Source organism: Nannobrachium achirus, assembly GCF_963921795.1.
Source record: "Nannobrachium achirus genome assembly, chromosome: 10".
Classification (NCBI taxonomy): domain Eukaryota; kingdom Metazoa; phylum Chordata; class Actinopteri; order Myctophiformes; family Myctophidae; genus Nannobrachium; species Nannobrachium achirus.
In genome coordinates this window covers 4,585,952-4,658,040 of record NC_137819.1, presented here as the reverse complement: position 1 = coordinate 4,658,040, position 72,089 = coordinate 4,585,952, and the positions used below count along the sequence as shown (strand labels likewise).

Here is a 72,089-nt window from a genome sequence, read left to right as displayed (position 1 = left end):
ATGGTCATTGATTGTACAGATATTGAAATTGCATCTCCAGCCTCTATGGCCCTCAAGAAGCACACCTACTCCTCCTACAGAGCGAAGCATTCATTTAAAGCCCTGATAGGTGTGGCGCCGAATGCCGTGATAACATACTGCAGCAAATTGTATCCTGGGTCAGTCTCTGACAAGGGGTCCTCCCTATGTTCCCAAGGTTCTATGTTTCCAGGTTAGGTTTAGGGTTAGGGTTAGGGTTAGGGGTAGGGTTAGGGTTAGGGTAAGGGTTAGGGTTAGGGTTAGGTTTAGGTGGTAAATGGGGAATATAGAACCCTGGGAACATAGAACCTTGGGAACATAGGTACGGTCCCTCTGACAAGGCCATCATGTCTAAGTGTGGGATCCTGGATGTCTTCAAACCAGGTGATCTTATTCTAGCAGATAAAGGGTTTATAATCCGAGATATTCTTCCAGAAGGAGTAAGTGTGAACATCCCACCATTTTTGAGTCATGGTAAAATGACAAAAAGTGAGATCAAACTAACTAAAGACATCGCAGGGTGCAGGATACATGTTGAAAGAGCAAATGCTCGCTTGAAAGAATTTAGAATATTGCATAAAATTCCGCACACCTTGCGAAGCCACGCTGATGTGGTAGTGCAGCTCTGCTGTGCTTTGGTGAATCTCCAAAATCCCTTGCTCAAAGAAGTTCAAGATGATGTGGGAGAGTAAATGTGAATTTGTATAGCTCCACAGTGAAACAGGAACACTTGAGTTGATTTGATCTATTGTTATATTTTGGTGGCCCTTGTTTAGCATGCTTTTTTTTCTCACTTAATTTCAACTTTTTCATTATGCTCTCAATGTGACTCTGTCCACCATGTAATATCTCTCCCTGTGCTGCTCAGTTCCCCCTCCCCAATGTGAGCACACTTTTTCATTGTGTTTAAAGGCCATTAATTCTAGTTTTCACTGTCATGATGACAACTGACTGAAATTGTAATTCATGATTGTTGCAGTTCCAGTACCATAGTTTGTTGGCACCACCAAAATCACTACCCACTACATTATTCCTGAGAACACAATAAAATAAATTAAACTAACTTGTTTGCCCTCCTGTTATGGTTCAGGTCAAGTTGAAGTGATTGTTAGGCAATTATTTTTGTATTCAATGGTTCTGTGACTGGGAGGGGTACTTAACCTAGTAAATGTATTTTGTTTTACACCATAAATAAAATAATTGAATGTTAAATGGAGGTTTGATGTTTTTTTTACCCCAATACAAAGCAAGAGTGAAGATTATTATTAAGTCATGTGCAAACAAATAGAAGAATGTTCAGATAACTCATTTCAGATAAGGAAGATGTATACACTGTAAAGTATGGATCAAGTTTCAACTGATCTTTATTCATAAAATGGTTCTCAACCAGTAGAGAAATTGTAACATCTGCATTACTTGATTTACAATAAGTCTACACAATTCAAGAATGTGAGAAGAGAATTGATCAATGTTTGCCTGTTATCTCTCCTATGATGCCAACATCAATACAACATGGAATTGTGGACAGACAAAATAACATTTTATAGGTTTTGGGTCTGGTTTTTAGCAACAACAATGAAAGTGCAACAGAACAACCTGTCAAAATTAATTAACTATATACAATACATGGACAGATCTATTGAAGATAAAAGTCTCACAGTCTCACAATTAAAACTTTTTAGCAGCAACACAACAGGTAAAGTGGACCAACATTCCAAAATGTCAACAAAATAAATTAACTATATACAGTAGAATTAATAGAAGCTATTGAAGCTGTGGAAGCATGTGCTCCTTATAGAAGGCCTCCAACAGCCCCAATTTAGCGTGCCAGGCATCATCACGCCTGATGGCTATAATAATACACTCCTTCAGGGTCCAGACAGTGAAGAAGCATGTGGTCTTGTTTGCAATGTGGAGCTGACCCTGCACTTGGTGCCAATACTTGTGTGACGCCTTCAGCTGAATGGTGCCATCTTCCACCTGATTTGATTAATTTAGCACAAAATGTAAAATCAATACAAAAAAACAAAATATAAAAGGAAAGGTGCCCAAAGGGCTTATACAAGGCCTCTACTGCAACATTAAAAACATGAATAGAAGAATGATTTGTAAATAAAATGTTATTGTATATTATTTACAAATAACATGATAAAAAATGATCTAATTGAAATACCTGATTTTATATGACAAGATGTTAATATAACATAATTTATTTTGTCTGATTGTGCAATGGAATGTGTGATAATAAATCTGACTGTTCATTATGAATGTTATTTACCTGTTTAAGGTAGAAGGACTTGTCCTTTACTGCCTCAGCAATAGTGCTGTCCCTCCAGCGATATGGGCACTTGACCTCAATGAGGTCTGTGTCCCCAACAAGACCGTCAGGGGAGGCACCCAGGACGCCGGATTCTGTCAGCCACAAACTGGACCCTCTCACCTAATGAAATTGAAATCACACACAATGGAAACAAGCACTCAAACTAGTTTTGTGTTCAATGCTTTTGTCAGTGTATTCATGTATATGAAGTTTTATAAATAACACATAAATCATCAATCAATCACCTCCAGGCCTGTGGTAAGTGTACATTGAATTGCTACGACTTTGTGGCTGATAATGAAAAACCCTATGGTGAAAATGAATGGGTTGTTTACTTCCGACACCGCACTGCGATGCTCTATGGTCAGTTAGGGCATGGGCGTGTCAGAGTGAAAACTGGCTCCAGTGATTGGCTACTTTCAGTACAGTCACTACAATACATTCATTTGATTGGGTCATTTAACATGGGGGTACATGACATCATTAAAAAAATTGGCTAATTTGATAGCCATAATTAGCTGTTTTGGCCGTAGCCAGATCACAGCTGGTTCAGAGGGCTACACCGGAAGCTTCCTGAGGACTGTGTCAGGCAACTGTAAACACGTGCTGTACATTATGCCTATCCAAGATGAACTGGATGTGAGGCCACTTCCCCATGACGACCCAGAGTTTGCGGGAATGCCGAGGGCCCGCTGTAAGAAGTGTGGTGATCCTTTTCCAGTGCAATTCCTAGTCCTCCACGTAAAGTGCTGTGATGTTGAACAGTCCCCTGTCCCCCAGTGATGTTGAAGAGGTAAGTAACACTCCAATTAATTAAGTGTGCAGGTTAGTTGATGACAGTAGTTGACTCGGGCCGGATTTACACTGGCAGCCTGATTCTGATCTCAGGGGTCAAAGTGCTCAGTCCTGGGGACTGATTTCAGTCTAGAGCAGGGTTCCCCAATAGGCGGCCTGCGGGGAGCTACTGCATGGCCCCCACCAACCCCAGTAATAATGGTGGTATAAGAGCATCAACAACACTAGTATATCATCATTGTCGGGGGAAACCTTGCATCTCCAAATGTGTACGTTCCAGGGGTTGACACTAAGGTCTAAGAGGCACTTGCCTGTCGGGCAAGTACAGGTCTTGTTCTACTTGCCCAAAGGTCATGTACAGTACACTTGCCCAAAAAGTAAATCATCCATTATAAAATGATAGGTAAGATTTTAATTACCACTCAATTTAACTCAAAAACTATTTGTAATCATACCTCAATACCTCCAAATCCAATTACCTAGGTAGTTATGATTGCTATGGTTTCACACTTTGTCATTTTATATATTTCTTTGGCCACGTTCAGGTGTTTAGACAGATATCTTGTGTTTTTTGGGTTAGACGGTCGTGTCCCCTCTCAAATGAGCAATTGCCCAGTCAGGCAACCTGAAAGCAAACTTCACCTGCCCCAAAGTTTTATTTACCTGCAGGGGGCAGGTGGGCAAGCCTTAGTGTCAATGCCTGCGTTCTTTCGCAAAGTAAAGCCCTGCTTCTTGATACAAGGCCGTCACACAAAGGTAGTGAAAACGGCAGATCTACAAGCACACAACGCCTCGGCGTTGTGTGCTTGTAGCTCGGCTGTTTTCACTATTTTAGCTTGTAGCTCGGCTGTTTTCACTATTTTAAATTTTTAATATGATACCGTAAATGCTAAACGAACGGTTTTGGACATACAAGATTTTCACCCAATAACAACGATATCTGAACTGTCGCTGGAGTAGCGGGAACGCCACCGTCGCCCCCTGCAATGTTGTGGCCCTCGGTACCCTAGATATAATACGGCCCTTGGGGAAAACAAATTGGGGAACCCTGGTCTAGAGTATTCCACAGGGGCTATTTCTGATGTTGGTGCAGAAAAAAAAATCAGTCTTGGGATTTATTTTGGCTTTGAGCCCTGTGATCTGCACCAGATCAGATCTGCAATCTCCAATGTGTCACATAATGGCACATGTAAGCTTGTAGATCTGATCTGGCACAGATTTGATTCAGGCTGCCAGTGTAAACTCGGCTTCAGAGTCTGTGCACAGGGATAATCGGCAGTAGCTGGGTACCAAAACCAAAAAGGCATAGTATGCAGATTGTACTGGATGTCAGTGGAGGTCTGATTAGACGGGCCAATTGAAGTCTATAATCCACATGGAAGCACCCTGTTGTAACACCCTGTCTTGTTTTGTTAATTCCATACCTAACAATACAAAAACTAAATTTGCTATATTGACAGATCAGCGATGTGCCACAAGTCATTGGTGACGAGGATGTTGAAGATCACCTTCCTGTGGAAGACAGTGCTGCAGTTGCGGTATTATACATTACCTTTTAACTTGCTACCTTGCGATGTGTAAATGCTATGAAATAATACATTAATACAAATTAATGTCCTTTCAGGAAATGTTTCCATGTCCATTCTGTGGTTTGTCATTTCCAAGAGATGACATAGACTGGCATGGCAACATCTGTGCAGATGGGTAAGAATACATTTGACTTAATCAGGCCTTTACATTTCTCTAATTTGATGTTTGTTTTTACAGTTACTGCAGAGGTTCTGATAGTATAAATATGTCAATATTTAGAATTTCAGAAGGCAGCAGTAGCTCTGGATCAAGTGCGAGTGTAACCCGGCTCCCCAAGTTCTATCCCAGTGCTACACTTACATCAGCTGAGGGTCCCAGTCACGTGTCATCTGCTGGTCCCAGTCAAGTGTCATCTGCTGGTCCCAGTCAAGTGTCATCTGCCGGTCCCAGTCAAGTGTCATCTGCCGGTCCCAGTGACACATCAGTTGGTCCTTCTCTCCAAGGTACTATTACAACCTTTGAAGTTAATTGCTTGTAACTTGAAACCCCTAGTACGCAGCCTGTTTTAAAAATACAATCCATTAGTTAGTTTATTCCCTCTTCCAATGGTGAGAGTTAACTCAGTTACTGCCAATTAAATATGCCTTCTTTGGGTTCTCCCTGCCAGCCCTCTCCATAGACTTCCATGTAATTTATAGTGCACAGATCATGCACGCCCATGCACAGATCATGCACCATGTTTGTGCAGGCTGTTCACAGCTTTCAAACAAAAAAAACAGATTGGAAATCCGTTCAGGCATTCTTGAGATAATAGCCATTATGTTTTACATGTTATGTAAGCAAAGATGGCTATCCTGTATGAAAGATGGGGTTGTATGGGGGTGGAACATGCAAAATCGCGATTAAAATCATGTTTACTAGATTTAATGGGGTCCAAACATTTTTTTTTGAAAAAAAAATGTTTTGAAAAAAAATTTTTTTTTTTGTTTTTTTTCTAAGTAAAAGTCGATTTAAGTCGTCTGGCAGGGAAGTCCATAGTGAGAAAGTTGATCTAAAAGTCGTTTGGCACTTCAACAATGTTCGAATGTACAATAAAGATGTGTGCACATCTAGTGTGCATCGAATATGGTGCCCTTTGGAGTCTGTAAACTATTTGTTACTATTAATTGTTTCAACAAACCCTTTTACAGATTGATTTTAACTTTAATGTTTAATATCACACTGAGAAATTATTTTTGCTACATTCTTAGATTGGCGTCAAATTGAAGTTGCTTCGTGGGCCACAGCACTGTTTAGGACATGTATGATCAGAGAGCAAAGGCGGGAGCCAGCTCTTCACATCACAATGGACATACATTCTGACGTAAAGGACAGAGAAGCGGCTGTCATCGGATTCTACAAGAGAAAGAGAAATAAATGGGCTGCAGAACTTTCCTGTGTCCTAGAAGGTATCAATATTTCTTTTTAAATACCAGTAAGACTCCCTAACTGAGAGAGAATTCATATTTATTTGTAAATACCAGTAAGACTCCCTAACTGAGAGATAAGTGACTGTCTGCAAAAAGCAACCTCATAGTGGCGCAACAAGAGAGGCATGTGAGAAATCCTGAGTGGAGGTTGTGGTTTGCCAGCCAAGGAGTGTGTGCATGGAGTTTGGCATGGATGGGGGCAATGGTGGCAAAGAAGAGTTGGGCCAAAAGTGTGACATGACCGACAGACTTGTATATTAAAATGTTTTTATAGGATTTTCACTCACAAATTACACATGGAGATCCCATGAAAAAGGGGAAATAATTTAAAGTCAGAGATTGAGATGATGAAAAATGAGGAAGAATTTATATGGTTACTGCTTCTGCAGTCATTGTGTTTGTAATATCACTAGTATGTAGCCATTATAAAAAAAACACGCTACAAAAAAATATTGATGCTTTGTTGACACATTTGGGGTTCTAAGCCACTAAAAGCTTAAATGTGGTGCAACCAATGTTTCTGAATGAGAAAGCATAAATTATCTTCAATTATCTTAAAAAAAAATCTTTTTGTGTGATAGGTGATCGGGCTGTCGGTGATGGTGTGACCCGGTTCTTCTTCAGCTTTGCCATGCAAATATTGCAGACTGGATTACACATGAATTTTGGTATGTTGGTCGGTGTGCTTTTCCCTCCAAGTCAGCCTAATGTTTCCATGCTGTGCTATACTGTATACAGCTCTGTCTTAGAAAGTCAAGCAAAATTTGGGAAGGTGCTTCTTTAGGTTCTATCAGTCTGTATGCAGCAATGTCACTGGTCAAGAGAAGTGTTTCAATTATCTTTTTATTATGAAGCAATTTCATGGAAACCATTCTGGTGGTAAATCTTATGCTTTCTCACCACGCAGGCACTTCAGACATAACAAGGCTGTTTGAGGGAGAGAAGGGACACCTCATTCCATCTACATCGCAGCCACTCCTTGACTCGGACCTGTTCTTGATGGCTGGCAGAATGGTTGGCCATTCTTTTATTCACGGGGGGCCGTGCCTGGCAGGGCTAAGTCCAGCAATCGTCCACGTTCTGCTAGGGGGCCCTATTGAGACGGCAACCGTGGAGCTTGAAGATTGCCCTGATTTTGATCAGAGGGAGACAATAATATCTTAACCATCACTCCAAAGGGACATCCCTATGGAACGAGAGCAGATACTAGACTTTTGAGGCTTCAGGCTGGGGCCGCGACTCTCTCCGCCACACTAAAATAAATTAATAATAATTAGGATGTTTGAATACTTATGTCTGTGGAAAAAGAGGACTAATATGGATCTCTCTCTATAGCTGGAAGGCAGCGAGGAGCTTTCTGAGGACCAGAAGTTGGATGTCCGACACCTTACTGACTTCTTTGATCTGCCACCACTGACTGTTGAAAACAGAAAGTATATTCACCAGACTCTTCTGCAACAAGTGGTAAGAATAGAAAGAAACAAGAATAACTTGACACCCTATAGTTATTCTATAGTTATATATGTACACAGCATGAAGAATGAACAAACGCAGAAGAGTTGTATGCATAGAGTAGAGATGCAATTTATGGCTCTTTGAAGTGAGCCAGAGCCATGGCTCTGGCTCACTTAAAAGAGCCGTTCAAAAGACTGGCTCTTTTGGCTCAATGCATATTTAAAATATTTTCGTTGAAACATGAATCCACAAGGTGGCACGGTCTGGCACCACATTCCTCTGCTGACAGTTGAGATCACAATTTTGTATTTACCCTTTTTATAAAACATGTGTGTGTAAATTAAGCTACCTTGACTAATGTTATTCATGCAACACCTTAAAAAAAACCAAGCAGGCAACAATGAACTCGCTCCTCCCTAGCGGTGTATAGCCAGGATTTACCAACTGGCTAGGCCTGGCACAATGTGAGCTTGTACATCCGTCGGCTATTTTAAAATAGCAAAAAGCAAACATTTAAATATTTACAGGGACATAGTCATTTGTCATGGAAGTGGACTTCCCAAGCAATATGGAGACGTTTTAATTATAGAAATCGCTTAATAATTGTCTAAGCCATGATCAAATCAAACGTTAGTGTCTTAATTTGCTTCCTAGATAGCTGCACATTGCCGCGCCGCACCGCGCAACGCGGCGCCGGCGTCGCCGCACCGCGTCGCGAGCCAATTCAGCCAAATGAACGGCTCCCTACTCCACGAACCGGATCCCATCGTTCACTTCAAAGAGCCGTTCAAAAGATTCGATTCGTTCGCGAACGTTGCATCTCTAGCATAGAGCAGGGGTGGGCAACTTTGATGATGGTGAGGGCCACTATATTTCCACCTTCACTCCAGAGGGCCAATTGCATATTGCTACATCCTACTTTGTCATTCTAGTAGTATCTCATACAAAATAAGCAAAAATAGCCGATCTACAAGCTCAAAACGCATCGCAGCGCGATGCGTTTTGAGCTTGTAGATCGGCTATTTTTGCTTATTTTGAATTGGAATCCTGAATATTTTTTTGTTATTTTGAATTGGAATCCTGACTATACTAGTCATTAAGCTACTATTATAGACTGATGGAATTAAAGCAGGTCATGTTTGGAATTGTAACAGCTGAAATAATATATCAGTATTCAGGTATTAACCTGTGGGCCGCATTAAGTGAAGGTGGGGGCCGCATGTGGCTCCCGGGCCGCCAGTTGCCCATGTATGGCATAGAGCCTATTAATAAGAAGTGTCTTTGTCATTTCTTAAACTCCTCTTCTTGTGCCACCAGGCCTTTACACACGTATGAGATGTGTTAGGTCATGTTTGAGGTTACAGAGAGAGGTGGCAACAGATCAAAAGATGAGAATCCACAGGAAACACCTCTCCCCCTGACAGAAAGGCTGAATCTACTAACTAGATACACAGATCTACTGATGATCAGGGTTCATTAGAACTGAGATTTGTAAGCACAAGGTTCTTAGTTTGATGCCAACATAATGTTTATCCTGCATCCAAATGTAGCAGTGACTCATAGCCTCAGCCAGATGACCTAAAAAATAAAGGATACCACTTTGGTCTAGTGCAGGGGTCTTCAACGTTTTCAGGCCAAGGACCCCTTAGTTGAGGGAGAGATGAAGCAGGGACCCCCATAACCTTTTCATAGATTCCATATCGTTTCATTGTTTGACAGCACAATCATCAGTGTATTGTTTGTGTATTTTGGATTCTTGACAATTTGTGTTTTCAGATATTTAACCACTTGAGCCATCATTACCTAATAAACTTGACCTTTTACTCTGTACTTAGTCTGCCGTTTCCCCTTCTACACCAAACCTGCCGATCTACAAGCTCACAACGCCTCGCAGCGTGAGGTGTTTTGAGCTTGTAGATCTGCTATTTTTGTCTAAAGTTCTTTGAATATGGAAACTAGGGTTCAAGTGGTTCATAAAAAAGGAGAAAAAAAGTTTCTTTCACACAAATAATTTGGAGGAACCCCTGTAGTAACTGAGGACCCCCTAGGGGTCCCGGACCCACTGTAGTGGTTAAAATGGGGAGACCCAAGTTTGAATCCCAGGCATCACACAAATCCAAGCACAGGGCATGTCTGTGGTTTGTATTCACCAGGTTTGCTTTTCTTAGTTTGATACCAGAGGGTTGAAAACATTTACTCAAATCTCTAAATCTTTTAAGCTTACACATTTTGTCATCACTTATGTCTATTGAGAGACAAGTTTCAGTGGTTATTGCAACAGGATTGGTGTTCAAGACAGATGGCAGTAGGGCATTCACCAAATATTTGAATATCAAAGTCACTATTTGACGTTGTTCACCGAAGTCGAATATTCGCTTATATTATTTTATTGTTTTCTCTTTAAAAAATATATAGTTTATAAATAATGAGTTGTCAATGCCCCTGGTGGATGAATTTGTTAATGCTCTATACCAGGAGTTCTCAACCTTTTTAGGCTGTGACCCCCAAAATAAACATATTTGAACTGGGGACCCCCACCCTGACAAGCACTTGGAATTGTAGGTATTCCATTTAATGTGACTCGTTTCCATATACAAATAGTGAAAATTGTGAAAATAGCAGATCTACGCCTGGTGTGAGCATGTAGATCTGCAATGTTCACCTCTTGCTTACTTAATATTTGACAGTTTGGCCAGTCCTGTTGAATATTCAACCATTCGAATACTTTGAGGTCGAATAATTCGAATACTAAAAATCACTATTCGCAGATATTCATTCTCCATTTAAATTCTACAAGGTTAAGTATTCCGTTCTCCATCAAGTCCTCATGCTTCTGTGGCATGAGAGCTTTAGGTTTGAGGTCACCATTGGCAGACTTAACTCATCTAAATTCTACTTTCTAAATTCAAGCTCACAGCACGCTGAGAGCTTGCTATTTTGGAAAAATCGTGTTTTGTTTTTTCGCAAATCTCTTTTTTTTACTTTTGCAATCAAATATTTGCTTCTGGGGGGGTCCCTGATATATAATATTTCGAGATGGGGGTCTTTTAATATTTTTGACCAGAGTCTATAAATGTCTTCTAAATTCTTTTTTGGTTTTAGGTTTTTTGAAAAACGCATGTATTCAAAGATTTAAAAAAAAATAGCAGATCTACAAGCTCGCTGTGAGCTTGTATCCACAACTTTCCAACATCCCATCGTGCATTGCGCAGAAGTTGGACGGAGCTTCCGGCGCCGCAGCCGAGCGTGATCTACAAGCTCACAATGGCTGCATCTGCGATGCGATGTGAGCTTGTATGTCTGCTGTTAACCGGAAGTGTGGTGCAAAATATTCTACAGTAAATTCCTGCGGAAAGAGGTGGATATCTGCTATTTTTTTAATAGCTAAAGCATAACATAATGGTTAAAGTAATATTATAATAATGCGTTCCAGTTCTAAATGGGTTAATTCTCATTCGATTCTTCCATGCCAGCGTCTATGCACCACTCAATGTTTTGCTCGCACAACAGAAACAGACACCGTTCTGGTGTACATGGTACTGTGTGTACCATTTTTATGAACAACAAAAAGGTACAGTATGAAAATACAAACAATTAAATGTAGCTTAAAAACAATGTAAGCATGTAAAGTTCTTTTAGAAAACAGTGAAGCATCCCAACAGGTGCCAACAGGTGAAGAGAGGAGGAAGGGGACTCTGCACACTGATGAAGACCCGCTATAGCAGTGGTTCTCAACCTTTCCAGGCAGCGACCCCCCCCAAAAAAAATCATATTTCAACTGGGGACCCCCCCACCCTGACAGGCACTTGGAATTGTAGGAGTTGGCATTACATTTAGTTTGACAATCTATTCCATTGTGAAAATAGCAGATTTACATGCTCTCAACGCCTCACAGCGCTATTTTCACAAGTTCTCTCTCCAATATTTGACAATTTGGCCAATGTTTAACCAGAGATAATAAAGAAAATAAAAGTCTTAAAAGTCCTTAAATTGTCACTTTAGAAGTGTGTTGATACACTTGTATACACTTATACTGTATGTTGTTCTGTACTGATGAGTGAGAAGCCAATCAAAATCATTGTCCCCAAAATCATTTGGGGACCACTCTGGGGGTCCCCGCCCACAGGTTGAGAATCACAGCGCTATAGGGTTGAAACTTTGTGCCTGAGCTCCCAGTAGAATGGATTGAAGTTGACAGTGTGCAGACTTCTCTTCCTCTTCTCAGTAACATAAATTACACCTCACAACAACAACAAAAATAGAGGCAAATCTTTGCTGTATACAATGGAACTCAACCACTCCAATGTAAACAATATCCATGTAAAACAGAAGGAAAAAAAAAGAAAAAAGCTTTTAAGCTTCTTCAAAGTCAAATTTGAGGGATACAAAAATATATATATAACAAAGTAAAATATATTGTTTCACACAATAACAAGACATGACCCCCAAACATGTCATAAGGTGCAACTGGGTCGTTGCTTTAAGGCCAAGAGCACTTTAGAGGCTTGGGTTGTGTAGTTAATAATGGGCGTCAATTGGGTATGGCAGGGGTATGCAGCTGCCATACCCTGGGTCCAGGGGGGGGGGGGGGGAATAAAAGTTACTTTTAACTATAAATCCATGAACGTCTCCTTGTCCATCTGTTCTGTGCTGGTTATTATGTTGTTAAATTCCAGTAAAATAACTACAAATGCAAAATTTTACAAAATGGTCACTTTAACAAGGTATTATATTCTCCACGCTTTTATTCTCCCCATCTCTTGACAATATGGTATATTCCCAGGTTCCGCGGGTCAGCTGCCATATCAAGAAACCGTAGAAACGGGGGGACAAAAAATAAAATGTACTTCTTAAAATAAACAAGCCGGAAGAGGATATTAAAAGCTGAGCTGAATATTGGAAGAGAGAAAGAAAGAGGGAGAGAGAGAGAGAGAAAAAAAATCACTTTTCTATTTGAAGTGCAAATTGCTCAGCATTGATGAACAAATGAGGTCTATAATGATGGCGAGCATCATAATGATGCCCACCGCATATTTTTTAGGAAACCTTGGGAGTCCTTTTGAAGTGTATTTGTAGATAGTGAAGCTTTGTTTATAGAGACTAGCCTTCCCCCCGTGGTGTGAAGCTGGGAGTGCGCTGTAGAGGTCTTCGGACCTGCCCGAGATCCGAAATTACCCGCGATCCGAACCGCCCCGAGCCGGGTAACGGGGCCGTTTTCGAGCTTTTACCGCGGGGCGGGCCGGGGCCGTCTGCCCCGGTTCCCCGGGTATCTCCTGTTACCCGAGTGGAGCCGAGACAGGCCGAGATTGAAGTGAAAGCGAACGCAACAACTGCACCAAATAGATAACGCCACACGATGGCACTAAAGATGCAGCATGTAATCTGTTGCATTGGTTGTGAGAACTGACTCACTCAGTCACAACAACACTGACTGTATCAGTTGGATTGTTATTATTATCAAAGATATTAACGTAACGTTTTGGTTAACGGTTTACAATGGAGTTGTCATTGCGTGTTGTCATGCTCTGCAGAGCAAAATGGACACTCAAAGCAGAAAGATATAATGAACAACACATGCGACAGAAAACGATAGCATTAGCATTGGCTAGACAAAGAAGAAGGAATAAAAACATGGATTTATTTGTATTTACAAACTGTCCGCATTGACTTACTGGTCTGGGAAAAGATCATCTTTTGGCGAGAGGCACAGCGCCGCTGACAGCAACAGCAGCACCGTGGCGACGTTAGGTAAGAAATATGTCTGATACAACTCTTAATATAATAACGTTGGCATTCTTTCATTTCGGGGCGACAGGTTCGGGTCTCGGATCTCCCGTTCTGCTCGGGTTTCGGATCCAATTTTTCTAATAACAGGCGGGGCCGTTCGGATCGGATCCATCACGTCTCGGGGCTGATCGGGTAACGGTTCTCAAATTCCAAATGATAGACGGGGCCATATGGGTCCGGGTCCATTTCCCCCGGGTCCTTTTGGGTTCGGGTAGTTCAAATTGGACCCGTGAAGACCTCTAGTGCGCTGCTTGTTGACGCCCATTTGTGATGTAAATCGCATCACAGGACAAAGCCGCCTACAGGACAAAATTTGGGGAAATATTTTAAACATTTGGGGATTATGAGAAGTAGAGACACATCTGAAGGTGATAAAGTTGATGTTGGGCAAGGTACATGCGTTATTGATTTTTGTATTATGTTTTTTAGACAATTGAACAACTGCTGAACGTGGAGTTACAGATGGAAACACACACACACTTTTTGGGGCGATTCTGATTAAGGTTGTGGGATGTATCGTGCCTAAGGTATGGCAACATGACTGGTGTCAAGACACCAGTCATGTTGCCATACCTTAGCTTTTTCTGAACTGACGCCACTGTAGTTAATTTGCCACTAAAGCCAGAAACCTCAAATAATTTCTCCATTGATTAGAAACGGCATCACTCATTCAAAAATATGCTCCTCATTGACTTACATTGTACAGTAAAGAGGCTCAGTATGAGCCCTTTTAGCCTGAAAACAAAGCTCATCCAGACAGCATCGAACACCAATCTTTTTAGCCTGTGACCCAGAAGACAAACTAGACGTTAACCCGGAAACCCACACTAGTGAAAACGGCAGATCTACAAGCCCACAACACGTCTCTTTGTGGGCTTGTAGATCGGCTATATTCACTACTTTTTAAACATTTTGTTTTCTAATTTATGGGGATTTCTTAAGATTTTTCTTTGATGAAATTCAGCGACTCAGCAAATTTGGTTTTTAATTAATGAAAAAAAAAAAAAAGCTTTTTTGGGAATGTTCTCTTTTTAAATCAGCTTGTTCAGTCTGACAGCCGGTTAGCAAAGAAAACGTTATCCTTTTCACGATCTGACCATGCGGGCCCACTCAAACGGCCTCTGGGTGTAGCCTCACCCGGGTGAGGGTGTGAGCCGCCCTCTTCATCCTCTCCTCCTTGCTGTCCAGGTAGCGGGAGGCCTCAGCCTGCACCAGGTCAAGCCTCTCTTGGCGCCACTCGTCCAGTTCAATCCCCTCACTCATGGAAGGGATGGAAGGGTTGAAGCGGAAATAGGTGTCGGGAGGGAGGAGGTGCTTCAGTATGGCGTGGACCACCTCAGTGTCCGTCGCACTGCTGATGATGGTGTCCAGTTTGGTCCTGAGGCTGGTGGAAGTGGCGCTCTGCTTGCCGGGGGTTGTAAAGTGGCCCGCTCCCACCGACACCACGCATTCCACAGGCGTCTCGGGCCACAGACTTTTGCACTCGATGATAGCCAGTGCTGTGGGGTTGTTCATCAGCAAACCTCCGTCCTGGTGGATATCGTCCCCCAAGGTTAACTCCTGGAAGTATCCGGGGGCAGCTGTGGAGGCACGGACGGCCTGCCACAGCTGGTGCTGACAGCCTCCTAGGTCGTTGGAGTGTACCCCGGGCAGGAAGTTGTAGTTCCTGAACACATAGGCCTTCAGCGGCGTGCCCTGGTTCACTATGGTGCTCACCGCTGCCACCTTGGGGCATTTGGGGTTCCTGGACGTCTCCACCATGCGACCAGTGCCCATCAGCTCTTTGAGGGTGCTCTCCCAGGTCTCTGTGCTGTAGTAGGAGTGGCTCCAGCCCATCTTCATCGCACCAATGATGACGTTCTGCTTGAAGACATCGGGGCCCAGCTTCCTGTACAGCTCGTCACATTTGCTCACTGGGAGTTGGTACATGCCCAACATGAAGCCTAGAAGTGCTCCTGACGCCACAGATATAGTCAAAGAGCCGGTAAATTGTTAAGTTATTAAGTGTGGTATGGTATTAACCATACCATACCAAAAATCAAAAACTTGTCACCGAGTGCCCAAAGTTGATGTTTTTTGACGGATTCCCTCCCAGCTATTAGATGTATGCAGAGTATACGGAACCTACCGGGGCCTTGTTGCCCCCCCGGGGGGGGGGTGATGATGTCAGTTTCTGAGCTTGCACGTGCCACAGATCAATGGCTCTGCTCACTTTCAACACCCAGGTTATTGGAGCCAGTCTGTAACTCATTGTTTTACGGGTCTTTGAGGTCAGCAGTTCAATGGGTTTATTATTCCAGCCAGACTGGCTTGCGTGCTGTCCTCTGCCGGGACCAGAGGGAGACCAATAGCGTGGGGGTGGTTGTCAGTGATCTGGTAGAACACAGTAAAAATCATACATACTGCTGATGATGTTGTCCACCGTCGCACTGCTGATGATGTTGTAAAGTTTGGTCCTGAGGCTGGTGGAAGTGGCGCTCTGCTTGCCGGGGGTTCTGCTTGCCGCTCCCACCGACACCACACATTCCACAGGCGTCTCGGGCCACAGCCTTTTGCACTCGTGGATAGCCAGTGCTGTGGGGTTGATCATCACCAAACCTCCGTCCTGGTGGATATCGTCCCCCAAGGTTAACTCCTGGAAGTATCCGGGGGCAGCTGTGGAGGCACGGACGGCCTGCCACAACTGGTGCTGACAGCCTCCTAGGTCGTTGGAGTGTACCCCGGGCGGGAAGTTGTAGTTCCTGAACACATAGGCCTTCAGCGGCGTGCCCTGGTTCACTATGGTGCTCACCGCTGCCACCTTGGGGCATTTGGGGTTCCTGGACGTCTCCACCATGCGACCAGTGCCCATCAGCTCTTTGAGGGTGCTCTCCCAGGTCTCTGTGCTGTAGTAGGAGTGGCTCCAGCCCATCTTCATCGCACCAATGATGACGTTCTGCTTGAAGACGTCGGGGCCCAGCTTCCTGTACAGCTCGTCACATTTGCTCACTGGGAGTTGGTACATGCCCAACATGAAGCCTAGAAGTGCTCCTGTGCTGACGCCACAGATATAGTCAAAGAGCCGGTAAATTGTTAAGTTATTAAGTGTGGTATGGTATTAACCATACCATACCAAAAATCAAAAACTTGTCACCGAGTGCCCAAAGTTGATGTTTTTTGACGGATTCCCTCCCAGCTATTAGATGTATGCAGAGTATACGGAACCTACCGGGGCCTTGTTGCCCCCCCAGGGGGGGGGGGGGACGGACGGCCTGCCACACCTGGTGCTGACAGCCTCCTAGGTCGTTGGAGTGTACCCCGGGCGGGAAGTTGTAGTTCCTGAACACATAGGGCTTCAGCGGCGTGCCCTGGTTCACTATGGTGCTCACCGCTGCCACCTTGGGGCATTTGGGGTTTCTGGACGTCTCCACCATGCGACCAGTGCCCATCAGCTCTTTGAGGGTGCTCTCCCAGGTCTCTGTGCTGTAGTAGGAGTGGCTCCAGCCCATCTTCATCGCACCAATGATGACGTTCTGCTTGAAGACGTCGGGGCCCAGCTTCCTGTACAGCTCGTCACATTTGCTCACTGGGAGTTGGTACATGCCCAACATGAAGCCTAGAAGTGCTCCTGTGCTGACGCCACAGATATAGTCAAAGAGCCGGTAAATTGTTAAGTTATTAAGTGTGGTATGGTATTAACCATACCATACCAAAAACTTGTCACCGAGTGCCCAAAGTTGATGTTTTTTGACGGATTCCCTCCCAGCTATTAGGGGGGGGGGGGGGGGGGGGGGGGTGATGATGTCAGTTTCTGAGCTTGCACGTGCCACAGATCAATGGCTCTGCTCACTTTCAACACCCAGGTTATTGGAGCCAGTCTGTAACTCATTGTTTTACGGGTCTTTGAGGTCAGCAGTTCAATGGGTTTATTATTCCAGCCAGACTGGCTTGCGTGCTGTCCTCTGCCGGGACCAGAGGGAGACCAATAGCGTGGGGGTGGTTGTCAGTGATCTGGTAGAACACAGTAAAAATCATACATACTTCGTTAAACCTCATGACTGGCCATTCTGGGCTAAACTAGGCAGGCTTCAAATGAAAAGGTTTGAGCACCAATAACATAGTAGTCTCTCAAGAACAGACTAACTGAGCTCCAGATTGCGGACATAGAAACATAGGTTTTTCAAAAAAACCTTAGAAGGATTCAAAAAACACTTATAGAATCGGGTCAAAATTCTAATTTTTACAAATTTTCAAAAATAGCAGATCTACAAGCTCGCTCAAATGGAACCAAATGAACCCTACAAGGTACCTTTGGTTATGTGCAACTTCAAAGCCTAAAAGCCAAACAGATGTAATTCCGTGACAGCCCTACATTAAAGTCAAACGGTTGTGTTAAGTGTGTGCTAGACTTCTGTTCTACCTGTCGCTGGTGACAGCGGAGAGCGACTGGCTTGCGTGCTGTCCTCTGCCGGGACCAGAGGGAGACCGAAGAGCGACTGGCTTGCGTGCTGTCCTCTGCCGGGACCAGAGGGAGACCGATAGCGTGGGGGTGGTTGTCAGTGATCTGGTAGAACACAGTAAAAATCATACATACTTCGTTAAACCTCATGACTGGCCATTCTGGGCTAAACTAGGCAGGCTTCAAATGAAAAGGTTTGAGCACCAATAACATAGTAGTCTCTCAAGAACAGACTAACTGAGCTCCAGATTGCTGACATAGGACCAGGGGTCCTTGGGGGAGTTCCAGGGGGTCCCCAGCCTAAAGATAGTTAGGAACCAAATGGACCCCAAATGGTCTGTAACTCAGTGTGCAAATGGACCCCGCCGGGTTCATTTTAGTATTTATATGAGATACTTTAATGGTTTCCTGTGGAAATAAGCCTAGTCTTTTCATGGATCTCCTTTGTTTTAGTAGACCTTGTACCAGTGAACTGTACCGTCATGAAACTGTACCTTTTCCTATGCAAACTTCTAATAAAGTCTTCAATCAATCAATCAGTCTATTCTGCATCTAGCTTAAGGCCACAGACCCGTTGGGAAACGAGTTTGGGTGGACTTTTGTTTTAGATCGACCTTTCCTGCTGCCATAACAGCCCCTTTTCGACTGCAGTTTTAGCACCACACCACACTACACCACATAAAAATATATACGTTTTCCATTACAAAAAAGTACCCCTATCGGTAAGAAACAAATTGACCCTTTTAACTGTGATTATAATACAATATAAATTTGTATTACAACTATCCTAATTATAATGCACTGTAATGGATTATAACTGTGATTATAATACATTATAAAGTATTAATGTATAACTACTGTATGAAAATACACTATAATAGATTATAATAGTGGTTATAACACAATAGAATCTATTATCATGTATTACAACTATATCCTGGTGGTCTAAATGAAAAGTCAGTGAGTGATCAGTCATTATGAAGTGTTTGGCCCTGTTTGGCCTAGCTCAGACCTACTCTAGAGTGGATACTTTTTAGTACCCTGTTTAGTACCACTTTCACACCGTAGTGGAAATCCTGGCACAAGTGGGCGGTGCGGTGTGGTGTGGAGTGGAGTGGGGCCAGTGGAAAATGGGCTAAAATGTACTTTTCATTGTGCCTGTTGCTAAGGTATGGCAACATAACTGGTGTCTTGCACGACACCAGTCATGTTGCCATACCTTAGCCTTTACTGAACTAACGCCACAGGTTAGCCGCAAATTGCAACACTAGATTTTTTTATACTCGGATGAATCTAGGGTTGCAATACCTCCCATAGGGATCCAATGCATGAAAACAGTTTTTTGCTATCTGATTGTATTAAACGACTTCAAACTCACCAATATTGTGGCTCTATGGAAAGCTTGGAATTTACTCTTGCTATCTGCAAAGTGTTTGTTTCTGAAAATTCCACCGTGGAATTGTTATGATTTATTTTCTGTCAATAAAATCCGAGCAGCCATGTTTTTTTTCTAAGTCTTGAACTTAGGAAGCGCTCGTCTTCTATAACACCACGTCCCGCTGCCTCCTGCATTAGGCTATGTGACAGAACCAGCTGGTACACAGGACTGCTGAGTGACTTCCCACGAGCGCTTCCAAACTCCAGCACTTAGAAAAAATAATCACCCGAACTTAATTTCTTGACAGAAAATAAAATCATAACAATTCCACGGTGGATTTTTCAGAAACAAACACTTTGCAGATAGCAAGAGTAAATTCCAAGCTTTCCATAGAGCCACAATATTGGTGAGTTTGAAGTCGTTTAATACAATCAGATAGCAAAAAACTGTTTTCATGCATTGGATCCCTATGGGAGGTATTGCAACCCTAGATTCATCCGAGTATAACAAAATCTAGTGTTGCAATTTGCGGCTAGCCACAGGTTATGAATGAAATTAAAACGTTGTTGTTGTTGTTTTAATTTAGAACCAGGCGACGTTCGTGGCGATGCTAGCACAAGTTAGCATGCTACCGTTGTCGCAGTCTAGGACGAAACAACGAAAAACGTACCTTTCTTAAGTCCGCAGAACCTGGAAAACAACTCTCACACGTTTGTTCCACCAGCAGGAGAACGATACGTCTCCGAGAGACGCCTGTGTGAAACAAACGATGGCGTTTGTTGATATTTATCGACGACAGACAAACAAAACGCCGTTCTTCTCCCGTCCGATTCAAAAATGTGCGTAACGCCGTCTCATTGGTGGGGGTTAAGTACGCTCACGCTGACGCAATCACGTTACGTGACCCGCTACGTAAAACCCTCGCTCCTCCTAGAGATGGGACGTTCGCGAACGAATCGAGTCTTTTGAAGTGAACGATGGGAGCCGTTTCCTTTTGTAAATGAACAGTTGTTGTGGGAAAAGTACAAACATTCTTTACTTATGTAAAAATTTAAGTATCAATACTGCAACGTGGAAATACTCTGCCACAAGTAGAAGTTTGGAATTAAAATGTAATTGAGTAAAAGTACAAAAGTATAGGTATAAAAAATGCACTACCAATACCAATAGTAGATAATAGTCATTATGCAGAATGTCCCATTTCACAGTTTTTCCAATGTAGAAAATGTAGAAAAATAATTTGAAAATAGCCGATCTACAAGCTCACAATGCGTCGCAACAAATGGCGGAAAAGTGGCATGTATTTTATGGCTGAAATGTATAGGGTTGAAGTGAATTTGTAAAATCAAAATCTAAGTAACTATGACTAGAATGAGCCAGTCTTTTGAACAGCTCTTTGAAAGGAACGGATCCCAGAGATCCGGCTCACTTCAAAGAGCCATAAATCCCATCTCTACTCGCTCCAACGGCGCCGCTTGCTCGCCTTCACCGCACGGTGGCGACATTTCCTCGCTGTTGATCGACTGAAGACTATTAGAAGTTTGCTGGCAGAGACTAAAGGTGGATTAAAAGCCATTGTATGAAAGTGAGATTTAATGATTCAACTGTGTGTGTGTGTGTGTGTGTGTGTGTGTGTGTGTGTGTGTGTGTGTGTGTGTGTGTGTGTGTGTGTGTGTGTGTGTGTGTGTGTGTGTGTGTGTGCCTGCGTGCGTGCGTGCGTGTGCAATTCAATCACATGAATCACCACTCACTTGTTTACCGTAAGTTTTATTATAAGCCTAGCTATCCTCACTGAGTATTTCCAATACTTTTACTTGTAGCCTACTCCACAACATCTCGGATCCAAATATTGTACTTTTACTCCACTCCCACCTCAATTACTTGAATACAGTTTATTTACAGTTGACTGTAGATTTTGATTATGGTTGCGGAATTTACGGCCGATTTCCCCCATTTAATGACTTTTGGTTTTGCGCAGCTACAGCGATCATTACGGGACACCAACACGGGGAAATCTCGCTCTTTCGAATGAGCGTCATTTCAAAGGAGCGTCGGGAAGGTTAGCGACTCACCCCACGGAGGTTATAGATAGATAGATACCTTTATTATCCCAAGGGGGACAATCAGTTTCACAGAGGCAGCACAGAAGTACAAGGTTATTTACAAAGTTACAGAGAAGTAAGAAAAAAACAAGAAAAAAAAAACAAGAACAGAGTACAGTAAGGTTTAGGGTAAGAAACTAAGATCATCCTAGAGAACGCAGCCATGGAGGGAGTTCTTGAGAAGGAGCACAAACACATCGCTGCCCTGGTGCTGGCCAGAGGAGGAAGCAAGGGAATCCCCCTGAAGAACATCAAGATGCTGGCTGGTGTCCCCCTCATAGGATGGGTGCTGAGGGCTGCTGTCGACTCCAAGATGTTCGACAGGTTAGTGCAGTGTTTCTCAAACTTTTTTTCTGCATGGGCACACTTTTCATGTCCCAAGAATCCATGGGCACAACAACATAATACGGGGGTGTAAATATGGTCACTGTCGAAAAAGAAGAAAACCTTGTATCTCCAAGTTTCAAATGTGTCCGTCTCTTAGCAAAGTAGGCCTAAAGCCCTGCTTCATCATACAAGGCTGTCGCACAACAGTAGTGAAAACAGCAGATCTACAAGCACACAACGCCTCTAGATCGGCTGTTTTCACTAGTTTAAATCATTTTTAAAATGATAAATACAATACTGGCTTTCAAGCAGTTTCAAGGGGCACCACTTGACCCTTCTCAGGGGCACACCAAAGGTCCCCAGGCACAGTGTGTGTGTGTGTGTGTGTGTGTGTGTGTGTGTGTGTGTGTGTGTGTGTGTGTGTGTGTGTGTGTGTGTGTGTGTGTGTGTGTGTGTGTGTCACACCTTGTCCTACAGATCCTTCTCATAAAATTTGAATATTAAATTTTCTTCTGTAATATATAATACATTTCAGATATTTTAGATGCGTTGTGTATGCAGGGAAATATTCAAAAGCTTTTTTTTTTTTTGTTTAAATTTAGATTTTTATGTCATGCAGCTCATGAAAATCAAAAATCCATATCTCAAAACATTAGAATATTCCACACGACCACTCAAAAGAAGGATTTATAATATAGAAATGTGAAACTTCTGAAAGGTTATGTTAAATGATGCACTCAGTACTTGGTACTTTTGAACAAATGTCTTCATCAATGGGGCGTGGCATGAAGGTGGTCAGCCTGTGGTACTTCTGAGGTGTTATGGAAGCCCAGGTTTGCTTTGATAGAGGCTTTATCTGTGTGATTGAGTCTGGTGTCTCTCATCTTCCTCTTGACAACACAACACAGATTCTCTGTGGGGTTCAGGTCAGGCCAGTTTGCTGGTCAGTTAAGCCCAGTTATACCATGGTCAATACACCAGTTACTAGTTCTGGCTCTGTGGGCAGGTGCCAAGTGCTTCTGGCTAAAGGAAATCATCATCTCCATAAAGCTTGTCAACCTACGGAAGCACAAAGTGCTCCAAAACTTTCGGATAGATGGCTGTGTTGATATTCTGAACTTAATAAAATGCAGTGTGGGCAAAACCACCTTTTTTCTGAACATGATAAAACGCAGTGTGGGCAAAACCAGCTTTGCATTATATTGGTGGTTTTGATCCACTGTGTTTTATCAAGTTCAGAATCAACACAGCCATCTACCCGGGGATTTTAGAGCACTTTGTGCTTCCATAAATTGACAAGCTTGATGGAGATGATGATTTCCTTAATCCAGAAGCACTTGGCACCTGCCCACAGACTCATGGACAGAACATTTAAAGGGATATTCCACTTTCAACAGGGAAACAGCAATATGGGCTTCTCTGCACACACACACCCATTGTAACTTCAAACTCCATTTTAACCATGATAGATTCATTAAAAACACCCATTATTTTTTCTAGTGACTCATACTACCCTCCTAATATGTGAGCAGGCCGTGTTTGTTCCATAACTTTTTCATTTATTTTTAATAATTATTTGTGAAAATGGAAAAAATGAAATACAAATAATAATTATTAAAAATAAATAAAAAAAGTTATTGAAAAAACACGGCCTGCTCACGTATTAGGAGGGTAACATGAGTCACCAGAATAAAATAATGGGTGTTTTTAATGAATCTATCATGGTTAAAATGAAGTTTGAAGTTACAATGGGTGTGTGTGGGGAGAGGACCTGGGCCTGGAGGGCCTGGTAACATTTACATCAAATATCAAAATATTGAATCAAGCAAATTAAAAACTGTCCAGGGTGTTCATAAAAGCCTGATTAGACAATAAATGACCAACATTTCTTTTGAAAGTGGAATATCCCTTTAAGGTCGTGAAAGAACCGTTCATGTAGCTTTTCAGCCTTCATGGGTTTCTGGCGGATGAAGACGGCGAGAGCGTCAAGCAAGTGCCTCTGGTATTTGTGCTAATGTCACGTAGGAGGAAGCGTGACTATGTTGCTGTTTTCAAGGCTATCAAGGCCATGGCAACCAACCTAGGTTTAACCCATTTAGGCCTAGAATTATTGAATGCTTTAACCAGTGAAAAATAGCAGATATACAAGCTCACAGCGCAGCTGCGAGCTTGTAGACCTGCTATTTTTGAAAAAGTCGTGAAAATATGTGCAAATCTTTGACTATATGTATTTTCAAAGCGAACATTTGTAACTCAAATCTTGCTTCTGGGGGGTCCCTGGAACTAAATATTTTGAGATGGGGGGTCCGTGGCCAAATACATATCATTTTGGGGGTCCTTCACATGAAAAGGTTTGAGAACCACTGACATAGTAGTCTCTCAAGAACAGACTAACTGAGCTCCATTTAAATGAAAAGGACCTTTTCTTTGACGATGGCCAGCCAGATTGCTGACATAGAAACATAGGTTTTTCAAAAAAACCTTAGACGGATTCAAAAGACACTTATAGAATCGGGTCAAAATTCTAATTTTCACGATTTTTCAAAAATAGCAGATCTACAAGCTCGCAGTGCGGCACTCGGTGCCACGCTGTGAGCTTGTATTTTTCAATAGTTAAAGCATAAAATAATAATACACTATAATGTGTACCCGTTCTAAATAGATTTTTTTTCCCTTTTTCCTTTTTTGTATAATATGCTGGTGATTCAACAACAATAAGGATGTTTGTTTTGAGTTATCTTCCATGCATTCCCTCTGTATCTGAATATGAAATGACGACGAGCGTGCAGTGTGACCGCACCCACTTGTATAGCGAGGAGGAGAGGAGATATTGTTATAGAAATTAATCAATGTTTCACAAGGATGAAGGATTTGAAGAATTGACAAAGATTTTTTCAAAAAAGGCAAAAAGTTTGAACAGAGTATACAGCATTCACAGCATCAGAGGAGCAGGCCTTCTGTAGCCTGATTTCAGACTCTGCGCTGGAGCTTGAGTCTGACATTGTCCCATTGCGTTGAGATTTCAAAGGGGAGGGGATTCAAAATTTGAAATTCCCAATCACAAGAGATCTGGTGGGAGGGGTTGTGTTTGACTTGTGTACACAAAACATCCTCCCCCTCCCCTCTATGACAGGCACCAAACAGGTCATTGTCTTTGATGTTTCATTGATTAGAGAGAAAATCCCTAACGAGCTATTGACACTTGTATGGCTCAATCAATGCCTGCAGTTCAGAACCCTTTTGAAGTTCAAAGGGAGCAATTAAGAACTCTGGTGAGCCACCCCTCCCTCCACTGTTTCTGTTGATTTTCAAAAGTTAGACCCACCCCTCCTCCGTCTTGCATTGATTTCATTGGTTGGTGCGCCAAGACACCGACAGAAAGAGGCGTGTCATGTGCCAACTCCAGACCAAGAGAAGCAGTCCACTCAGAGAGTGGGCGGGTCTATTGGCTGGAGCCAGGCAAGGCGTCCTGGCCTGTCCTGTCAGCCCCTCCGGGCACAAGCCTCCCCTGTCCCATTCTCATACTGCTCTTATAGTCCATTTTGACAGAGACGCTATTCTAACATGGTAACATGGTCTTATAAGGTTATGTTCTAAAGATAAAGCAACATAGAAATAGTTACACAGAGTACAGATTATGCTGACACAGAGAGGTAGAAGTCACAGGAGGATGTCAGCTGTTGGTTTGACAGCTGCAGGCAAATCTACATTAGTGTGAGATTTGCTTTAGACTAAATTCTACTAAGTTGAATACACATTTGACATATATATATATATTTCTACTACAATATCACGCAAAGAAAGATGAGAGGATGAGAGGACGAAATATGAACTGCCAGCAATCATGGTAATCATGTAATAATTGGTAATGGACGTTTCATGATGAGACAGAATCACAGTGGCTGTTATAATGACTGGAGGGTGAGATCTACAATTTCGAGGTCGAGATCTCCTAGACTGGAGTCAAATTTCGAGGGTGAGATTTCCACGACTGGGGGTGAGATTTCCACATTTCGAGGTCGGGATTTCCTAGACTGGAGGTCAAGATTTCCCGGGTGGGTTTTCCGCGATTGAGGTCGACTTTGTTTTAGGTCAGCTTTTACTTAATTTACTGGATTACATATTACATTATTGCATTCTAAGTGTAACTTTAAGTATAGACGGTGACTGTGAGGGGATTGCTTTTAACCCATTTAGGCCTAGAATTATTGAACGCTTTAACCAGTGAAGAATAGCAGATATACAAGCTCACAGCGTGGCACCGAGCGCCGTGCTGCGAACTTGTAGATCTGCTATTTTTGAAAAAGTCGTGAAAATGTGTGCAAATCTTTGAATATATGTATTTTTAAAGCGAACATTTGTAACTCAAATTTTGCTTCTGGGTGGTCCCTGGAACTAAATATTTTCAGATGGGGGTCCGTGGCCAAATCAGAAGAGAGAGAGTGGAGCACTCGTCAAACACAGTTCCATCAAATACTTGTCTTGGGTGCACGGCTCAGGGAACGAATGAACTTTTAGAAAGGAGATGGCAGCACTCACTTTAGAATGAAATCTTTGATTCTTTATTTCAAGATGCCCCAGCAGCACAGCAGCCAAAAACGGACGTTTTCACATTACAAGAAAAGAATGTAAAAAAGAAAAAGTTGTGATTTAAACAGATGTTGCATGTCGCTCGGACCGTGTTGTGTGTTACAACCAGGTCCCCTTTATAAGTGACACTTAATCTGGTAAACCTCATATACACGCTGAGGAAGACCCGGACGGGTCGAAACGTCCGTTGTTGGCTGCTGTGCTGCTGGGGCATCATGAAATAAAGAATCAAAGATTTCATTCTAAAGTGAGTGCTGGCATCTCCTTTCTAAAGGTCCGTGGCCAAATACATATGATTTTGGGGGTCCTTCACATGAAAAGGTTTGAGAACCACTGACATAGTGGTCTCTCAAGAACAGACTAACTGAGCTCCAGCTAAGTGAAAAGGAGCTTTTCTTTGACGATGGCTTGCCAGGTTGCTGACATAGAAACATTTTTCAAAAAATCTTAGAAGGATTCAAAAGACACTTATAGAATCGGGTCAAAATTAAAACTTTCACGATTAAAAAAAAATAGCATATCTACAAGCTTGCGCTTGTATATCTGCTATTTGCCAGACCCAGGGGGTCGGCCTACATAAGGCTTTGTCGGTCTGTCGGTCTGTCGGTCTGTCGGTCGGTCGGTCGGTCCCTCTTTTCCTCAGTGTCCCTCTTTTCCTCAGTGTGCCTGTGTTTGCCTCAGACTGCTCATCTGCCCCTCCCTTCCCTTGCTCGGCTGATTGCCTTGAGTGCCGTCACCTGTACGGGACCAGCTGAGTTGAGTTGGCTGACGAGCTGCTGAGACTATAAATTCCTGTGTGTTCATGTGTTAGTTCAGTGCTGCAAAACATTTGCCCCACAGCCATACTAGTGAAAACAGCCCATCTACAAGCTCACAAACATTTCCAGCTGCTCAGCCTATAAAATCCTGTGTGTTCATGTGTTAGTTCAGTGCCATACTAGTCAAAACAGCCGATCTACAAGCTCACTACGCTTTGTTGCTGAGACTATAAAATCCTGTGTGTTCATGTGTTAGTTCAGTGCCATACTAGTGAAAACAGCCGATCTACAAGCTCACTACGCTTTGTTGCTGAGACTATAAAATCCTGTGTGTTCATGTGTTAGTTCAGTGCCATACTAGTTTTCATTGCGGGTCTGGCACAACCAGGTGACCTGGTCTAGTTTTCAATAGTTAAAGCATAAAATAATGATGAATAATGTGTACCCATTCTGAATGGGTTAAAGCCCAACAATGCACACACGGAATCCTATTTAAAAACACGTATAGGCCTAAATTATTATAGGCTGAGTCAGAAAGCCCACATTTTGGATTCCAGGAAGTGTTCCATTACATCTTTGGTTATCTACCTGTTTCCGCGAGAATTAGGGTATGGTCACACAGCATTCGCGTCGGCTCGAAACTCCCATTCACTCCCATGTTACGGGTACACATTATTGTGTATCATTATTTTGTGCTTTAACTATTGAAAAATAGCAGATATACAAGCTCACAGCGCGGCATGAGTGCCGCGCTGCAAGCTTGTAGATCTGCTATTTTTAAAAAATTGTGAAAATTAGAATTTTGACCCGATTCTATAAATGCCTTTTGAATCCTTCTAAGATTTTTTGAAAAAACCCATGTTTCTATGTCAGCAATCTGGCTAGGCATTGTCAACTTAACTGGAGCTCAGTTAGTCTGTTCTTGAGAGACTACTATGTCAGTGGTTCTCAAACCTTTTCACGTGAAGGACCCCCAAAATGATATTTATTTGGCCATGGACCCCCATCTCAAAATATTTAGTTCCAGGGACCACCCAGAAGCAAAATTTGAGTTACAAACGTTTGCTTTGAAAATATATTCAAAGACTTGCACACATTTTCACAACTTTTACAGAAATAGCAGATCTACAAGTGTGAGCTTGTATATCTGCTATTTTTCAACAGTTAAAGCGTTCAATAATTCTAGGCCAAAATGGGTTAAAGAGGTGGTGCCATAGTTTTGTACTTTTTCTGTTTTTCATGTCTCTAGGAGGTTGAAAGTACTTCATTAGACCCCATGGTGTGGTTTTTATGAGCAATAATGTATTCTCTTGGTATTTGTTTGTTTTCTCTTGGAGGCTGCCACCTTGTGGTCAACAGTGTCAGTTAAAAAACACACATACTTATTACATCACAGTATCAACTCCTCCCCTAATTACCATTCACCAAACACTGTGGGGTGTGGCTAACTTCAGCTGGGTCACCACCCACCATGACATCCATGCATACTTAATGAACTGGGGGTGTGGCCACATAAAAACCCAATTTTAACTCTTTCTGTATACTTTTTTGGAAAAAATCTTCCTCCGCTCCTAGTATAAACATTATTTAGAGGGGGGGGGGGGGGGGGGGGGGGGGATCATGGCACCACCTCTTTAAGGGAAAAAACGGACATGACGTACTCGACACAGACCGAGGCGCGTTCGAGCCGTTTCCAGGTCGGGGGGACGAGCCGCGCGCTGTGGGTTCATGGTTCAGCACAGCAGTGCTGTACTCTCACCCGGCAGTGATGCACGCTATCCAATGGTACAGAACGTCCTGTGTAGCTGTTTTTTAACTTGTAGTTTTCTTTCAGTCACCTCCAAATACAGAGGGAATGTATGGAAAATAACATGCACAAGTGTTTCAATAAATGTAAAACATCCTTATTGTTGTTGAATCGCCGGACTAATTTCCACTGTTTCTCCCATTTGAATAGCTTATGTGAGCATATTATAATAAAGAATTGCAGAATGATAAATTAGCCTTCTATCCAAAATATGTTTTTATTAACTCTCCAGTTACACATAATCACACACACAAACGTGGGCTACAAAAAAAAAACGAAACTAAAACGAAACATCTGTGCTTTATTGTCTTAAAAAACATATGAATCTGCCATTAATAATTATTGATGTAATTCACATGTAGCCTATTAAACCCTCTATTCTCAGTAAAAACGGACCCATATGACACCAAATCTCTTTACCAAAAATAGCCGATCTACAAGCTTACAACGCGATGCAGAGCGACACGTTGTGAGCTTGTAGATCGGCTAGTTTTGGCTTATTCCCCCCATGGGGCAGTCCCCTAGCTGGGGTTCATGTGGTTATTTGTAATGATGTTTTCATATTTGGTTTGATTGATTTGAGTTGCATATAGGAAAAGTACAGTTAGGGTTAGGGTCTCTTATAATCACTGCATCGTTACTGGACCCACAAATGAACACTCCACCAAGTTTAATGTGCTCATAATTAATTGTATTGCTAAAAAGTCATTCATCAAAATACATATATTCCATAGTGTTTGGGTGTCAACGGACCACGATGGGATAGAGGAGGTCGCCAAAGCCTGGGGAGCCAAGGTTCACCGTCGGAGCCCTGAAGTGTCCAGAGATTCCTCCAGTTCACTGGAGACCATTCAGGAGTTTGTCAGTTGCAACCCAGGTACAGTATGTGCGCACACTAACGCACGCTTCAACTTTCCCATTTCAAGGATCCCAAAATTATTATGGTTCTCAACCCCCCAGGGGGGTCCCCAAATTATTTTGGGGGGGTAACCGTAAATACAAAATGTAATGCCTCAACTCTTAGTGCTCATCAGGGTGGGGGTCCCCAGTTAAAATATGATTATTTTGGGGGTTGCGGCCTGAAAAGGTTGAGAACCACTGATGTATTTGGCCGAAGACCCCCATCTCAAAATAATTTGTGCAAGACAGTGCAGTGGCGTACGCAGGAATGAGAGTCAAGGTAGGCGAAATGCCAGCTGAAGTGCCAGCCCCGAAAATTCAAGTTTTCAAATGTATAGAAATCATTCGAAAATAGCAGATCTACAAGCTCACAATGTGTCGCATCATGCATTGCGAGCTTGTAGATCGGCTATTTTCAAATGGACAAAATGTATTGGGCTAAAGACATTAATGTATGTTTTATAATAATATTCTAAATCTACAAAGTAACTAGTAACTAAAGTTGTCCAATGTTGTAGTGGAGTAAAAGTACAATATTTGCCTCTGAGATGTAGTGGAATAGAAGTAAAAGTATTGGAAATTGGAAATACTCAAGTAAAGTACAAATACCTCAAAATTGTACTTAAGTACAGTACTTAAAGTAGGACTGTCATCTAAAGGGGTACTGTCACTTTAAAAAATAATCTTAAAATATTAGTTAATATGTTTATGATATCATTGTGAGAATGCGCAATTATAAGCCAATCAAATTAATTGTCTGTACTTAGACTACTTACTGTACTGGTCAGCTGTTGTTGGGGGGCGAGGGGCAGATTACACTGTGACATGAGTTTCAGATTTCAGAGAGACCACGTGACCTACTGTATCATACTATTATAATTTCAGGGAGTGTCAGCGGTCCTTTAACCCATTTAGGCCTAGAATTATTGAATGCTTTAACCAGTGAAAAATAGCAGATATACAGTCAAGCTCACAGCTGTCAGCTTGTAGATCTGCTATTTTTGAAAAAGTTGTGAAAATGTGTGCAATTCTTTGACTATATGTATTTTCAAAGCGAACATTTTTAACTCAAATTTTGCTTCTGGGTGGTCCCTGGAACTAAATATTTTGAGATGCGGGTCCGTGGCCAAATACATGTCATTTTGGGGGTCCTTCACATGAAAAGGTTTGAGAACCACTGACATAGTAGTCTCTCAAGAACAGACTAACTGAGCTCCATTTAAGTGAAAAGGACCTTTTCTTTGACGATGGCTAGCCAGATTGCTGACACAGAAACATAGGTTTTTCAAAGAATCTTAGAAGGAAAAATAAACCTTTAATCATGAATGCTTTTTTTGGTCCAATATGGCTCGAGAAGGATACACAAGAATAAGAAAGACAAAAAAAGAGAAGAATAAAAAAGAAAAAAAGGAGGAGGAGGATAAAGATACCAAACGGAGAGAGAAGAAAGGGTGGATGAGGTACAATGTGCAGTCGGCAGTCTCAGAAAAGATAATGTAAATAGGAGGTGGCAACGGGCGTCAGATAAAGTTATTAGGCCTGCATCCGACTTTAAGTCGATGCACAGGATTCCAGAAGTGTAGTGCTTATTCGCTCTTGTATCAAACCGGTACTCGAAACGTTCTTAGAATTTAACATATTTTCTAAAGTAAATATGGGGGCGGCTGTGTTAAGAACGTTTCGTTGTCAAGCTCAACGTTGGGCTTTTGGACCTAGAAATGGAGAAATGGAGAAAACCTGTTTGGCCTAAACATGGAGATGTGGAGAACACTATATATGGAGATAGTCCAGTCCATCATGTCATATGGGACTACCGTCATAGACAGTAGCAATTGTTAGGCCGGAGTCAATGGCTGTCTGTCTGACTGTCTGTAAAAGAAGTGATGTCACATGACATACTTTTTATGCCCATATATGAGTCATTCTGTACCACATCTCCATGTTTAGGCAAACTCCACACAGAAAGGCCCTAGGCATGTTCTCCCTGTGTCTCCTAGGGTTGATACCCTCACAAAAACATGAACAAACTCCCCCCAGAATGACAACAACTAGAATCGTCAGAGAAACGCTGTGGTTGGTCAGATGGTCAAGAATTGGCGCGACCTCGCCCTTTAGGGCGAGATCGCATGTCACCCTGAGGTCGCATATCAGCCTCAGGTGTCTTACTAGTTTACTCTAATCTTGTAAAATGCCCTAGATCAGGGGTCTTCAACAGGGGTCGGGACCCCTAGGGGGTCCTCAGAGGTACTACAGGGGGTCCTCCAAAACTGAGTGATAGAACCTTTTCCCCCCTTTTTGCCAGACCCATGAAATGGGTAGGCCTACATAAGCAAATGTCGGTCTGTCCCTTTTCTATATAAAGGGTATATATGATGATGACATGATGATGACATGCCTACAAAAGGCATGATGTCATAAATGATGATGACAGACAGGGGGTTGGCAATTTAAATTTATAGGCCCAGAGGGTTGGCAGAACCGGGGTCTGGCACAACCAGGTTGACCTGGTCTAGTTTATATTAACCGCTTGAACTGTGTCCATATTCGGAGAACTTTGGCCAAAAATAGCAGATCTACAAGCTCACAACGACTCACACTGCGAGGCTTTGTGAGCTTGTAGATGAGATATGTTTTGGCAAAGAGGTTTGGTCTAGAGGGGAAAAAGAGCAGACTAAGTACAGAATGAAAGGTCATTAAGTGTTGATGGTTCAAGTGGTTAAATATCTGAAAACACAAATTTACATGAATCCAAAATACAATGACGATTGTGCTGTCAAACAATGAAACTATAATATGGAATCTATGAAGAGATTGTGGGGGTACCTGCTTCATCTCTTTCTCAACCAAGGGGTCCTTGGCCTGAAAACATTGAAGACCCCTGCCCTAGATAAGAGTCTTCTGATTTCCTAAATTGTAGATATTCCCCCCAAAAGTCTGTAGTAGAGATCACAGCAAACATGTTTTCCTAATAAATCTATCATTTTTGTGTTGCCCTCCTCACATTAATAGCGCTGAGACCTTTCTGAAATATGGGTCATGTGTTTAAAATAAAATATCCTATTTGATATATTTTTTCCCTAACCTCCCACCAGGAGACTAGCACATGCAGTAGATAAACGCTGGGGCGTCACAAGGGGTAGGAAAGTGGGACTGAGTTACCAGGGCCCAAGGTGGAGGGGCCCTAGTAACTTTAGCTATTGAAAAATAGCAGATATACAAGCTCACAGCGCGGCACCGAGTGCCGCGCTGCGAGCTTGTAGATCTGCTATTTTTGAAAAGTCGTGAAAATGTGCGCAAATCTTTGAATATATTTATTTTTTAAGTGAACATTTGTAACTCAAATTTTGCTTCATGGGGGGTCCCTGGAACTAAATATTTTGAGATGGGGGGTCCTTCACGTGAAAAAAGTTTGAGCATCACTGACATGGAAACATAGGTTTCTTGGCACACATTTTCACGATTTTTCAAAAATGGCAGATCTACAAGCTCGCAGCGCGGCACTCGGTGCTGCGCTGTGAGCTTGTATATCTGCTATTTTTCAGTAGTTAACATTCATGGGGGGCCCGCAGTGAATCCTTGTACCCAGGGCCCAGAATTTGGTGTGACGCCCCTGGATTAACGCTCCTCTGTGATGTAGAGAGCTTGTTCTCTGTAGTGACGTCATGTGTTTACAGTAAACAGTTTACAGTTTAGGCATTTAGCAGACGCTTTTAATCCAAAGCGACTTACAATAAGCAGGTAATACACATCACTATAATAAGCAAGATAATATGTCAGTACATTAACAACAATATAGCAATATGACAAATGCATAGGAATATCAATCTAGAAAAAAACTATAACAAAAAGTAGACCACGCAACTAGTTAGTAAAAAAACTTCTAAAAACCCTATAAAATAAAATAAAATAAAATAAAATGCTATCTAGCTTCATGTATGGTCATTGGTGGTCACTGAGTGAAGGGGTAGTGTTACAGTAAGTCAGGGTTCCCCAATTAGTTTTCCCCACGGGCCGAATTATGTCTAGGGTACCAAGCTGAGGGCCACAACATTGCAGGGGGCGACGGCGGCGTTCCCGCTACTTAACTCCAGAGACAGTTCAGATATCGTCGTTGTCGGGTGAAAATCTTGTATGTCCAAAACCGTTAGTTTTGCATTTATCATTTTAAAAATGATTTAAACCAGTGAAAACAGACGATCTACAAGCACACAACGCCTCGCGGTGCGAGGCGTTGTGTGCTTGTAGATCTGCTGTTTTCACTACCTTTGTGCGACAGCCTTGTATGATTTGCGAAAGAACGTACAAATTTGGAGATACGAGGTTTCCACCCGACAACGACGATATACTAGTTGTTGCTGCTCTTATACCACTATTATTACTGGGGCCGCCTATTGGGGAACCCAGCAGTAAGTGCTATGGGTTTAGGTGGAGTCTGAAGACGTGAGTCTTCAGTCCACGGCGGAAGCCAGGTAGTGAGTCTGTTGTTAAGTGCGACAGGGAGTTTTTTTAGCGAGGGTTTTGTCAGCATCCCTGTGTGTTGTCTTGATGTGTTGACTTGTAGGTTGGTGGCCAGGTTTGTGCACCAGTTTGCTGTGCCTACACCTACAAGCTCTCAAGTGACACCGTTGTGCAATGGCGTATAATTTGATCTTAAGTTATCACTTCAAACCAAGGGTCTTCAACAGGGGGTCCGGGACCTCTAGGGGGTCCTCAGAGTTACTACAGGGGGTCCTCCAAATCTTTGTGTGATATAAGCTTTTTTTTTCTCCTTTTTTATATTAACCACTTGAACCCTAGTGTCCAAATTCTGAGAACTTTAGCCAAAAATAGCTACATATATCTACAATATCTACAAGCTGTGAGCTTGTAGATCGGCTATTTTTGGCAAAGAGGTGTCGTATAGAGGGTAAAAAGAGCAGACTAGTACAGTGAAGGGTCAAGTTTATTAAATATTGACGGTTCAAGTGGTTAAATATCTGAAAACACAAATTGACATGAATCCAAAATACACTGATGATTGTGCTGGCAAACAATGAAACTATATGGTATCTATGGGTTGTAGGGGGTCCCTGCTTCATCGATCTCTCAACTAAGGGGTCCATGGCCTGGAAATGTTGAAGAACCCTGACTTAAACCATAGACTTTGTTGACCGGGGTCCCCCAGGGGTCCAAACTAGGTCCCCTCCTTTTTCCCTCTACATCAGATGTCTTTGGCGAAAATAGCTAAAGTACAAGCGGCAACGTGTTTTGAACTTGTAGATTGGCTATTTTCGCCAAATATTTCCCTTGGAATAGGGACACTAGGGTCTAGGGTTTGTATGGTTTAGGCAGTTGACTACCACTCCATGTTGGAATATGTTTGATTAAATGGCTAAGAGTGATAAAGCACATATTGAGAACGAGGTACAGTGATCAGCCACCTTGATCATTTCAATAGATTTTCTTAGATTTTCCCAGTACTGTAATGATGATGCAATGTTTTTATCTAAACAATCTGAGGAGAATCATTTCTCAACCCATTTAGGCCTAGAATTACTGAATGCTTTAGTTTAACCAGTGAAAAATAGCAGATCTACAAGCTCACAGCGCGGTACCGAGTGCCGCGCTGCGAGCTTGTAGATCTGCTATTTTTTTTAAAGTCCTGAAAATGTGTGCAAATCTTTGACTATATGTATTTTCAAAGCGAACGTTTGTAACTCAAATTTTGTGATATTTTGAGATGGGGGTCCGTGGCCAAAGAAATATAATTTTGGGGGTCCCTCACATGAAAAGGTTTGAGAACCACTGACATAGTAGTCTCTCAAGAACAGACTAACTGAGCTCCAGTTAAGCGAAAAGGACCTTTTCTTTGACAATGGCTGGCCAGATCGCTGACATAGAAACATAGGTTTTTCAAAAAAACCTTAGAAGACGTGCCGTTCCAAAAACACCCATACTTGTTACATCATAGAATCAACCCCTTCCCTAATTACCATTCACCCAACACATGTTGGTGTGGCTAACTTTAGCTGGGTCACCACCCATGACAACCACGCATACCAATGAACTGGTGGGTGTGGCCACATAAAAACATCATTTTAACTCTTTCTGTACACTTTTTTGGAAAAATTCTTCCTCCTAGAATAATTATAATAGTAGATAATCATGTTTTATAGAGGGGAAAATCATGGCACCCCATCTTTAAAGCATAAAATAATGATACACAATAAGGTGTACCCGTTCTAAATGGGTTAAATGGCTAAGAGTGATAAAGCACATATTGAGAACGAGGTACAGTGATCAGTCACCTTGATCATTTCAATAGATTTTCCCAGTACTGTAATGATGATGCAATGTTTTTTTTTTTATCTCAAAAGTCTGATTAGAATCATTTCTTAAAATGTTTGTCTCTCCAGAGGTGGATGTGATCTGTAACATCCAGGCGACGTCTCCGGTCCTCCACCCGTTCCACATGAAGGAGGCTGTGGAGATGATCACGCTGCAAGGATGTGACTCCGTCTTCTCTGTGGTCAGACGACACCTGTTCCACTGGCAGAGGGTCAAGGACGGATGTACGTATGCACTATTGATTCGTTGACGTGTTAATTGACAAGAACACAAACATATATTTGTACATATCTGTCAAAAGGATGAAAACATACCAAAAGCTGGAGATAATTGAGCTTATTGTTATTTCCATAATTAGTGTGGAACTCCTTTGAGTGTAAGTTAGCAGTCAGCAGCCAGTTTAGTGTAAAGTTATGTAACAAACAATGCATAATGCGTTGGGGAGAGAGACGCTCATAAGATAATTCATCACATAAGAGGGTGTGAGGGTAATTAGAGGGCCGGTACAGCTGAAACACACTCATTGTAATGAAAGCTGTTGTGCTGTTACACCCAATGTGTCGTATACTGGACAATCACAGCCAGCTAAACTCTCCCTTGTAATTCCCCTCCAAGGAACAGGCAGGTGTTGTATATGGACTGGGTTTATTACAAGAAAGTGTGAAACTGTAACACAAATAAAGAAAAGGCACATATTAACATACTGTACATACAGCTTCTTACAGGCAGGGTTAACAAGCATTGACAGTTAGGTGTTCATCTAAGTATAGTATACAGAAAGTAATTGATTTAACTATAAAGTAAACATCAGGTACAGGTAAGAAATAATGAAGAATACTGGCTTCCCCATAACACAAGTAGGCCCAAGCCTGAACTTCCATCACTGTCAAGCATGGCAATTAAGTTTACACACACATGTAGAAATATCTCACAATATGTCCCAAAGTACAATGTCACAATGATAGATAATAGAGATGTTACCGATCAATCGGCAATGGATCGGATCGGGCCAATCAAAGCATGATCGGCGATAATCGGTGGTTTAGATCAAAAGGTAAATTCACCGATCCGATCCGATCGGTGCATCTGATCAACCAGCCGTTCAGTATGCCCACTTGAGGCCCATATTGGGGTATTGATTTCCACAGTGCTGAAGGAATAATTAGTTACTGCTATGATAATAAATACATAGTAATGCTGGTAAATAACTATAAGGCAAATATATAAATGAATTCATGAGTGAATGAATGAAATAAAGTTAAAACATTAACATTTAGAAAATATAAATAATAACTTGATCGGATCGGTGATTGATCGGGGTCGGGTGATCAAACTTTTGTGATCGGTGCTCGGTTCCAAAAAACCTGATCGGACCATCCCTAATAGATAACAACTCCACTTACTCATTAGAAACCAACAGATGGCTGTGGATGCAACTTCAGAAAACACTCAGGCTGTTTCTCGATCGCAGGCTTGGTAACTGGGTCCTTGGGTCCTTGGTAGTTCAGACTTGCAAGTTCGCCTTGGGAGTAAGAGCTTCCGAGGACGGGAGGACGCACGTCGCTGATTCTGGGATTGGAACAGTACTTACTGCAGCGTACTTGGTGACGTCACCACCTCAGCTTGTCCTCTGTGTGGATATGCCCAGAGCAGATCTACAAACTAACAACTCGTCTTAATGCAAAGCATTGTTAGTTTGTAGATCAGGGTTCTTTGTAGTATAAAATAGGCATAGGCACATGCACTTTACAATATAAAAATATTATACAAACACCACTGTTTACAATGTACAATATAGGCATTTAGCAGGTGCTCTTAATCCAGAGCTATTCAAATAAGTGAGGACATAAAACCACAACGTAGCCTATTCTCTTTTATATAAATGTTAAAACGTTTTTGTTAATATGCTTATAATGTAGGGTTACTGTAGGCCTATCAGCCAGGAAAATAAATACACGACTTGGCATGTATTATGATGATAGGCGTCTGGCTACTGCCCGATTGTGTAATTTATGAGAGCCTTAGTAGGCTACAGACCCTAATGCATTGCCACCAGAACAATATAGCAATGCGTCGTTTTCTTTTTTCATGATTTGCACACCAAACTTTGGAAAGTAGCCTATATGGCATGCCTTTATGTTACATAGGCCTACTGTAAACACATCGACACTGTAGCCTGCAGTGCAGGTTATTATCACTGGCCACTCACAGCCACAATTCTAAGGGGATTCTTTTATGAACTCATCTTTGTTTTACATTGGATAGCCTTTCCTGTGGCATTATTTATAATGTGTCATTATTTATGACACATTATCAATAATGCCATATGAAAGTCTATCCAGTGTAAAACGAAATGAGACAGTAGCCTATACTGTCAGGCTTAGTTACTTTACATTACTTCAGACCATTTATAAAATATTCCATTTAACATTTTGACAAAACAGCAATTTTTACATCGCGGTGCAACTGCCATTTCGGGCCCACCTATGCTGTATGCTATTATTATTCCATTATCGCATCCTGCATCCGTTGTCATACCTCTGTTGGAGCCAGGAGGAGGTGAGAAGAGAAGCTTGCTGCCTGCATCTTTGAAGGTCTGGGAGCTCGTTTGGAATAATGTTGATCATTGTAGGTTTAGGGTGGCTATTAATAATAATGTATTTCCCCCACTGTGTACAAAGTAGGCCTATATAATAGAATATAAAACTAAACAAAATAAACATTCAATATTTAGCAGAGACTAATGGTATTATTTGAAAATATCACTGTGTCTACAATTTAATTCTGCACATCAAAACAAGTTAAAACTTACGTTCACACATAAAGTGGCCTATAAGACAAAATCGCACACAAACCAGGCATAGGAGATGATCTCAAATTTTATTCTCAAAATATAAACAGAATTAAATTGATGGATAGAAAGAAAGAGGAGAGGAATGAAATGCATGAATGATGTACTGTACTGTATATGACATGAAGTAAACAATTGCTGATAACCTCTTTAATGTGTAGGCCTATTTATTAACACAATACTGCATAATGTTATTCTATTTACCTGATTATGGATGGAGCCAACTGTCACACACCTTGCAGACGTATTAAGCTAAATAATGAGTTCATGAATCCATTATCAAAACATCTTTGGACTGCTTCAGTCTACTGTACTTGTATGTCACACATGTCACAATGGACCATTCGTATACTGTAGCCTACTTAGCATGCATGACACACAATGGACCATTCATATGCATATTCCATTCCTACATATAGCGCATTGACACACATTGTTGACAGCTTTTGTTAAGAGGTGTGAAAACTATTAATGCAACTTTAGTCCTATAAATAGTGGCCCTACACACTCACACACCCCTAATACTAAATTTGAATAAACACATGCATATTTCTCTGGACTAATTCCTCTTGCTTGGAATTGCTTGGAACAGTGTAGTCCTGATGGCCGGTCATCTGCAGTCAGGTTAGCGGCGGCTGGCGGCGACTCAAGCGTCCACACGTTCGGTGCACCGGTTTGAAGTTAATTTACAACATTCAAGCCTAAAATAAATCATAAAACGACACTCCGTGGCAAAACGAAAAAAATATTCGGACTGTACTGCGGTCCGTCTGTGTCAGCCATACTGGTTTGTTTTTTGCTGGCTCTCTTGTGGGCGGTCCTATCCGGGTCGTGTTGCATTCTGGGCCATTTGCTGTGGAAAGTCTACAGAAGTCAGCTCCGATGCATCCTCTGTAAAGTGGGAGGATCAAGTTCACATCCGGGAATTTGGTCTCTACTTGGTCAAATGCAGACTTGAGATTGGAAGGGTACTTGGGCAGCAACTTATGACGTATCACAAGTTCACGAGGACTGAAGTCTAGACAAGAATCCACATCGATAAACAGCCTCAGACATGCTGCTTCTTGTATTGCTTTCAGGTGAATCAAAGAAGGTCTCAGCAAGAACAGTCTCTAACGTCATCTAGGCTCCATGGGTGGCGGGTGGCCACGTCCGGTGGCCACCCAAAATAACATTAGCGTCTATGAGCACTTCGTCACTTCCGCCACCCAAAAGTGTCATGGCGATGTCCCATGGTGTGCCAACTTTCGGGTGTTGTCTGTTCCGCGACCGAGTATTTCCCGGTGAATCTGTGCGCAACGGTGGGGGCTTGGGAGTGTGGGGGACACAAACCACTGACTATTGCTGATGATGGAGAGGTTATAGCTTAGCTTTTATGTATTATGTAATGTAATCTTGCCGATTTAGTAAGAGACTCGTCGCCAATTGCAAGATATTTAAAAGTTATTTGGGGCCATGATGATATCCTTTCTTCCCACAACAAGGATTTATATTGTCTGTGTTATTGTTTACAACCACAGTTATTCACGTGTGGCAAGATCGCGGTTCACTAGTTTTTAGGCTATAGACTCGAGGTGGGTGAAGACTTTTCAGAAGTTTTAAGGTCTTATTTTAGTTGTTTCTCTTTCTCATAAGCTCGCAACCCTCCTTGCCCATCGGCCCCCACCTTTGCGCACAGATTCACCGGGAAATACTCGGTCGCGTCTGTTCCTGCCTAACCTTCCTTGAGGTGAATGAGGAAATACCAGGTACTTCCTGTAAAATAAGCTAGAGCACAACAATATACACAGCGCCCCCTGGAGGCAGGGAGGTACGAGCCTTGAAGAAGAAAGGAGGAACAGTGCCCCAGTGGCAGTAAAGTGAAATAAGAAAGATGTTCCATTACAGCTGTCATGATGTGTTTCTTATAATTCAATTTCCCATGTACCATAATAAATTCATGCACAGTTGTTTTGTTATATGTAACCTTAAACCCGCAAATCACCCTATTGATTACTCCCCCCGTAGAGACTTGAATTCATGGATATGTTTGAGCGGTACTAAACTCTCCTACATCTGGCTTTGTCTGTATGTCCTGCGTGTGTGTGTGTGTAGTGTGTACGTATGGCCAGGGTCACATTGGCCAAGCTTCGCGGGGCGCTTAATGGAATTAACTCATACATAGCACCGCTCACGTCACACTGGGTGTGGTTTATTTAGTTTTTGTCGCATTCCTAAGTCAATCATTTTTTGGAGACTCTTTGTGTCTCCATAGTAGGGAACAAAGCAGGCTCTTTGTGTCTCCATAGTAGGGAACAAAGCAGGCTCTTTGTGTCTCCATTGGGACACAAAGAGGTCATCAAATTATTGGTGTAGGAATGCATGTAAACAAAAAAAAAAAGAAAAAAAAAACATCCTTGAATTCAAGTCTCCATGGGATTAGTAATTGATAGACAAAAAGTTGTTTTGGGTGAACTATCCCTTTAAGCCAGTGTTTTTCAACCACTGTGCCTGGGGACCTTTGGTGTGCCCCTGAGAAGGGTCAAGTGTGCCCCTTGAAACTGCTTGAAAGCCCCAGTATTGTATTTATCATTTTAAACATGATTTAAACTAGTGAAAACAGCCGATCTACAAGCACACAACGCCTCGCACCGCGAGGCGTTGTGTGCTTGTAGATCTGCTGTTTTCACTACTGTTGTGCGACAGCCTTGTATGATGAAGCAGGGCTTTACTTTGTGAAGAAACGTACAAATTTGAAACCTGGAGATACGAGGTTTCTTCCCGACAGTGACAATATTTACACGCCTGTTTTATTTTGGTGTGCCCATGGATTCTTGGGACATGAAAAGTGTGCCCATGCACAAAAAAGGTTGAGAAACACTGCTTTAAGCTTCTTCCTGCCAGGGACGTGCTGGCCATTGGGAAAAGCGCGACAACTCCCGAACGGCCGGTCCATTCCTATGGCCTGTCCAGGCCGGCCATTCATTTTGAATGGCTGGCCCACAAAGTAAATATAACTCATGTACTTGGCCCACTGGCGTGTCTCTCATGAGCTGAAATGGCCAATCTTTGAGTAGCAAAATCACATTGGCCCCACTGGCTTGTCTATCATCTGAATACCGGCCCACTACTTCGTACCTAGCTTCGTTGACTACTCCTAGATAGTCTACATACTGTACAACATCATTAGACCCTCTTTATACCAGAAAAAATTGGAGACCTAAAATCACAGTAACCGCTCATCGGTTAGTATTATAGGGCCTCACAGCGTGCCCAGAAGGCGATAAAATCTGGTGCGCAGCCAATGAGGTTCTCTCCAACTCCTTTTCCCGGGCTGAATCAGGGGCCCAGTTCGTCCCTGCTTCCTGCTGTCCATCCTATCTTTAGAGATGACCAAGCCATCGTATTTAAACCATAAGCTTCCTCTCTCTGTCCTTCCTAGCTGGAGAGAGGACCAGGCCACTGAATATGAACCCTGCCAAAAGACCTGGGCGCCAAGACTGGGATGGTGAACTGTTTGAGAACGGATCCTTCTACTTCGCCACTAAAGACCTCGTACTCAAAGGATTACTGCAGGTAGGGATGGGACGATAAGCGATATTATCGTTTATCGTGATAAAAAACACTCACACTTTAATATATCGTGATATCGTCCTCCGTCATGCACTGGGATCAATTCACATTTATCTGCAGAGCTGCACATCCGGTACCACTTAAACCCTCTATAATTGGTAAAAGTACTTATAATATATGTACTTAATATATTTTTTCACTCTCTATCAAATGTCTTTGCCAAAAAATAGTCGATCTTCAAGCTCACAACGCGTCGCGCAACTTGTAGATCTGCTATTTTTTGGCAAATGTTCCGCCTCAGGATAATAGTTTTGATCATCGTGATAATATCGTAAATCGTGATTTCTTTGGTCACAATAATCGTGATATGACATTTTCATATCCTCAGATCCCTACCTGCAGGTGATTTACATGAATTGTCCTTTTGAATATCCAGCTGTGAAGATGGTTGAACACCCACTGTCTTTTTTATTTCTTTCTTTGTTTTTGGAGTGGTGAAGCCGCCTCCCACCGTTCGACTTGTGTCCCTATGTGTAACAATAGTAACTGAATAGTAACTGAATTAAATACATTGATTTAAATTTGCAATGATCTACTATATCGTTTGCAAAAGCAAAATATTGTACCGCTTTGTATCGTTTCGTATCGTTTTAAAATGTGGCAATCGGTATCAAAATGTTTTGCAATGCAAATAATTGATTGTATGGAAAGTATTTGTGCCTTATATTGAGCAAGAGGGAAAATGAAAAAGAGGGGTCTAATTACCTTTCCATTCCATATAGCTACTCTTGGTCTATCGACAAATGTGTGTAATCATTGAATCGAATCGTATCGTAATGCCATGAATGAACCAATATCGTCCATGTATCGTATCGTTAACCATCATATCGTATCGCTGTTAAAATGTATCGTTACATCCCTAGTGGTGCAGCATAAACAGCTGCAGTGCCGCTTGGTGACCAAATGGCGCTGTTGAGCAGCCTAGACACACACAAACGCGTGCACACGCAAGCACGCACGCATGCGCGCACACACACACACACACACACACACACACACACACACACACACACACGCACACGCACACGCACACACACACACACACACACACACACACACACACACACACACACACACACACAGGGTATAGCTCCTCAAAAGCACCGCTCCACTTCTAATTGATGGGTTTGATTTTGTCTTCACACCGACTGATGTAGATCACAGAGTTTTGCTATTTTGGCCGGATTTACACCAGCCCAAATCCGATTTGGTTCTCAAATCTGATCTTTTGGCCCAACTTTTCACACTGCATTTGCAAGTGACCAGATCGGATCTGTGCGTTCTGACCGATTTTAACAGCGTCAGCCCAAAGCTGCCCTGTGGCGACATATCTGCTTTAATTACCGTGGTAACGACGTAGGCGTCATGACGTTACGTCGACACTATTTGATTACGTTCAGGAAATGCGACATAATAGACCATAGTAAACATACGTTACAATATTGTTTTTCTCTCTTTTCTTTACTCTTGTGTTTCGCTCTTCTCTCTGGTTTTATCTGTTTAGCTCACGTGTTTTCTCTCTTCTCTCTTGTTTTTCTCATTTGCTCAGTGCGCTGTAATCAAATAAAAGTAAATACTCACGCTCCGTAATGACGTCATTACAGTGGAGCTCCATGCTCGGGTCGCGCAGCAAGTGACGTTTGGACAGTTTGATGTGACTTGCATGTGACTTGCGTATAACTCAGTGGGGTGGATGTGGTTACTGCTTTCAGAGTCAGATGTCCTCAGATCCGGATCAGATTTGAAACCACCTCTGGATGTGTTTTTTCAAAATCGTATTTCATGTGACCTGCATGTGACCTGTCTGGATTTAGACTATTTAAAAAAAAATCGGATTTCACTTTTGATGTGACTCAGATCTGATTCAGGCTAGATTTCAGTGGCAATGTAAAGCCGGCCTTAGAAGTGTTGAATAGCAGATAGATAATGGTGTCACACATGATGTTTTTCAAACAGTGTTGTCTTCCCCTCTCCCCTGTTCATTACCGTGTCTGCAGGGTGATGAGGTGGCCTACTATGAGATGCCGCCAGAGTACAGTGTGGACATCGATGTGGACAGCGACTGGCCTGAAGCCGAACGGAAGGTCCTCAGGTGGGACAAACTAACCACACATACCGGTACACATTAATGAGAGAGAGACAGAGAGAGAGAGAGAGAGAGAGAGAGAGAGAGAGAGAGAGACATGCGCATGCGCGCACGTAAACAGCAGACATCTTCTTTACCCTTTATGTGAGTGGTTCTCATACGTTTTCATATTTAGCCGTGGACCCCTATTTGCAAAGATTTTGTGTCAGGGACATATGGGACCCCCATACGTTTTGCGTTGTTATGATCTTTCAGGATTAGTCCAAATGTTTTTGTTTTTTTTAGCCAAACTTTTTTTCTAAAATAGCTGGTGTACAAGTTCAGAACACTGGGCACCTTGCATCGCTCTCTCTCTCTCTTTCATGTACAGTGTTTCTACAATTCACAATATTCTCAAAAGTGTTTAAAGGTAATTGCTCTGTTTGTATGTACAGATTCTCTACAATTGAATTAACAGTTTGGGCATTTAGCATACTTCCAAGGATCCCTGGCTAATATGACAATTATGCCTTAATACATTATAATTGTCCTCTATAACTACAATGAAAAGCAGCTTAAATATTTTATTCCTTCTAGAAATAGTGAATCTTTCACTCAATAGGGAAAATGCCTGTCACAAGTTGATGATGACATAAAACCATGTATGGTCTATCCCTATGGAATTTATGGCATACATGTGCAAAACAACATTTGGAAATATTGATTTGATGCTCATATTAACCATAGGAAGTATTACATTTGATTTTATTTGCACATGCATGCCATAAATTCCATAGGAATAAATCACACATGGTTTTATGACATCATCAACTTGCGACAGGCATTTCCCCTATTGAGTGAAAGATTATATATTTCTAGATGAAATAAAATATCGAAGGTGTTTTTACATTTTTACATTTTACATTTACATTGTAGTTATAGAGGACAATTATAATGTATTAAGGCATATTTGTCCTATTAGCCAGGGATCCTTCAGAGCGACTTACAGTAAGCTCTCTCTCTCCCTCCAGGTACGGTTACTTTGGGCGAGACAAGCCCGAGGTGGTGCGTCTGTTGCTGTGTAAGGTGTTTGGATGTCTGACAGACCAGATGAATATGTCCGCGTCTGGAGAGGAGATTGTCGAGATCTCCATCAAAACCAGAGACATCATGGGCTTACGCATGCTGAACAGAGAAGGAGTGAAGGTATAATAATTCATAATAATAATACAGGATTTTTGTGTTGCCGTTTTTAACCGTGGCCCTAAATCTGAAAAAAAAGAAGATCTATAAGCTCACAACACGTTGCATTTCGAAACATTTGTGACATTTTGGCGTTCCCATTGGTGTGCCTTAAAGGAGTAGTTCACCCCCAAAATGACTTTTTCTCCTATTGATTACTCACACCATGGAGACATGAGTTCAATAATATATATATATATATATATATATATATATATATATATTCCTTTTTTTTTTATTCCTAAGACAATCATTTTATTATAGTAAATTTACCCCCATTGATTCCGGGTGGGAACCCAAATGCATTTGGGTGAGTAATCAATAGAAAAAAGGAGAATTTTGGGGAGAAACGGCGTTCCTACCATTTAAAAGGATGTTGCAGCAGTTGTTTGTTCCAAAGAAGCAATGTATAATGTTTGTTCAAGCCGTCTTACCCAAACAGGACTAGTTAACAGGCCTGGAATTTTGTCATTTTAGGGGCAAGTCCACTTGGCCTTTGGTGTTGTCCATTGTTTGAGGGCACAAAGGCCAAATGCCAGGGCAGGAAGAACATCAAATAAAACAAGATTCTAGTCCATTGAAATCATTTTTTGAATTTAAGGGTTAGGGATGATAACTTAATCTGTAGTGAAATAGATAAATTATGGTATTTACAATCTGATCCATGCTCAGCCCTGCACCAATCAAAGTCACTGGATTTGTTTAAAGATGGGAACTGGGGAGTTAAGATTTCAGAATCTCAACAAAAGAAACTGGTGACATGAAAGAGACATCGGTGTGTCTGTCTACATGACAAGAAAGAGACAGAGGAGAAAGTGGTCCAGTCAGCTGGGGCATCAAGGCCACTGTGGCCTCAGGTCATGCTATTGTTTTTAGGGGCACAAGGCCAAACTGAAGGGCAACGTGCATGCGTGCGTGCGTTCCTTGCGTCCCTCCATGGCCTTCATGGCCTCCGTGAAATTCCTGCCCTGCTTATTAATCATTCTTTTATTTTCTTCTCTCACTTCAAAGTCCATTTTCTCGCTACACATCAGCCGCCTACACTGTTAAAAACACATACAAGCAATTACATCTCCAGGGGTGTTGTCAAAACTCTGAACTCTGTTGAAATCCCTCCGTCCCTCATCTCCAATGCAAGTGGATGGGATGCAGAAGTACCGCAAGACGCCAAGTCGAGCGGTACTTCTGCGTCCCATGCATGGAGATGAGAGAGGGAGGGATTTCTACGGAGCTGAAAGTCCCTTCAGCTTTTTAACAACAATGGCGCGCCCCTGGAGATGTAATAGCTTGTATGTGTTGCTAACAGTGTCAGTGATTGATGTGTAGCGAGAGAATGGACTTTAAAGCAAAAAAAATAAATTAAATAAAAACGGATTAACAATTGATCGTTCCCGTTTTAAGCCCTGTTTAGGTAGGACGGCTCGAACAAAAATGTAATATTTAGCTTCTTTGAAACAAACAACTGCTGGACCATCCTGGAAGCTTCTAAAAATATACTTTTTGTCTCCACCAGCCGAATGCATGGGAGAGAGTATGTTTTTGCCCCTGTCCGTCCGTCCGTCCGTCCGTCCGTCCGTCCGTGCGTGCGTGCATGCGTGCGTTCCTTGCGTCCCTCCAGTTTGTTACCAGCTAATCTCCGGCGCTGTTGGCCCGGTCGCTGCCAAAATGAGCACACACAGTCCCTGGATGCCAATTCAGAACCTCTGGCCCACATTTTTAAGATGGCCCTGTTCTAGCGCCACCATGTGGCCGATGTTTGCAAAACAAATTTCTGTACACTAGTCTTAGAGATTTTGTCCACAAATCCTACAAATTGGGAGACAGTATCTCTACAGTCATGTGATCAACATGGATCTGTCCGATTTTCCATATTCCATCCTGATTGGCTACAATTGGCTTCCAAAGTTTGCAGGATTGCTCCGTTTTGAACAAACTTTCTCAAATCATGAACACAGCATGCAATCTTGGTGAAATTGAGCGTGCACGTTCCCACTAGGCCGAAGAAGAAATGTCACTTCAAATTTCTCATATCAGCCTTATGGTGGCGCTATAATAGGGCAATTTGTGTTTTTACCTTTAACTACACCAATAAGTGGGAAACTTTGTATGCGCACTCCGTAGAGGCTAAGGATAAACCTTTGCCCTGCATTTTTCACAATTGCCTTTTATAGCGCCACCAGGAGGACAACTTATGTAAAACACATTCTTTGCTATTACGCAATCAGATTTTCTCCAACAATCATGCAAATCAGTACACAGTGTCTCTATATAGTCATGTGATCAAGTCCGATCCGTCTGATATTTCATATTCCATCCTAATTGGCTAATATTGGCTTCCAAAGTTTGCTGGATTGCTCAGTATTTTGAACAAAATGCCTCAAATCATCAACGCAGCTTGCGATTAGGGTGAAATTTGCCACACATATTCCCACTAGGTCAAGGAACAAATGCTACCCTTTTCACATTGGCCTGTTATAGCACCACCAGCAGGTAGACTTTAGCAAAACACATTTTTGGAACACAATGCCTCAAATCGTTAATGCAGCGTCCGACTGCCATGAAAGGTCTAAGATTGGCGAAGAACACATGCCACCCTTTTTACTAGTGGTGCGCGGGCCGACCCGGTGCCCCCACCCGCCCGCCAACCCGCCCGCCAGCGGGTGGGTGGGTCAAGGTTTCAGACCTTTTCAGGCAGGCGGCGGGCGGGTGGGTTATCACCACTCTCACGTGCAAAAAATAAATAAGAATAATCACCTGTTCTTATTTGCCTTTTATTCTTAATAAGAGTAGGCCTATAAGAATAAGAATACAACGTTTGAATACGAGCACGAGCGAGCAAGTTTCAAAATGCACAAGAGAGGAGCGAGGTTTCTCCACCTCTCCTTGGTGCAAGGACCGTCCCAATTCCGCTCCTGTTGGGGCCGCGAACCACATCTTGCCAACATTTGACACAACGTGAGCACAGCAGAGAAGATGCACACATTCAGCGTGTGTCGCTGATCAGGATTTCACTTAAATGTCTCTGAGCTCTGACTCTCTGTCATCCACACAAGTCGGTTTATAGCTAAATACTTTGTGTCGGTTAAGTTATATAACCAGCCAGTCAACGGATACGATTTGAAACACAACTTTCACAAGTGAGGCGGATTTTTTGACTGAATGAACCAACCACGCTTACCTCGAGTCGCTCCCATCTCTCCAATCTGGTGATTAATCAATAACCAACAGGATTTAATATTGTCCGTCTTTTGCTGTCTGTTTAAAGTGCGAGGCGAAGTATAAATATGATTGACATAAAACCGCCATTCTTACCCTGATGATGCCCGGCGATTAGAGAGAATGAACGTCTTTGAATGAATGTCTTTTAGGCTAAACCCCAATTTGAACAACACGTTTGTTTATTTAGCCCAAACAATATTGTGCTACTGTAAACGTTTCTGTAAAGCGACTTTGGGTACTTAGAAGAGCCGTATATAAAGATGAGCTATTGTGGAGATGATATACCATCTTTTTTTTAATTGATTTTTAATTTGATTTGTATATTGTTCTGCGGCGCGGGCGGGTTACGTTCCCTGCGGGCTGTGGGTCGTGCGGGTTATGAAAAAAACCTCACCCGCGCAACACTACTTTTTACATTGGCCTATTATAACACCACCAGGACGCCTGGCCTGGTGGAGACCTGTGCTCGGGAGAGCACTGCTTCTAGTTGAATATAATTCCATCTTGGAGTTGGAGCCCTTTTTCATTGACTAGTGGTTTTTACTCTTTATCCCCCCCCCCACCAGGTGGTGCTGTTGACCTCCAGTGAGGACCCCATGAGCGAGGCACTGTGTGACACAGTGTTCAAGAGAATGGGCTGCCAGGTCAGGCAGACTGGAGTGGAGCTGCTGGCAGACATGAACCACATGCTGGAGGAGAAAGGTCTGGACTGGAAGGATGTGGCTTATATGGGTAAAACAGTTATTAAATGTTTATATGAATAATGTCTTATTTTATTATTATGTTATTTTAGGGCTGGACTGGAAGGGTGTGGCTTATTTGGGTAAAACAGTTATTAAATGTGTATGAATTAAGGCTGCCAAATTAATATTCGAATTTCGAATATTCGTAGAATATGGAAAAAATATGTACATTCGAATATGAAAATGTATATTCGAGGGGGTTAGGGCTAGGCACGTGTGTGATGTGATGACATCATCAAACGATAAAGTCGACTTCAACTCAACTTTTTACTGAGTCGAGTCGACTTGCAAAAATCACAAGTCGTTAATGCCCTGCTCTGGCTGTAGATCTGCTATTTTAGAATTCTTTAAGAATTCTCGCCTTTAACGACACGCCCAAAATAGGGATGCCAGCTTGAGTGGTTAAAAAATCAGGGCGCATAATTATATTGAAAAAGTTAAATAATGGCAGATGTATTGAGGATTGACTTCCATTATTCTAAATGGAGGTGTCACCTAAACCAGAGGTCTTCATCAGGGGGTCCGGGACCCCTAAGGGGTCCCCAGAGTTACTACAGGGGGTCCTCCAAATCTTTGAGTGATAGAAACTTTTTTCTTCTTTTTCATATTAACCACTTGAACACTAGTGTCCATATAGGAGAACTTTAGCCAAAAAATAGCAGATCTACAAGCTCACAACGCCCCGCAGCGGGAGGCGGCGTGAGCCCAGGCCGTAAGGCCTGGGCAAGCCCACGATAAACGCCCGCGCAGTCCGGTGCGCATTTCCGAACGCACCCTTTCCCCACACTCGGACTGAAACACCAGTAAAAAACACCATCCCGTGAGCTTGTAGGGGGTCGGTTCTCCATTCCGAAACCCCCCCCATTTCGAAACCCCCCGTTTTCGAAACCCCCCGTTTTCGAAACCCCCCCTTTTCGAAACCCCCCCTTTTCGAAACCCCCTCTTTTCGAATTTTAATTTTCGGAATTGCAGTCGGGACCTCGCCATTCCGAAATTTTGAATTTGAGCAGATTATTCCACCAGCAGGGCTTAAGGTGAGCCAGAACGGCCGGACCCCCGTCAACACTAGGGCTTTGCACATAAAGAGTGCTGCTGCATTATATCCTATATTAATTATATTGACCTATAATTGCAACATGTCGATAATAAAGTGAATAATATGAATGCCATATAGGCCTATTAATTATATGGACGTATAATATGCATGACGCACTGTGCGTCCTGTGCGTCTGGGAACACATTGCCAAAGGGCACCAAAAAATAAAAAAAGAAGAAGAAAAGGCCAAGCCGATCATCATCATAGATTCAGAGCCTAATAACTAATATGTAGGCCTACCGGTATTTGCTCCGCCTAAAAATAAACACGGAATGCATGCCAAAATATTGCGTGATGCCTGATCAATGGTTGTTGTGATAATCGATTTGGGTGCACGGTGGTCGCCCGCAGTAAGTGCCCCTGCAGGCTGGCTGTGCTGCTCCTGCATTCATTATCATTATTCATTACTGTCTGAAAAGTCATCCAATAAACTGAATAAAGACTGTGAATTGTGAATAACCCTTTACCTACTGTCGCTGCCGGCCTGCCGCTATGATGTGATGTGATGTGATGTGATGTGATGCATTTTGAAGGTCCATGAAGAAGTAATCCGTTATTTGGGGTGACGACAACCAGAATGCAGAATAGACTATCATTAGTTGTCTGAGAATGTGCCACAATGGTTTAAATTATCTAATGTAACTTTGAGAAGCGCAGAGCTGGTCAGAGTCCATTCAGACCAGCTGTGGGACTGCTGCGCTAATTGGGTTGACTTGACTCGTTGACCCTATAGGCCTACTTGCGCTATTCGGTTTATTATTGAAAAATGGAAATGCAATGACAGTAGGCCTATTAATTCATTTATCTGTCTGTCAGTCAGACAGACAGACAGACAGACAGACAGACAGACAGACAGACAGATTGATAATTTTTCCATTGCACACGAGAACGTGAAGTCAGTCAGTTCAGCACCGCAGGCAGCCCAGCGTGTTAAAAGTGGTTGCACTTACGTACGGTATATGAGACAGAAATGGGCCTCTAATATTTGATGACAATTTGGCCAATGTTTAATTTGTCATGTTAGAAATGTGCAGATACTGCTCTATAGACGTAGACTTTGTTGGTTTGTTTACTGTTAAAATGGTGCATATTAAGTTAATCATCTGGGGACAAAATAATTTGGGTCCCAACCCACAGGTTGAGAACCACTGGTATAGCTCCCAGTTACCAATGGATCAATTAGCGCGGTCATTATTTGCTTTCAAGGAAAAACAAACAATAGATGTGTGAATTGCGCCGGTCATTAGCTCCTGCTGTGACATCAAACGAATATGGTCCACCAATATTCGTGGCTGTTTGGTATTTTCGTTTCAGGGCAGATGGTCGTTTATTGATCTCATGTGCACGCGCACACTCGGCTGTAGAGACTATTTGGAAAGTCTGTGAGCAGATCTAATTGTGGGGATACAAAAACAATGTTTTCTAGTCTTAATTGCATTATGATTTTGTTTTCTTGTTTCATTTAATTCAATTAGAAAATACAGCGCTGCAGTAGAGAATACAGGCAATGAAACATTGTGCTCATGGTAGATCATAGAGCCATGTGCGGGTTAAATCCATATTATATAATATAGTTATGTTAAATCCCCCTCCCGACAGTCCGCTCCCATTATAGATTTCTGACCTAAGGCCCGTGGCCGTCCCCTCAATAAATGATTTCATTTCCTCGATCGTGCATAGTTTATTTTGTGAGGAGTTGCTCAGAGAGTCAGATAAAAGGAAAGTGCCACTGGAGTGAGGAGAAATATTGTATGTATCCTATAGGCTATGCCTAAAATAGAATATTGCAGGCCAAATCGTGGCAAATGGAGACGTTTTACGCGCGGCGAAAGCCTGGTGATGCGTGGTTACGCACGGAGCGGGCTGCGAGGAGAGAGTGATAGAACAGAGAGGGAGGGCGAGAGGAGAGACAGGGAGAGAGGAGAGATAGAGAGAGACGTTGAATATACATTCATATCTTGCTAAACTAAGTATAGGCTCTATATGATTTGTCTGGTTTATTGCAGGGTTTATCGCCGCTGGTTTTATTTTTTGATCGCCCGTTTCCGACCGAGATAAGCGCCGCAATTTTGCTGGGGTGCACTGTTGATTTGTATACATTTGAAAACTTGAATTGGGACATTGTGCATGAGTAGGCCTATACCGTTGTTATACTTACATTTTTATGTTAATAATCATTCATAATTCCATTGTTTTATTTCCTTTTTTTTGCCGTGGAGTAAATCTCATGTCTACTTTGAAATAAATATACAAGTTCAGCTGTGAAAGATCACATTTTAAGCCTGGGCTTTGTTTAATTTGGCTTCTAATTTAGTGTGTAGACAAAACAATAAGTTAAGATAATACGATGTACTGTATAAAAAGCATACAAGTAAAGTGTCCCGTCTCACAGCTGTGCGTGTTGAGTGCAACTACAGCTCTGGGATGAAAGCTGCTGTTGGATGTTTTAAAAGGTGTGCGTTTAACTGTAAATTCTGTCTGGCATCATAACTTAGTTTCGAATACCGTTATGTGGTAGATGTGCGCACATTGTGTGTTGGGTCACAGGGGACGGGGACGGTGGGAGAGAATTAGAAATTAGTATAACAGACATTCATTGAGAATTATAGATCAGAAAAGGCCTTCTGAATGTTGATGGGTTTTTGGAGAGCTGTCCAAGAGCCCCAAATTACGCATGAACGAGAAGTAAGCTGCGTTTCAAAGAGAGAGAGAGAGAGAGAGATAGAGAGAGAGAGAGAGGCCGCCGCTGCAATCCATTTTGTGCCCGACTGCGCACTTTTTCTATGCACCACCCACATATCAAATTAATTAAACAGAGCAGGCATCACAACCATTGATCTGGCATCACGCATGCTTGCTTGCATGCATGCATGCATGCATGCAGTGATAATTTTTAGGCGGCGAAAATATGAGTTATTATGATGATCATGATTCTTTTTTCTTTTTCTCTCATTTTTTGGTGCACTTTGGCAGCGATGCCCGACGCACAGTGCGTGCGCGTAGAGAGAGAGAGAGAGAGAGAGAGAGAGAGAGAGTGTGTTATAGGCTATTCGGAATGGAGGGGTGCTATAGAAAAATAAATAACACCGCCACCATAATAAAGTCAATGTTCGAAAAGGCGGTGCTGTTTCCTTTCGGAATGGCGGGTCTTATATAACATTTGGACACACCGCCATTTCGAAGAATGGAATTCGATGGTCGGAATAGCGAGATTTCGGAAAGGCAACGTGCACCCAGCTTGTAGATCGGCTATTTTCGGCAAAGAGGTTTGGTGTAGAGGGGAAAAAGAGCAGACTAAGTACAGAGTGAAAGGACAAGTTTATTGACGGTTCAAGTGGTTAAATATCTGAAAACACACATTTATATGAATCCAAAATACACTGATGATTGTGCTGTCAAACAATAAAACTATATGGAGTCTATGAAAAAATGTTGGGGGTCCCTGCTTCGTCTCTCTCTCGACTAAGGGGTCCCTGGGCCTGAAAACGTTGAAGACCCCTGACCTAAACCTAACCTAAACCCTAACCCTAACCTCAGTGGGGGTGTTTCTGAATGGCGATGTTTCTAAGTGGGGGTGTTTCTGAATGGAGATCTTGTCCCCCGATATGGTTGACGATGGTTGTGTGGCTCTAAACTCCCTCCTCCACCTCACAGGCGACGATGAAGCGGACGTAGAGTGTCTGATCCTGGCTGGTTTGAGCGCGGTACCGCGGGACGCAGCGGTGCTGGCGGTCAACGCCACAAAGTACAGCTGCCGCGCCGCCGGGGGAGCGGGGGCCGTCCGGGAGTTCGCCGAACACATCCTGCTTCTCAAGAAGAAGGCCAAATCTCAGATGGAACAGGAACGCATCGACCAATTTTAAACACCAGACCATAAGAACCAATCCTGACTGATCCAAGTCGATCCTCACTAATGCATTGGTTCTAAAATATTTTCATGTCAAGGTTCCCAAAAAAAAAAATGTATATACGTATTTATATTTGGCCACGGACGCCCATTTGAAAATATTTTTTTGCCAGGGGCCTTCATAAGAAAAGATTTGAGTAAACTATCTCAAAATGATTCATTAATTTCCCAAATTGGTTAAAATGGTTTCATTTTGCTGGGGACCCGCTGGAGGCTTCTCAAAAAACCCTGGGGGTCCCTGTACCCCACTTTAGCCGGTTTTCCACAGGCCCAACTACACACCACTCCACACCACACCGCCCACTTGTGTCAGGTTTTCCACTACAAGGAACTGGGTAGAGTGGTGTGAAAGTGGTACTTAACGGGGTACTTAAACAGCTCCACTCTCGAGTGGACCCGGCCTGGGCTAAGTGAGGCCAAATCAGTGACGTATACACGCTGCTGATACTGATTGGTCAGAGACAGAGTCTCACGGCTGAGCTGTGTCTTTCAACACAACAACTTGAGACAGATTTTAGTATGCAGTCACGGCTGCAAATCAAATATAAAAGCAAAGCCTATTTGTTTTATATATCTGTTTATAAAGAGGACGATTAGGCAGAATTGTGTTCCCCAGCCCTGCAGTTGAGATACCACGAAGCACCAAGAACATTAATCAACACAAACAGTGGACATAGGCTATATCGTCGCGAGTCGCAATTATCAACGGCAAATGCGTCGGCAATCCGTTATTTTATATAGATCTCAGTGAGATGTCTCCTGTTTGTATTTGTAACTGCATGTGTTGAACGAATCTACAGTAGCCTACATGACATGTACTGTCCTGTTGCTGCACTAGCATAGCCTCTACATTAGCTTACTTCTTTTGGGGAGTTTGGCCAATAAAGTTATAATTTGACCATGAACATCCCAACGTTAGTTGTCGCTATAGTTGTTAAGACTTGATGAAGACCTGTGTGAGTGTGTGGCATCTAAAACATTGTCCACCACCACATCTCCGTGTTGAATGGGGAAAAGAATCTACAGTAGCCTACATGTACTGTACTGTAGCTTAGCATGTATGCTAGCGCAACTAGCCTCTACTCTTCTTTGTGTGGTTTGGCCAATAAAGTTATTATTTGACTATGTTCACCCCGACGTTAGTCGTCGCTATAGTTGTAAAGACTCGATGAAGACCTGTGTGAGTGTGTGGCATCTAAAACATTGTCCACCACATCTCTAAAAAAATAATTAGCGCAAGTTAGCATCTCCGTTGTGTTTACAGACTGAGAACGAGTATCCGTATGTTGAAAGGGGCGTCGATATATTTCGGGAGCGGAGGGGAGGAGGGGGAGAGGGGAGGAGGAGAGGAGGGGGGGTACTGTAGTGGAAAACCTACATAAAAAATGCGGTGCGGTGCGGTGTCGTGCCGTGTCGTGTAGTGTCGGGCTAAAAAGTGGTATGGAAAACCGGCTTTTGAGAACCAATGCATTAGACTGGAGGATAGTAGCAGTTTTGATTTGACGCCAAATATACATCAGTCCCCCCATACCCCCAAATCACTCACATACACTCACATATTAGCACCATGCAGAGCCAGTTTTCCCAATTTCTATAGTGATGGGACAAAGGCCTATTTCCCCATCACTGACCCAGGGGGTGGTCAGAGCAGGGGCATAGTTCCGCGAGCCCAATACGGAACTAAAACTTCCTATGATTGGCCGCTAGTTGCGCTGCCCCCCCCCCCCCCCCCCGGCCGATCGCAAAAAGAATTGTTCTCCTTTGGATCCCATTCATTTTCCCCTTTCGTTTTCTAACCTTAATTAACACTTTCATACATACTTTATGGTTCCTATCGCTAGTTAAAAAGTTGCAACAGTTTTTAAAGGACAATTTTGTTTTTTTTTACAACAAGGGTTCATATTTTAGATTGTAATTAGAGTAAATAAAAAGTGAGTGTTAAAATGTTTTCATTTGCTTCGTTCTATTGTTTTATCACGTTTACCGTGCTGAAATGTGGGGCATGCGTACACATGGGGGCATGCATATAAGTGGCTAAATATGTCTTTTTAGACACAATGAGCCAGCAGTTTCTTTATTGCTATTTACAGTAACACTTCTAGCCCTCATAAGTCACATCCAACCATGAAAGGTTGCGTTGTATCTTGGGAATGGGCTTATTCTGTGTAAAATGACATATTTAGCCACTTGTAAGCATGCTGAAATAAGAATCTCTAAAACAATAGAAAGTAAATGAAATAATTTTAACACTCATCTTTTATATTCTAGTTGTCCTTTAAGAACAGTTTTAAGTGTAAAAAAAAACTTTCATCTGTCTCTTTTAACAGTTTTGAGCTAAACATGTTTGAACTAGGACGCTCTCAACCAATATTGTGTGTGATTATATATCGCCCTCCTCAATATAATAAGGATTTTATAAACGAGTTCTCTGTTCTCCTAGCTGAGATAATGCCAAAATATGACATGGTTTTAATTACTGGAGATCTGAATTAGCATGTCTGTTGTCCTACAAATCCACAAGATAAAGACTTTTTAAATGTTATTGAGGCTTTTAATTTTGTCAGTATCTGGTCCCACTCACGAGCATGGGCACACACTCAACCTTGTTTTATCTTGTGGTATACCTGTTTCCAATGTAATATCCGTGATGCAATTTTTTTCAGATCATCTGCCCATTTTATGTGCGTTCTCTCTCCCCATTTCAAAACTTCCTTTTTATTTCAAAGATTTTTTGAAAAAGTGATTCATGCTTTTATCACCACTCGCCTTGATTACTGCAACGCACTTTATTTGGGGGTTAGCCATGGCGGCCTTCATAGGTTACAGCAAAATGCTGTTGATCGCCTTTTGACAGGCACCAGAAGGCGTGACCACATTCCCCCCTGTGCTGGCTTCACTCCACTGGCTCCCTGTGCGTTTTAGGATTATGTTTAAGATTTTATTGTTTGAACTTTATGTCCACAAAAGGACATGGAGATCAGCAGGCAAGCTGCTGCTGGTGGTCCCTAGAGCCAATCTAGTAGGGGTGATCGAGCCTTCTCTGTGGCTGCCCCTAAGCTCTGGAATGAACTCCCCCTCACTATCAAACTGGCACCCTCACTCTCTGTTTTTCTGTCTTTTGAGTTTCTATTTTATGCCTATTTGTGTTTTTATGTATATCTTTGTTTTTATTTCTGATTTGCTGTGATCCTTGTACCTTATTGTTGTCCTTTGGAAACTTTCTTTAAAGCATTTTGGTCAACTCTGTTTTTAAATGTGCTCCATAAATAAAGTTGGATTGGATTGGATTGGATTGGATTGTCTACTGTCTCTCAAAGGCAAGGTGCAGGTAGCTTGAAAATGTGCAGATGGCACGGATTTCAAACTAGATTGTAAATTGTAGATATAATAGTAATAATAATAAAACGTACACTGTATATAGCGCTTAAATTACTAAGTACTCAATGTCGCTTTACAAAACAAACAAAATAAAAACGACTTTATTATCAGGTAAACTAGTTAAAAGGTTAAACTAGGTAGACAAGAGTATTAGGTAGGGAATGTGAGTCTGAACAGTGGTCAAGTTTTGATATGACATCATATTCACTATAAGTAGTCTGTACACATATATAGTATATTAGCCTGGAACACAGACATTGTTCAGAATGGATAATATGGAAAATCGGACAGATCCATGTTGATCACATGACTGTAGAGATACTGTCTACCGATTTGTTTGCGGGGAGAACATCTTGCGGGGAGCACTGCCTTTTGGCCCGGCCCTCCACAATATTTTCTGTTGTTCATGTGGCCCCATGGAAAAAAATAATTGCCCACCCCTGCTCTATAGCAATGATTACTGCCACAATATGGAGCTTAAAACGAAATCACGTTTGTGTTTTAACCAAAACTAATTACCCTATACCTTTAATGCACAAATTATCAAGTCAACAAGTGAGGGTGAAACAGTGAAGAAATGGTGTAAACCCAGTTCTCACATTAATACATTGTAGGATTCCTGATTCTCATGAATATGTTGTAGGAGAAACCCACGTAATAAAAGCAGCGCAAGCAACAGAAAAACTGAAAACATTAAAAGTGCACAAATGCGAAAACTCAATAGTGACACACCACCATCAGGGTTTAAGGCAGTGTTGTTTTTGAGATTTAGATTTAGTTTTTGATTTAGTTTTAGTCATAGTCTTTTGAATAAAATGTCATTTAGTTTTAGTCATAATTTAGTCACTTGAAAGGTTTTAGTTTTAGTCTAATTTTAGTCGACTAAATATCATATGTTTTTAGCGACTAAATCTACAGTTGATTTAGTCAACTAAAATATATTTTGGCAGGCCTTGATGGCATCATAATAATGCTGAAAATAGCAGATCTACAAGCTCACAACGTGTCGCGCTGCGACGCGTTGTGAGCTTGTAGATCGGCTATTTTCAGTAGGCAACACTTGAGAGCAACCAAACATAAAATTACTCTCTTCTCCACTAGTCCCTCCCTAACGTTTTCGTCTAGTTTTTATTTTGTTGACGAAATTGTCAATATATTTAGTCTTAGTTTTAGTCATCACAGCTTAAAAAAACACTGTCGACAAACAATTTTCGTCATAGTTTTAGTCGACGAAATCAACACTGGTTTAAGGCCATCTTTAAGTGTCAACACAGACTATAGGGCTGTTAAGTATGACATCATTTTGTAGGCAGAGGAGCATTTCTGCCCCCCAGTTTCCGTGAATCTTTTTACTATTTTTACTATTTACACATTTTTCTTCTCTTTGTTGTTGAAAGGAAAGTGTTAGAATTATACTTTAGTCGTTATTTTTGTCTCGGATCTGTTGAAAATAGCGAGGTACAGAAAATGCTCTGGGGGCAGATTCTCCTCTGCCTACAAAATGATGTCACGGCTTAAAAGCCCCATAGAGACACCTCTAATCATCTACTAAAGGTTCAATATTAAAAGAGAGAGAGAGAGAGAGAGAGAGAGAGAGAGAGAGAGAGAGAGAGAGAGAGAGAGAGAGAGAGAGAGAGAGAGACCAGATAAGACGACATAATTACAAGGTACCAAAAATAAACAAGTGTCACAGAAAGGGTGAATGTGCCTTTCCTCATTGATGCCCTTCACATGATGTTAAGTGCAGATCCTGTCGGCAGGCCTGTTTGTATGACAATAACATTGATATGGATAACATGGTGAAAGCGTGAATGACCTGTTGTCTTGACTTCTCTTCTCCATGTTTCCCTGACATCTTCATTTATCTATCTGGAATAAAATAAAAAAAAACATAACTTTTAAAAAGTAAAACCCAAACACACTGTCTGGCATAATAAGATATTACAGTCTTGCAATTTTGTATTTAACTACCACAAGGTCAAGGTACCCACTGAGCAATAGTCGGATACACGACTAGTTATTTTTTAGCCATCATTTCAACCAGCTAGAATCCGGTTATATTCACACCGAAAATATACTTTGCAATTTATTCCATAATTCGATAACTATTTATTAAAAAAACAACAGTAGGGTGCTTAACTGATCTCCTAATATTGGACTAACATAATTATAATATCCGTTGATCATTATTAAGTATAGTTTAGATCTAGCCGAGATTTAGCCGACTAAGTATAGTCGGCGTATCTACGTTTATATTTAGACAGAATTTAGACAATTGAAGTTAATCCCTGTTTTAATAAATATTTATTTAAAAAACAACTGCACATTGCAGAACTGATAGCCAAATATTGGTGTAAAATTATTTTAATAGCCATTCATCACTATAAGGTATACGTCTGGACGGTCTGGGTGTAGTCGTTTTAAATACAGCATTTCAACCACTATCTTTAGACCATGTAAAAGTTATCCTTGGTACTAAGGCGCGGTAAGCCGGTAGAGTGTTAATTAATTACCGTGATTGTGTGTAGTCACTCACTGTAAAGTGGAAACGTCCAAACAGCATGCTACTCTGAATTACATTTCTGACAGCAAGTTGCTGTCAGCAACACACACAGTCAAACACAGCCGCGGCGCCGCCCCCGCCAAAATAATTCAATACGTATTGATTAAACATAATAATTGTAATCGCTATAGGCTTATTGGGCTCCCAATACATTTAGTTTCCTCAACAATGCGCACTACCCTAAAATGAACACAGGTGGGCAATGTCACCTTTTAATACGGCCAGAAAGTCTATACTAATATATCAGCATTGATGGCCGAATGGATAGCATCGCCGACTTGAGTGCCAGAGATCATAGGATCGAATCTCACCGTCTCCCTACTTTTCACAACTTTCGACGGCCGCTAACGGCGAAATGTAGACTTTTTGTATCCGACTAATAGTGGTCTAGTGTAGCAACCTGTGTAAATATAGCCGACTAAACAACTAGCAAAAAATTGCAAATCTAGACCTTTACAACACTGATTTTCAACGCGTGGTGTAGAAGATAAAAACACCACTATTAGGCAACTAATAAACCTCAAAATGCTCAGTGGGTACATAATGTAAATAACATACAGAGACTATGTTAAAATACTCAGTTTGTCAAGATATTCTTCTAATAATAGCCTACAGTAACTCCCAACATAACTATAACAATGACAGAGATGAATGATAATGTGGGGATCAGATTCACAACGATTGATCAATAGAAACACTGACAGCCAATCAAAAATGATCCCACATTACAGGATGTCACATTCAACACGTCTCTCGTGTTCAATATGTTTGCATAATGTAATTGTTCATCACCGTGGATGCTCTCATCATCATCATTAGGCCTACATGCAGTTATCATTCTTTTTATGGCTCTGGAATCCTGCATAATAATTAATCAAACATTACGGTGTAATGTTTCTGCATTTTACAAGCATCAATATCACTGCTAAACTTTATCGACCACAGTTTAGATCCCATAACACAGAGGGACAGTGAAATTGACTGTTTGGTTGTCATAACTACCTCTGTAACATAAGGTATATTCAGTGATTGTATTTCATTCAAATAAAAATATAATTGGTACATTTTACATTCATTCTCCTCACTAGCATGTGTGTGCTGACCATATAAGGACTTCCACCATGGCCCGTGTTACGAGCATAGCTTGGTTTTCAGAGGTGGCCAGCCAGTCCTCGACCAATCAGGGTAGAGTAGGCCTATGGCCATAGTTATGTTATGATGTTTAGTTATGATGGTCAAAATAAAAGTTTTGAGAACCACAGTCGCTCTGAATTAAGAACGTCTGCTAAATGCCTAGATAGTAAACTACTGAACTCATAAAATGCCACAGTCTCGTAGTAAATCAGTATCATACATATCCTGAAGCTGGAGACGTAGGCCTACCGATATTCAGTGATTGGGTCTAATGATCAAAACGAGAACATTATAATGGTGTTACAAATCTATAAAAAACAAAACATTTCCTCGCTGTAAGGCCAGTAAGGGACAAGATGACCCCCGGCCACTTTCATTATCACTGAATACACCTTTAAATTACATGACAAGATGTTGATCAAAGTGACACATGAGGTGTTGATGAAATGACCATTTACGGTTCTCAGCAGCATTAGCTCTGCAGCTGTTCTACATGAAGATAGAATCTTACCAAGAGCTGTTCCTGCTTTGACCTGAGAATAAACTGGATCTTCAATTTGCTCTGGAGCTGCTGATTCTGTCAATGGAAAAAAAAACACACAGAACGTGTTTCAGAACGGGTACACATTATTGAGTATTATTATTTCATGCTTTAACTATTAAAAAAATAGCAGATATACAAGCTCACAGCGCGGCACCGAGTGCCGCGCTGCGAGCTTGTAGATCTGCTATTTTTGAAAAATCGTGAAAATTAGAATTTTGACCCGATTCTATAAGTGTCTTTTGAATCCTTCCCTAAGACTTTTTGAAAAACCTATGTTTCTGTGTCAGCAATCTGGCCAGCCATCGTCAAAGAAAAGGTCCCTTTCACTTAAATGGAGCTCAGTTAGTCTGTTCTTGAGAGACTACTATGTCAGTGGTTCTCAAACTTTTTCATATGAAGGCCTAAATGGGTTAACAAATTACAGTAGTGCATGCACATCCAAAATTATGTTTTATTCAAGTGAAGTTTCAGTGTTTAACCATAATTTATGAAGCTGTGTACATGTCTTTTCCACTGTAGTGGCATTTTCTCATGCATTTCAATGGAACAGATGCATATAGGAAAAATGCATGTTGTGAATTGAAAGTGTACATATGTGTAGATGGACATTTCACCTACCTTTCTTATTCTCGCCCTTGCCTTTGGTTTGGTAGTTAACCTGGGCGTAGGTCACATCTGATTCTACAACACAACACACAAGTCAGAGCAAAATAGTATTTATGTAAAACCTGTTAAGAACTGTGAGTTGATCACCGGAATCAGTCAGCTTAATTATCCTTACAGTTTAGCTCAAAATATAAATGTATTTCTAATTGTTGCTGCTATATTTGTAGTAAGTAATGAACTAAGAGGAGCAATCATAAATTACACCTAAAAGTCGTTCAGATGAACAATTTACAGAAAATATTGACCTCGTTTACCTGCAGGGACGTGCTGGCCATTGGGAAAAGCGGGACAACTCCCGAACGGCCGGTTCATTCCCGGCCGGTCCAGGCCGGCCTTTAGGGAAAAAATAATAATAAAAAATGTCGGCCTTCGTTCCATTTTGGGGGCTGTGCGGCCAACAAAGTAAATCGTCACTGTCGGGCAGAAACCTCGTATCTCCAAGTTTCAAATGGATACATTTTTTTGCAAAGCAAAGCCCTGCTTCATCATACAAGGCTGTTGCACAAAAGTAGTGAAAACAGCCGATCTACAAGCACACAACGCCTCGCACCGCGAGGCGTTGTGTGCTTGTAGATCGGCTGTTTTCACTAGTTTAAATCATTATTAAAATGATAAATACAAAACAAACGGTTTTGGACAGATAATGTTTCCACCCGACAACAACGAAATATAACGGGAAAAAAATGAGGGCCTCTCCAACTCTTTTTCCCGGGCTGAATCAGGGGCCCAGCACGTCCCTGTTTACCTGTGTGTGCTCGAGTCCAGTGTTCACTTCAGAATACCAAGAACTCTCAGATGGATGAGCAGCTTTCTCTGTGGAGGAAACTCTGTTAGGAACTCTCTTGTATTTATGTTTAACTGATACAAATGATTATGCACTGTTACGAACGCACATGTATTATTTGATTGGGTTGAAGGGGAAGTCCATAAACTTCACTGTAAACATATTTAATGTACATGTCATGTTTGTTTTTTGTTTGCTCACCCTTCTTTTTCTTGCCCAAATATTTCAGTTCAATCTGTGAATATGTCACATCACTGGAGTCAGCTGCAGGCTCGTCTGAAAGAAAGAACCATAGACATACACAAACAAACAAACAAATAAATACATGAATAAATACAACAATGAAGTAATACATGCAGCATGAATGTATACATAGTCATACATAATTATGATGCACATGAAAAATCTGCATTTCTGCATCTCCCTCTTTGAAACCCAACATTTAAAGGTGTAATAATGAATTATAGTGCTGCTCTAGCATTTTGAGAAGCTTTTCATTGATGTTGGCACCACCTGCTGGTAAAGCAAAACAGACAAGTTGACTTGATAACTTAACAATTTTTTGACTGACTGACTGACTGACTGACTGACTGACTGACTGACTGACTGACTGACTGATTGATTGATTGGCTGACCATGCTGAAGTGGGGTGTGGCTATCATCTGGACGTCCTCTCTGGTTGGTCCTCTGGTCTGCTGCTGTGTCCTGATTGGTTCCTTGGTTCTCGACAGATCTATTTCAAGATACGTATTTAGCATCATAAAGTAGTGAATAAGATATTGTGATCATGTTTTAATATGACTATACAAATGGGATCCAATCAGGGACGTGCTGGGCCCCTGATTCAGCCCGGGAAAAAGAGTTGTAGAGGCCCTCATTGCGCGTGTCCCCAAAAGGAGAGAGATCTCTCTCTATAGCGCTGCTGCTACTCAAAGATTTGCCATTTCAGATCATGACAAGTGACAAGCCAGTGGGCCAATTACATGAGTTATATTTCGTCGTTGTTGGGTGGAAACCTTGTATGTCCAAAACCATTTTAAAAATCATTTAAACTAAAGAAGCAGATCTACAAGCACACAACGCCTCGCACCGCGAGGCGTTGTGTGCTTGTAGATCGGCTGTTTTCACTACTTTTGTGTGACAGCCTTGTATGATGAAGCAGGGCTTTGCTTTGTGAAAATATTGACAAATTTGAAACTTGGAAATACGAGGTTTCTTCCCGACAGTGACGATTTACTTTGTTGTGGCCACCCAGCCCCCAAAATGGAATGAAGGCCGACATTTTATTTTAATTTTCTTTTCCTAATGGCCGGCCTGGACCGGCCGGGAATGAACCGGCCGTTCGGGAGTTGTCCCGCTTTTCCCAATGGCCAGCACATCCCTGGATCCAATGCCTCCCTGCTTGGCACTCAGCATCAAGGGCTTGACTGAGGTAAAGGTATGGCATGTCCAGGGGATGAATAACAGGCTTGATGTAAAAGTGTACATCAAGCCACCTCACACTAGTATTGACACAGATTTTCCCTTGACCAATGGGCCATATGGCTCAGAATTGCCTGCAATAGTCACCTGCAATAGTTGACTCTGTAGAACAGGGGTGGGCAACTTTGATGATGGAGAGGGCCACTACATTTTCACACTTGCAAAGGGTAGGCGTTATAAGCCTTTGGCTTCAGCCTATTTCCTTTTCGGTGCCACTATGTACTAGTGGATTTACCTAAACAATTGTATTGTTTTAATGGACCGAAATAAAGATTTACTACACTCACTCCAGAGGGCCACAATGCACATACATAGCAAAAATAGCCGATCTACAAGCTCAAAACGTGTCGCAGTGCGGTGCATTTTGAGCTTGTAGATCTGCTATTTTTGCTATTTTTTTATTGGAATCCTGAAAGTAACTTCTTTTTTCCATCTTTTGTTTTTAAATTTCAAATACATTTATATGTTCTTATGTTAACTTTATGAACTTAAATACAAATACATTGGACATAAAGAATAGTAAATACAATAACATTTTAATACTAGTCATTTAGCTACTAATATAGACTGAAGTAGCCTAATTAAAGTGGGTCATTTTTCCATGTTTGGAATAGTAACAGCTGAAATCAATAATATATCAGTACTCCAATATCAACCTGCGGGCCGCAATAAGTGAAGGTGGGGGCCGCATGTGGCCCCCGGGCCGCCAGTTGCCCATGTATGCTGTAAAACATACATGGGCAACTGGCGGCCCGGGGGCCACATGCGGCCCCCACCTTCACTTAATGCGGCCCGCAGGTTAATATCAGAATACTGATATAGTATTGGTTTCAGCTGCTACAATTCCAAACATGCAAACATGACTGTTTTAATTACTTCAGTCTATCTTAGTAGCTTAATGACTAGTATAGTAGTACTGAAATGTTAGTCTTTTTTTCATATATAACATATTTGTATTTAGGTTAATAAAGTTAACATGAGTATAACTAAATGCATTTGAAATTAAATACAATTGTACATTTCAGGATTCCAATTAAAACATAACAAAAATTATTCATGTTTCCAATTCAAAAGAAGCAAAAATAGCAGATCTACAAGCTCGAAAGTAGATCTTCTATTTTTGCTTCTTTTGTATGAGATACTAGAAAGACAAAGTAGAATGTAGCAATATGCAATGTGGCCCTCTGAAGTGAAGGTGGAAATATAGTGGCCCTCTCCATCATCAAAGTTGCCCACCCCTGCTGTAGAACATATAAACTTCCAGTTGAAGGAAGGACATTTATTATCAGGAACAGTAGAAACATCAGTACCTGATGCAACATAGAGCTGTAATAAAACATATGTAAAAAAAAAAATATGTTAGTGTTTTACACTGCAAGTCATTCCTCTGTGTTCAGTGTGACAACATAATGTAGGAGGGAGTTTATTTAAAGTTATAACCACTCGTTGAGTGGTTCTCACCTTTAGATGTTCTGTATTGACACAGCAGGAGCAGAAGGATGGTCAGTAGAATCACAACAAGTCCTACAATCAACCCCACTAAATGTAGAGAACTCTGTTCCACAGGTACAGTCACTGGAGGTTGAGGAGAACCAGATATAGAAGGTTGAGACACTATAACAACAATACAATTATCATTTGAAATAAACAGATTAGTATTAGAACAACTCATTTTAGCATTTAGGCTGCAGTGCTTTAAAATAAAGTGTGGTTCAGCTACTGCTATAAGCCTGGGAGACCTGTTGTGTTAGTGTGTACAAGTTACACAAATAAAAAAAATTGTATTTTCCTACCATAAATGTAACAATGAATTATGACAAAGAAAAGTAAAACATTAATGAATTTACCGTACCTCTCACTGCCATCCAGCTCTGTGGTGACTCTCCTCCAGAATATTTACACCTGTAGAATCCCTCATCAGACTTAGATACAGCAGGTATGATCATCTCTCCATTGTTTTGAGTTTGGACCAGTTCTTCATTTCTATAAAAGTCCACGTTGGAGAGAGACGAGTCTGTTATGTGTTTGCATCGAAGAGAGACAGAATGTCCCTCAGTCACAGGGTGAACGGGACTCACCAGGATGACAGGACCATCTGTGAAATAGGTAACAAGTTAAAAACTGTCCAGATTCCACACGATTTAATTACTTGATGGAATGCTGCAGTATTGTTTTGAAGTAAATGAAGTAACTGGACTCACAATGTATTGTGATGTTGACAGCATTGCTGTACTCTCCCAGTCGAGACTCACTCACTACACTCTGGTGACACTTTGAGCTGGACATGGTTTGACACTTTCCAATCTGTAGTATGTTCCTTCACAGCTCACTGAGCAGGGACGTGCTGGCCATTGGGAAAAGCGGGACAACTCCCGAACCGGCCGGCCGGCCATTATGAAAAAAATACAAATAAAATGTCGGCCTTCGTTCCATTTTGGGGGCTGGGCGGCCAACAAAGTAAATCGTTACTGTCGGGCAGAAACCTTGTATCTCCAAGTTTCAAATGTGTAAATTTTTTCGCAAAGCAAAGCCCTGCTTCATCATACAAGGCTGTCGCACAAAAGTAGTGAAAACAGCAGATCTACAAGCACACAACGCCTCGCGGTGCGAGGCGTTGTGTGCTTGTAGATCGGCTGTTTTCACTAGTTTAAATCATTTTTAAAATGGTTTTGGACATACAAGGTTTCCACCCGACAATGACTAAATATAACTCATGTAATTGGCCCACTGGCTCGTCACTTGTCATGATCTGAAATGGCAAATCTTTGAGTAGCAGCAGCTCTCTCTCTCAGTCGTCCTCAGACCGACAGCGCTATAGAGAGATCTCTCAGATGCCCTCTCAGATGCCCTCATCGTGCAGAGATCTCTCTGCGCGATGAGGGCCTCTACAACTCTTTTTCCCGGGCTGAATCAGGGGCCCAGCACATCCCTGGAAGTGTTGAGTTCTGTTAGAACTCACCGTGAGAGAAACTGTCTGAAGAATGAACATCTAAAACACAACACAGGATCAGAGGTTACACATTGCTATATAGTGAAATTAACTCAAGAAAAGCAAGAATAAGATCAGACGATGTGAGAGAAAATATGAGACAAATTGAGTAAGTGAGGCTGTCTGAAACGAAACTAGAATAATTGAATGATGGATTATGAGTCACACTCACAACCAGACCACACAAACTGTGGTTTACTGTATCCAGTGTAATCAACTGGGTCTCCTCTCCCAGCTCTACACGCATATTCTCCTGTGCCTGTAGGATCATGGATGATGCAGGAACCTTCTACAGTTCCATGGAGGCTACCAGGTTTAAATGCCATATAGACAATCTTGCCTGCAAATTAAGACAAAAGATTTTTTTTTTCTATAGGAACAGTGCTAGTTTCCCAGTAGCTTGTAGAAAAAGGGTTATCGAAGCAGTCTTTCTCTCTGTGTTGGACTATGGTGATGTTATATATAGAAATGCTGCTCCTTCTATCCTTAAGCCCTTGGATACAGTTTATCATTCTGCTTTGCGATTTATATCTGGTGAAAATTATAGGACTCATCACTGTATCTTGTATGATAGAGTGGGTTAGCCTTCATTGACTGACAGGCGAAACAAACACTGGTACCTGTACATTTTTAAGGCAATTGATGGGTCTTTACCTATGTATATTAGATCTCTGCTGGATTGGAAGCCTGTGACATATAGGACACGCTCCAGTGACTGGCTCACATTAAAGGTCGCCACAGCAAACTCAGAACTGGGGAAGACAGCCTTTTGCTGTAATGCCCCAACCACCTGGAAAGAGCTACAACTACATTTTAAGATATGTTCTCCCATAACATACGGTCAATTTAAATCTTTAATTGACAACCTACCAACAAATGTCTGCAATTGTTTTTAAGTTTACTTTATATTGTCTGTCGTTTTGTATATATTAATGTTGTGTTGTGATGTATCTCGATGGCACTGCAAATGAGGGCAACCTCAATGTCTTTTCGAGAATAAATAAAGGTTGAATGAATGAATGAAAAGGTAAGAGCTCAGCGGTGTAGAAGGGGAATGAAGGTTGAGGAACAGCTCTGTACCAGTAAAACCTCCAGTCTGCAGATGATTCTTTAAGCTCACAGCTCAGAGTCACTGAGGCTCCAGGACTCAACCATGGAGGAGACACACTGAGAACAGCTTGAGGTTTGTCTGTTGGAAGCACATTTATCTTCATTAAAAACATTGTTTTTTGTAGTCTGCTGGTTTCACATACCGTACTAACAGTATGATATTATATATTTCATGCAATGCCTGTTATCTCATAAAGACTGCGCTGCCATGAACATTAAGTTCATTCATGCTCTCTAGATGGAAGACGATCATTAATCAGACAGGAAAGATGACTTTAACAACTCATTTATTAGCTGGACAATATATACTGTGCATGTGCATATAAAGCCACAAGGTGGCAGCTAAAGACCACTCTACTGTGTTAAAGTTGAACAAAATGTGACATAAAACACTAATAAAAAAAATGACATGAATAAATAATAATAATAATTAATCATTTTGAGCATAAAGTACAGTATGTGACAGATGTAAATGATGATGCTGACTGAGTGAATATAGAGAATAGATATTAAATGAATCTTCACCTTGACTGTGTCCATAGGAGAGGAAGATACTCAGCACTGAAACACATTTGATGAGACAATATATCAAGCTGAGCATAAACATCGTCCTTTTTCACACAACACTAACATGCGTAGACAGGTGACTTAAGTTCAATATCAACAAATGACAAAGAACAGTACTTAACCATTCTGCCCGTGTTGTATAAAAGCAGCACTATGTAACCTTTTTAATTAATACATAAATATTGTGTCCAATCTGTAAGGTAGAGTATGTTAACTTACAATATAACACATTATAAAATCGGGGTGGTTGTATTTGGTCTCCCTGCTCTTCTCTATCATTTAGATCTAGGTGAGACATGACCTTTGACACCATCCTGTTTGATGTTAATTTAAACCTGAAGGTCAAGATTCAATTCATCCCCTGAGCAAGCAGGCAGGCAGGCTCTATTAGCTCAATGATAAAAAATGTATAAGAATGTATAATAATATGTATATGAGAGAGAGAGAGAGAGAGAGAGAGAGAGAGAGAGAGAGAGAGAGAGAGAGAGCGAGAGCAGCATTGTGGTTTTCTGTGTATGTGTTTTCCCCCATGTGGTCTTATTCTTTAGTAGCCTATGCAGGGTTTAGAGGTAGGAATAAATTAATAATAATAAGCAGAAAAGCACCAACGTGTCTTATTCTGTGTGTCCATTCATGACATACAGTAGTTTATATACCGTACATATTAGGACTATTTTTTAATTGTGCCTGTAGGATTTAACACATTAAAGACCCCATGCTTGATAAATGTGTTAGAAATGTTGGGAAGTGTGTTATCCTTTTCACCCAGCAAACCCTGTCATCAACTTTTTTTTCTGCGGCCTCAAGGATGTTCTTGTCCTCTAACTCCAAGGAGTTTGAGCGCTCTCTGGAGTGAATGACCTGCGAAACCTCTGCACCCGATTTCGACAGGCTCACTGCGGGCTTTCCAGCCATTGCTCCGGCACTCAGTAGTGAGCTCGGAGTATTTGGCCCTCTTGCGCTCGTTGGCCTCCTCGATCCGGTCCTCCCACGGGACAGTCAGTTTCAGCAGGACCACTTGCTTGGTGGACTCTGATGTTAACACTATATCTGGGCAGAGTGAAGTGGTAGCTATGTTGGCTGGGAACTTGAGTTGCCTAACCAGGTCAACCTGGAGCTGCCAGTCACGAGCGGTAGCGAGGTCGAGGAGCCCTCCAGAGGAGTTGGGTCGATGGTTTGCCTTCTGCCCCGCTCTAACAAAGGTGACTGACTGCTTTGGGGCAACCTGGGTCTTGCTGTTCTGTATCGCTGTGCAGATGGATTCTGACAAGGATTTGAAGACTTGGCCGTGGCGCCAGCGATACCGCCCATCTCCTAACGCCTTTGGGCAGCAGCTCAGAATGTGCTCCATGGTGCCCGTCCTCTGGCACAACTTGCACTCAGGAGTATCTGCCAAGCCCCAGGTGTGAAGGCTGGCCGGACTTGGGAGGACGTCGTAGACTGATGAGGAACTTTGTGCGCAGAGGTTCAGCTCTCCAGAGCTCTGCCCAGGTGAGTTTGCGAGGATCTGCATGCTCCCACCTTGTCCAAGCCCCTTGCTTGGACATGCCGGCCATCTTGCTGCAGCGTTCTTCCTCCACCTCTGCGCGGACCTCATCTTGGACCAGTTGACGCTTCTTGACGTCTGCCGAGTCCCTGTACATCATCACCTCTCTAGAGTGAGTGACTTTGAACTCTTCTGTTAGTCCACTGAAAGGGAGATGCAGCTTGGTGGAATGGCCATACAGGGCAATGCTGCTTAAGGACTGAGGGAGCCCCATGCCATCTCCTGAGAAACTGGCTGATGGTCTTCTTTAGTGCCTCTACCGTTGTCATTGGTACATCGTAGACTAACAGGGGCCAGAGTATTCTAGGCAGGACTCCGTGCTGGTACATCCAGGCCTTGAACTTTCCTGGAAGGCCGGATTTGTCAATGGCGGTGAGCCAAGATGACAAGTCACTCTTGGTCTGCTGTATTGCCACTGCATCCTTCAGGGAGCTGTCAAAGATTTTACCTTGAAGCTCATCTTTGCCCATGAGATGAGCCCCTGAAGGAGCCACCTGCACCCAGGCACAGATGTTGTCACCACTGTTAAGTCGTCCATAAAGGCTCTTATGGACGAGAATAATAAGCTACATTAAACAGCATTATGAGCG

At 42.0% G+C, this 72,089-nt stretch overlaps 1 protein-coding gene across 1 annotated transcript; it reads left to right on the top strand.

Moving 5' to 3' along the window:
- Nucleotides 1–21,455: 21,455 nt before the first annotated feature.
- On the top strand, nucleotides 21,456–54,692 carry LOC308292361 (N-acylneuraminate cytidylyltransferase-like; the record flags this gene model as incomplete). Its single annotated transcript, XM_080734674.1, has 8 exons — nucleotides 21,456–21,616; nucleotides 29,509–29,651; nucleotides 36,070–36,225; nucleotides 42,274–42,407; nucleotides 44,462–44,556; nucleotides 45,561–45,735; nucleotides 49,557–49,722; nucleotides 54,484–54,692. The coding sequence occupies 8 exons, from the start codon at nucleotides 21,456–21,458 to the stop codon at nucleotides 54,690–54,692; spliced, it is 1,239 nt and encodes a 412-aa protein (XP_080590800.1).
- Nucleotides 54,693–72,089: the final 17,397 nt, after the last annotated feature.